This window comes from Eubalaena glacialis, chromosome 7 (assembly GCF_028564815.1).
Source record: "Eubalaena glacialis isolate mEubGla1 chromosome 7, mEubGla1.1.hap2.+ XY, whole genome shotgun sequence".
NCBI lineage: Eukaryota > Metazoa > Chordata > Mammalia > Artiodactyla > Balaenidae > Eubalaena > Eubalaena glacialis.
The window spans coordinates 65,035,369-65,107,457 of NC_083722.1; the positions used below are offsets into that span (position 1 = coordinate 65,035,369).

General features: G+C 43.3%; 1 protein-coding gene and 1 long non-coding RNA gene across 3 annotated transcripts; both read left to right on the forward strand.

The window, feature by feature from the left end:
- Positions 1–10,251: 10,251 nt before the first annotated feature.
- EXOG (exo/endonuclease G) lies at positions 10,252–36,227 on the forward strand. 2 transcript variants are annotated; one of them, XR_009701480.1, is made up of 7 exons: positions 10,252–10,420; positions 12,214–12,363; positions 17,600–17,739; positions 19,236–19,312; positions 22,969–23,083; positions 33,361–35,450; positions 36,196–36,227. XR_009701480.1 is itself a non-coding variant. In XM_061195257.1 (6 exons), exons 1-6 carry the CDS (start codon positions 10,258–10,260, stop codon positions 33,820–33,822), a joined length of 1,107 nt encoding a protein of 368 aa, XP_061051240.1. In that variant the 5' UTR covers positions 10,252–10,257; the 3' UTR covers positions 33,823–35,657. The 2 variants fall into 2 exon arrangements, 1 of the variants encoding a protein (XP_061051240.1); XM_061195257.1 differs by lacking the exon at positions 36,196–36,227 and having other exon boundaries at positions 33,361–35,657.
- A 187-nt stretch (positions 36,228–36,414) lies between these two features.
- On the forward strand, positions 36,415–43,195 carry LOC133094620 (uncharacterized). The gene is made up of 3 exons (XR_009701481.1): positions 36,415–36,468; positions 42,822–42,895; positions 43,133–43,195. It is a non-coding gene; the product is annotated as an uncharacterized LOC133094620 (long non-coding RNA).
- The last annotated feature ends 28,894 nt before the right edge of the window (positions 43,196–72,089 follow it).

Sequence of the window (72,089 nt, forward strand, 5' to 3'; positions counted from 1 at the left end):
GCCTCCACTTCCGACGAGCTCAGATCACTGCTACATTTTTTCCCCCCCGCCAAGCTCTGTGGAAGACCGGGGGGGCAGGGAGTCTGGTATCGCTTTCCCTGCCTCATCCAGGGTGAGAGGGTGGCCAAGTCAGGGGATAGACGTGGCCCAGGCTCCCTGCCCCTTTCTTCCTAGTGTGCTGTCGTACGGGCAGGCTTCTGGCTGCGGGGTGGACTTGTTGCGGGGAGAGTGTGTTCTGTTTGATCGCTGTGGGGAGATCTCCTGAGCCAGAGAGATCCAGGAGTGAGCACGGGAAGGAGGAGACACATGGGGACAGAGGCCGCCATGCCACAGTGTCCTGCAGAGGACTCTTCATGACGGGCAGCCAGGGAAGGCCATGGATGTAGTTGTTAGCTCATGCTGGGGCTGGCATAAGCTGGGCTTTCGCCTGGGGCCGTTGGTCCCTACCAGGAGTCCTTCTTTGGTTGATTACTTCGGGCGTGAGGGCTGAGAATGGACCCTTCTTAGGAGGAAGGGAGACCCAGCTGTGCATAAATGTGGTGAGCGCCATCAGCCTGGTGTTCAGATGGCCTTCCTGTCCTGTATGCTTTCAGTAGGTGCCCGGAGGGGTTAGTCCTGCTGGGGAGGCTTCCCCGTGTGTGCCAGCTGCTTCTGACTCAGAATTCACTCTGTCTGTATGTGGTCGCATGTGTCCAGAATACGAAGGACCTTGTCCAGCCTCGAACATCCTCAGGATTCTTGAGCCCCCAGCTCACATGTTCTCAGCCAAGGGAAAGATCTGCCATCTCCAGGCCACTGAGGTGGTTCTTCCCCTGCCCCTAGGGGCCAGGCTCACCCTCCTGTCATGGCTTTCCTGTCATGCTTTAGGGAGCTGAGCAGGGGACCATGCAGTTCTGTGTCCCCTTTCTCTCCAGTTGGCCGCATTCTTGCTGGCTGTTGCCCTGGCCCTCTGCACTGGGTGCTTGGGTTGCATGTGTGTTTCCTTGGTGGCAAGCCCAGCCGTGTATTGAGGGTCCACCATGTGCTATGTGTGGCGCAGAAAGCCCATCATGTGGCCCCTGTGCTCTGAGCCATGAGGGCAGGGAGGCAGCTGTTCCATCCAGGGTGGGAGGACTAGATGACCCTCTTGCAGATGGAATTCTGCCTCTTTTTAGAATGCAATGTGAAGTTCCCAGCATCTGTTGGTAATACAAGGATTTGATGTTTTTTTAGTAATCTAGTGAGCGTATGTATGTAAGTTTTTAGAAGCGGTACTAGAAGTTGAACAGCCAGGCGTTATTCCGGAGAACTTGGCTCACTAGAAAAATATCTAAATTGGAAAGCATTTTCCAGGAGAACTCGGTTTACTCAGTCTGTCAGTCCCAGCTATTTCAGTGGCCGGTTGGGTTCTGAATCTTCGGAGAGACGGCCAGGCCTGCCTGGTTCACAGTTCAGGGGCCCTCAGACCACACTTTTCCAAGAAGCACAGGGAATTAATTGACTTTCTACATGCCCCCCCCGCCCCCCCCCCCCCCGCCCCCGAGGCCAGAAAAGGAAATAGGACAAGATGGCTTTTTCTCCTCTTTTGGGTGATTTGAATTCTCCTAGGTCAATGGCTGTTTACAAAAGCTGAACTAATAAAATGCTCAGCAGCTAATGTGTTCAGCCTAGTAATGATGAGTTTAAGTCTCAATCAGGAGTAATGTTTTAGGCAAAGAAACAGACCCAGTAATTCAGTTGATGAACTGTTTGTTTATTTCCTCAGTCTAGATTTGTAAACAATGAATTCAGGGTTATAGGCATAGTTCTTTAAGTAAGATTCCTGACAGTTAATTTGTAACCAGCAATTCACGTATGAATGTATCCCAGACCTTTAGGAGGCTTGGGGAAGTTTTAAAAGATGATTTTAGTTTTGTAGCAAAAAGAAATTGAAGTTTAAAACGCACCCTCTCCCTTGGAAATTAATTTATTTGACTCAGCCACACTTTAAAAACAATTACAGTCGGCCCTCTGTATCCACGGGTTCCTCATTCGCGGGTTCAACCAACCTTGGATCAAAAATATTTTGGGGGGAAAAATAAGAGAAAGTTCCAAAAATCAAAACTTGAATTTGCCACCTACTGGCAACTCTTTACATAGTATTTACATTGTATTTACAACTATTTACATAGTATTTATATTGTTTGGTATTATAAGTAATCTAGAGGTGATTTCAAGTATAGGGGAGGATCTGTGGAGGTTATATGCAAACGCTACACCATTTTATGTAAGAGGCCTCTGCCTCAGTGGATTTTGGATTCCTATCCCCCTGCCACACCCCTCCCCCATACAGAGGGACGACTGTAGTGGGTCCAGGAGACCTATACATTATCATCAAGTAAAAGTCCAAATTATGTAGTGGGATATTTTGAATATTCCTATTTTAAACTCGTTTTGGGTCCACTGTAAACTTTGGTTTGGACAAGATTTTGAATTTAAAAGATTTACCACTATTTAAATTTTCACAATTTTTACCAAGCTTTTACATTTTTGTGACGGTATCTTCCAGGTATGAATGAAGCAGGACGTTTTGATTGTGGTACTCCATGTATCCCTGTAGTGCCAAAACCAGTGATATTTTATTTGCTCCTATGGCAGCTCGTAGCGATAACACAAATGTTTTTTCCTCATGAATTAAAATGCATATTCTCTAAACGCCAGCATGTGGAGATGGGCCCTGTGCTGCCCTTTCTTCTCCAGGAGTGTCTTTGGATTGTCTGGGGCCTAGACAATTCTGAGAACTACTGCAAGCCAGCTACAGGACACTAAAGAAATATACACACGGACGTGTGTGTATGCAGTGGATTCTACAAACGTGGTTTCTTCTGGACATCTACAGAAAAGCGTTTCATTCATTTGCAAAGTTTACATTTTTAAGCTGACAGTTATAAAAAATACAACTCATTAGCTAATGCTTTTCAGGCAGGTGAGGATGGTTTTTTTGCAAATGGATGAGTTCTGTCTTGAGTCCTGGGAATTTCTGCTGTTGGTTGGGCGTGGGCTCATTCCCTGATTCTCCGAATCATGTTTGCATTGGAATGTTGTTAGGTAGCATTGTAAATAAAAGTATAGGTTATATAATAGAGTTACAACACTTGAAATTTTACTTTAAAAAATCTATAGCACTACATATATATTTAGTTATATCACCTGACAGATTTCTTCTGCACAGTGTGGAGATTGTTTTATACCACAGATTATTTTTATAAAGTCTAGTGAGTTTCGAATAAGAATGATTTTCTAATCAGAGTAATGAGCTTTACCTTTCAAGATAAACATACACTGGAGTGTAAGTGGTGTGGCGCTGTCACTTAGTGCTCCTGCGGATCCTCGTTGATACACTGGCAGGTTACAGACCATCTTTGGGTCTTGTTTGACCAAAACTCCACTCGTGGCTGTCTTTGTGTGGGACAGTCTGTGCAGGACGGGGATGCTCAGCCCTGCTCCTTGCAGACCTGGAGGAGGGGGGCTGGGAGAGGCAAGAGGGGCCTGCAGTGTGCTTTACAGTCGTGCTTCCTCCTGAGGTTTCTTTTGAACAAAGGGTTCTGAGGTGAATAATTAGTTTGTAAGTTACTCTCATGGGTGTCGTAGTGTGAAGGTGTTTTGGGGAACAGAAATTGTATGGGTGCAGATTGGGGTGGGTTGGGACTAGAATAAGATTCAGGCTACAAACATGTGAAGAGAGGATTTGGTGATTGGAGAAATCTGCCAAACTGAATTATCTAGGACCAAATTATCCAGTTTTCAGGACAGAATTCCCAATGGAGTAATTATTCGGAAAGGGGGAGGGTGGTGTGTGGACATAGTGATCAGATTATACGGAGAGCTGCCAGACACATGTTATCTTCTCTGGGAGGGCTGTTTGGAGGCGAGAGGGGCGGCATTGGCTCGCCACTTTAGTCTAGCGAGTAACCCAGGAGCCTGTGGACGAGGCTCAGGATCCTGTACCAGCAGGGCATTTTTCCAGTATCTACAAGGTTTTCCTGCTCTTCCTACGACGGTCAGCATCACTGCCATAATCTGGAAGGCAGTCTTCATGTTAGCCTTTTGATTTTTTGGGTAGAGAGTGGATGGTTATTGGGTAAGCCTTCTTGATGGGGATGTATAGGAAGTATACACCATGTATACTCATCTATACTCAAGTATAGAGTCATGTAGCTCATACTCTGTAGCCGTAATGGCTGAAGGCCTGTTCCCCAGCCCCTGCCTGCTGGCTTCAGCTGCTGCGTTCGGAGGTGTTCTGGTTGGGACAATATTGTCAGGAGAGTCCCTCATGTGTCATGTGAAACCAGCTGTGCTTTTATTCGGTCTGATCGAGAGTAAAGTTTTACGCCACCCCTTTTATACTTGAATGAATTGAGTTTCGGCAGATCCAGGAGCACTCTGGGAGCCAACCATCCGTCCTTTACCTGTTCCCCATCAAAGAACATTTCTCTGCTCTCCAGCCACGTGTCTTGGAATGTAATTCTGTTGTGCCTTTGTTTTTGTCACCTGCCTCCCCCCAAAAGCAACTGCTGTAAGCTTTTTTCTACTTGTCTTTTCTAGCCCGAAACCCCACCTTTTTCCTTTTTCCTGGCTGTATTTTCTGGATGCAGTTCTGTGCTCCAGGTGTGTTAAGAACCAGTTACCTCAGACCTTGTGTTGAACAGTGTCACCATCTGGGTCCTCTCGAAACTGCAGGCTTGTGACATACACACGCAGGAACCCTGCCGAGTATGGGTACTTATTTGTTTTAAAGTAAAACTCTTCCCAAGGATTGCAAAAGGGGCTTCTGGCAAGCTCTTCATGGCCCTGCAGTGGGATGGGTCTCGAGTGCCATCTGAAGGGTGCTTTCCACGCTCCACTCTGAATTCTGCCATTTTCAGTATTCTGCTGTCTGAATAGGCAGAGTGATTCAACTGGTTGGCCTTGTACACAAATGAGTTCCAAAAATGAGCTCTTTGTAACACATTTCCAGTCACTAAAGCTCAAATGAAGAACATTCCCTTAAATGGCAGGATTGAAACCCACCGGCCCCCTATCCACCACAGTGCATTTCGGGAAGATGTCTGTAGCATATGTTGCTGTGAAATTAGGCCTTGCGGGTTATGGCTGTTTGTCATTTTGATGTATTTTAAATAAATATATATATATTTTTTAAAGAGCCTTTTTTACCAGTTCAGAAAGTTTAATTAACCAGCAGTCACCACATCTGAATTTTTGTCACTGGGGCATAGATGGCAGACCAACATTAAAGTGGTAACTCAGCCCTACAAGCGTGGGCTGCCCACCTGGCCTGTCCTGCTGACCGTGGGACACCAGGGTCAGTGTGTCCCCACTGGGTCCCAACTCAGCCCTCGAAGTGTTCGGTCTCTGCTCTGTTCAGGCGCTGTTTACTTCACTCTCTACAAGGGCTTTACTTTAGCCCAGCTGGGGTTTTCTCAGAGCCCTGCCACGAGTTAAGTGTATGTTGAGCCAAATAATTTCTCCATAAGGGAAAAACGCGCGCATCGAAATTTTACCAGCAATGACAGAGATGAGAGTAGGAAAGGTTAGGCAACATCTGGGATTTGATTTGGAAAGTGTCCAAGTCATTGTCAAAGGCCATCTGAGAGCCAGTGACCGTACAGAGATTCTTAGGAGACCTCATCTGAGAGTGTGAAGACCTCGTGTGAGGGGAGGAGTTGTTAAAATGCCAGCGTCTCTTTCCTCCCTTTTTTTTTTTTCCTAGAATTCTGTAAAAATGCAAAGAGAATTGGGTGGTACTTGAGAATTGGGGGTGAGGGTTACCGCAGATGAGAAACATACTTCTAGATTTCAGTTCCACGCCACAAATCCACACAATGCTGTTTTTCAACTGTACAAAAGAATCTGCTTATGAATTTGACATGATCTTAATGGTAGCATCAAAGGCCGAATTTTTCATGTGTTAATATTTTTTCCACATTTGTCCTTGAATCTGAAGAACTTCATACAGTACTGTAAATTTAACTTACATTGAGTTTGATGTCAATTCTTGTGAAAAGAGCTTCTGCATGTAACAGACACACAGTTAAAGAACACAGCAGAGTACAACATTTGCAGGACCAGTTCTGGAACCAACAGATGTCACCTCTCATTTGCCATCTTATATGTCAGTTTTACCAGCTCCTTCTAAATGTGTGTATTATTTGTAAGGAAAAGAAGGAAAATCCTAAGACTTGTCTAATAACTTAGTGGAGAATGTGTGTGTTGGGTTTAGGATGGATAGCAAAGTCTTTTTGAGCTGTGTTATCTAACTTGTATATAAAACTGTAATTAAAAGTTTGGATTCACCTGTTTCTCGCGGTTTACAATGATGAATCATTTGAAAACTCTGGAAATGTGACTAGGATATGATTTAAGCCTGTAGAAGTGAAGAAGCTCTTCAAGTGCTAAAACTAAAGACTTCTAGTTTTTGGCTCAAATTCAGTAAGTACTGTTTGTATGCCAGGATATGTGAGATGTAAATGTAATAGGTCACTTTTCACCCTTGTAGCTATAAAATAAAAATTTTGTAGAACAGAAATAGATTGTACTACTGAATTAACAAAAGTTATACTAAAGTATCACGTTTTAAAAAAATATATATATATATATATATATACACAGAGTTAAGCTTGTTGCTGTTACCCTGTCTGGATTTGAAAAGTGTGCTGATTTATATATATATATATATATATATATATATATATATATAAAACACACACACATATGTATATTATATACCCGCACACATCTAAAATGGCCTAAAGCAGACATCCATGTAATTACAGTTGCAAAATGAAGACATTTTGGAGAGAACATTGTATCATAGTTCATTCATTTGCAGTGGATCTTTGTTCCTTTTTACTGTGGTAATTTTAGAAATGAGTGTCAAGTTTGGAATTAGATCTGCTAAGTTGGGGTTTTGCTGCTTGAACTCTGCACTGGGTCCTCAAATAAACCGATGTGAATGTAGTTTTTTCCCCCTGTGTGAAGAAGCAGCCACACCCCAACAGATAGGAGGAAAAATCTAGAACTGTTTCAAGTTTTATCTTTTTGTATATGAAAATAAAATAATAATAATAATAAAATCCTGTTGTCTCTCTTAATCACACGGCAGGGGGTTGTGTTCTCCCACTTACAGGGCCAACTTGAGCACCTCCGTGAATTCCTGCTTGGACGACATGCAGTTAATGGCTGATACCTAGGCTGCCAAGGTCCTGTGGGTGGACTAAGCACAGGTCTCCAGTTCTGCCCTTCAGAAGCTCGGGACTTAGTTGGAGACACTGTGGGCTTCTCCTTAATGGACTGTCCTGGGACTTTGGGTATGTTCCTGCAGGACAGGGGTGTATTTTCCAAATCCCCAAGATCCCCCCACACACAACCCTGCTCCCCAATCCTATACTTTGCAGACAACCCTGAGCAATATTTTTGTAAGTGCAACAGAGAAACCTAGAAAATAAGTTATATTCAGGACTACTGAGAATACAAGCGCTGCCATTTCCAAACATGGCTGAGTAGCCGGGTCACTTGCTGAGCTGTTAAAAAAATCCAGTGATGGAGCACCACCCCAGATCTGAATCAGCAGGCCAGATCTCCCGTTTGGGAGCTCCTGAGTTATCTCACTAGATGCAAACATGGTTCCCTGCTAATAAAATAATTATAGTCTCTACTACCTAATAAAACAGGAAAGACGCAGAAATCACCTCACTGCTTTCTGGAGTAACATAAAAGATTTTTTTTTGGCCTCTAATATTTGCTAAGTGGAGAAACAATTGCTTTGAATCCTTCTGGTGGTGTCAATGCCTTTTTATTCACTGTTAATTATGAAGATTAAATAACCTGCTTGGATCTCTTTGGAACAATTTTTGATGAAGGGGCCCTTTATTTAGGCACCAGTTGTCCAGTTTTTGATCCATTTTGTCCTCTCAGAGTTAGAAAGTTCACCTTTGATTAGTGAGTGCCCTTGATGAGAAGGAGAGGAAGACAAAAGGCTAACATTTTTGAATGAAGACCTTAGCGCTAGCAACACTGGAAGGTCGGACTGCAGGGACCATCTGGTTGCTTTCTCTTCAGCAAAGGGATTCTTTCAGTTAAAAAAAAAAAAATTGGACACAAAAGCCGGTTCATAAAAGCAGGCTTGCCCAAGTTAGCAAGTAGAAGAGGGCTCAGGGGCCATTCAGCCTGCCCTCCTACTCCTTCCCTTAATTCTCAAGCACCCCTATGGAATACTAGGGTTCCCCTGATGATAGTTTTAAAACTACTGGTCCTGGGGCTTCCCTGGTGGCGCAGTGGTTGAGAATCTGCCTGCTAATGCAGGGGACACGGGTTCGAGCCCTGGTCTGGGAAGATCCCACATGCCGCGGAGCAACTGGGCCCGTGAGCCACAACTACTGAGCCTGCGCGTCTGGAGCCTGTGCTCCGCAACAAGAGAGGCCGCGACAGTGAGAGTCCCGCGCACCGCGATGAAGAGTGGCCCCCGCTCGCTGCAACTGGAGAAAGCCCTCGCACAGAAACGAAGACCCAACACAGCCATAAATAAATAAATAAATAAATAAAAATTTTAAAAAAAACCCACTACTGGTCCTTCATTTTAAAGGTGGACAAACAGGCCCAGAGGAGGTACCCTACCCAGAGTCAGGCAGCCTTTACTTCTAATTCTTGACTCTTGGGACCCAGTGTGGGGCTCACTGTTGTTTCCAAGTACAGGATGTGGGAGAGGAAGAGTCACCCACCATTTCTCTCGCTTTCTGGTGCTTAGCACAGTGCACGGCACTTAGGAGGGCCTTGAGAACTACCTCTTAGGTGAATGTGTGTATTTAGTAAATTCTGATGGAAGCTGTCAAAGCAGCTTTGAAACCTACAGATACCAGTGTTGCCTGGTCGTATTTGTCTGGACTCTTGATTGCACATGCCAGACACCATTAAACAAAAAGGGGGCTTTGCTGGAAGGATCCTGGGGCAAGTGGCCAGCCAAGCCTTGGGTAAAGGCAGGATGTGTCTGGGCTTCTTCAGGAGCCTTGGAAGCTGGGGTCAGCATGGCATGCCTTCACCCGTGTCTCGAGCATTTGTTCCACTGGTGTTCTGTGCAAGACCAGATGCATCTACTCTTTGTCTACTTAGCAGGAAAAAAGGCTGTAGACAGAGCGGGAGTTCCATATGTCACAGCTTTGCTATCTGGAGAAAGTTCCAGATCGAAAATCCTTAGGAAGACTCTGGTTGACTTAGCTCAACCAGTTAGTGTCAGAAGCCCTGGGGATTATACAAAATGACTTCATGACAGGTAGTCCTGGGAGGGCGCATGGAGCCATGAAGCTGTCAAAACAATGTATCCATTTAAGTTGGTTGTTAGAAATGGCCTCCTGCTTAGTGAACTAAATCCACACGGGATGCTGGAGATTATGCTGCAAAATGAAGAAGACCTATTTATTTGTGAGTGCGAGTGCATAAAACATATATCCTTCCTTTGACAGCAGGCATTCAGCAATCCGGATTTCATATTCTATCAAGATAAAGTAGAGCTGCCTAAATAAAAATTGTTAATATTAACAGAGCACTTAACGACATGCCCCAGGTTCTTCCCCAAATGCTTTACATGGTTAATCTCCTTTAATCCTCACAAGAACCCTATGGTCTAATAAGTATTATTATTATTACTATTATTATTCCCGTTTTAAAAAGAGGAAACAGAAAAGTAGAAAGTGGTTGAGTGGGGATCCAAACCCCTGTGCTCTGATTCAGGGTCCTAAACCACCATGGAGTACTGTCTTGCCAAGAAACTCCTTAGGAGATGCAAAGCTATCTTTAGAAGTTACGATTTGTGTACCATGCGATTTCAAAGCCACGTGTCATGAGGACATCCAATGTGGCACACGTTTTAGAATCAGACCTAAGTTGGAATCTCGGTTCTGAGGACCTTAGCGTAAGCATGCGCAAGTGGTTTACTCACTTATTAAACGGGACTAAGAGTATTTTCTTCTCAGGACTGTATGTGCACATACTGAGCCTTCAAGGCGTCATACTCTCACCCATCACCCGGTCCAGGGGACCAGGGGTGGAGCCGGGACGCGCCTGGGGCTCCAGGTTTGTCACCAGGGGTCGCGCGCTTGCGCTCTGGCCTCCGGTGTCTCCTGAGAGGCTCAGGGCCAGCGACTCCAGGTAGCGCATGCGTGTCTTGATCCCGCGGTTGCGATTGGCTTTTAGGCGGCTGACCTGGAGTGCGCATGCGCTAAGGCAAAAGGCTAGCGTCTCGGCAAGATGGCTGCCAAAACTTTTGCCTCACGCCTCCGAGGCTCCCGACGCTTTTTGAGTGGCTTCGTGGCTGGAGCCGTCGCGGGCGCTATGGGAACCGGGCTAACTGTCGTGCAGTTTCTCCGGAGTCGGGACGCTGAGCCAGCGTTGGCGGTGAGGGAGCCGGACGGTGAGTGTGTGGGTCCCCAGGTCTCGGGCCCGGGCTGCTACCTCGGGCAGGAGCCGTAACCATGGACGTGCGCTGTCTCCACTCGCCCGGCCCTTGGTCGTCTGCCTTGCAGTCTCCCGGCTCGGCTTCCTCTCCCCGCGTTGCGTCTCACCTGCCTGCTCCATGTACTTCCTTCCCCTTGGGGATCTACTACCCCGACATGTCTGTTTTTATTGTCTATGTCCTCCCCTAGATTGTTAGCTCCATAAGCGCTCGGACGGTGTCAGTGTTCTTCTCCACCAGCCCTGTACCTGGTACATAATTGGCATCCAGTACGTATGGATGAATGAACGAATGAACACATAGTTTTAGCAGATCAGTTAACTGTCCTCAATTTATCATCGTTCAAATGAAGAATACCCGCTGGCCCTTCTTCAAAGGATGTAAATCTGCAGGTTACCAGGTGTACCTTATATTTGACAAAATAAATGAGCTCATGCTCGTTTCTTTCTGTCTCGGATACACTAATTTAACTTGCTCCTCCTGATACTTGGCATTTAGCAAGAGAGCAACTCTGGTGGGTTGAAGCCTGGAGAGCGCATCGAGAGAGAATTATTTGGAAACCGACTCCCTGTTCCGTGCGTGCTTGGTTTCTCCCACTAGGAAAAGCAATACCAGTTTTACCACTGTCTTGCTGCAGCACACATCTCTGCTTCAGTACCAGAACATTGAGGAAGAGTGTCAGTGAACGATGGTCTTTTTTTTTTTGGCTGCGTTGGGTCTTCGTTGCTGCACGCGGGCTTTCTCTAGTTGCGGCCAGCGGGGGCTACCCTTTGTTGCGGTGCGCGGGCTTCTCATTGCGGTGGCTTCTCTTGTTGCAGAGCACCGGCTCTAGGCGCACGGGCTTCAGTAGTTGTAGCACGCGGGCTCACAGGCTCAGCAGCCGTGGCGCACGGGCTTAATTGCTCCACGGCATGTGGGATCTTCCCGGACCAGGGCTTGAACCCGTGTCCCCTGCATTGGCAGGCGGATTCTAAACCACTGCACCACCAGGGAAGCCCCTGAACGATGGTCTTTTAAAAAAATTTAAAAGGCTGTGCTTTTGTCCCCACATTAACTCTTAGAACATAATGAGTAGGTAGGCTGTCTCGCATTCAATCATGTCAATGACTAGTAATGACAGGAGTTTTTCCTTTGCTGCTTTTGTATACACTGTACTTTGTGGGGCAGAGATTTGAAAATTTGATGTGAAAGACCAGCAAGATCAGGTCCTTATTTAACAGTTAATGAGGTACTTCCCTGGTGGCGCAGTGGTTAAGAATCCGCCTGTCAATGCAGGGCACACGGGTTCGAGTCCTGGTCCAGGATGATCCCACATGCCTCGGAGCAACTAAGCCCGTGCACCACAACTACTGAAACTGTGCTCTAGCAACAAGAGAAGCCACCTCATTGAGAAGCCTGTGCACCTCACTGCAACTAGAGAAAGCCCGCGGGCAGCAAAGAAGACCCAACAGCAATCAATCAATAAGAAAATAAATAAATTAGAAAAATAAAAAAAATTTTTTTTTAATTAGAAAACAACAGTTAATGAAATAGCTACAGTTTACCTGGATAGAACTATACAACTGCTTATAGGCAAAACCAGTATTTTGCCTACAGTCTCTTTTCTTTGCTTTATAAGTAATTGCAAAAATGAGATCACCTGGTTGATTAAATTGTTGAGTCAGTCCTTTGTCTTACCCCCTTCCTTATAATTTTTTATTCCTAATAATAGTCACTAACTGTTATTTTTTTCCCCTGTTTTTCATTTTTAGGTTCTTCACAAAGGGCTCTCTTAGAACAATTTGGATTCCCTTTAACTGGAACAGAGACGAAGTGCTACACTAACCATGCCTTGTCTTATGATCAGTCAAAGCGGGTTCCTAGATGGGTTCTTGAACATATATCCAAGAGCAAGATAATGGGTAGGTGGTTAGAAGCAAAGGCATTGAAGAAGGATGTTTCCAAATTTAAAACAAGGAGGATTATTAATAATTTTAACCTTTTCTACTTTACAGCACATTTAGAAAATGATGGTGTTTGTATGACTCACTAGATAAATGGACCCTGCCTGGCAACCAGGGCGCCCTAGACCCTTCCAGGCTGTCTCAGGGGTTGAGAGGATCTGTATCTTGACACATGAATTGGAAGCTTTGTCATAAATATTGTTGCAATGAGCACCACTCATTCATTACCTCCACAAATGCTTTTTTTTTCTTTTCCTGCCTCAGGTTTATTTGTACAAATAGCACAGGAGGATACCAGCCCCATGCAGACAGCAGCCCAGGGGTCACACCAGTCCTTCTGTCCTCACATTGGCAGATAAAGGTCTCTACTCCAGAGCCTTTGTGGGGTTCTGGGCACCTTTGGGAGCCTGAGCTTGAGCTGGAGCCGCAGCTGCACCTGCAGCCTTGGCCTTCGTTTGAGCCTTGGCCTGGGACTTTGGCCGGCAGAGCCTGAGACCCTTGGCGATGAGGGCATGAGCACGTTTCCCGAGCTTGGGGTGAGCAATGTAGGCAAGTCGACTGAGCTTGTGGCTGCCGCCCGTTGGGATCTTGGGCTTGACCTCCTTGGGCTTTACGAGAGCCTCTTTTAAAAAATTAATTAATTAATTATTTTTGGCTGCATTGGGTCTTTGTTGCTGTGCGCAGGCTTTCTTTAGTTGTGGCGAGCGGGGGCTACTCTTCATTGTGGTGCGTGGGCTTCTCATTGCGGTGGCTTCTCTTGTTGTGGAGCACGGGCTCTAGGCACGCGGGCTCAGTACTTGTGGCTCGTGGGCTCCAGAGCACAGGCTCAGTAGTTGTGGCGCACGGGCTTAGTTGCTCCGCGGCATGTGGGATCTTCCCGGACCAGGGCTCGAACCCGTGTCCCCTGCATTGGCAGGCGGATTCTTAACCTCTGCGCCACCAGGGAAGTCCCTTTACGAGAGCCTTTATAGCCTCAGCACGTGCACTTATGGCCTTGGCGTTGTTGGCCTGCATCTTCTTCAGGCCCTTCTTGTTGTGCTTCTTGGCAAAGCGCATGTTCCTCAGGAACTTGGGGTCCACCCCCTTAAGAGATTCATACCGTTCTGATCGGGGTTTCTTGATGCCGTTTCTGTGCTGCTTTCGGGACTGGTTGTGCATGGTGTGGTTCTTGGACTTGGCCAGGTCTGCACCGGGGCCTGCCCACAAATGCTTTTTAAGTGCCTACCTTGTGCATAGCACTGTGCTGAGCCTTGGGGTTATATCAGTGACCAGAGTAGATGGTCTCTACCCCCAAGGCACTTTGAATTGGGGAGGGGGTGGGTGGACCTATCAAATAATCATAAGTGTATAATTACAATTGGCAATAACTGTTCTGAAGGAAAAATGGTTGCAAGTTGGGATAGTATAATTAAGGAACAGTAAAGAATACGATGAGAGATTATAACAGGAGAACCTGATAACTGATTAGCGAGGCTTCTTTAAGAAAGTGGCCTGAAGAGTGGATGGCAGTCACTCAGGCAGAGGAGTTGGGTGGGCAGCGGGGGTATGGAGAGGAGCGTTCCAGGCAGGGGAAGAGAAGCACAGTTGCATCTTTAAAGGCCCCCATGTGAAGAGTTTGGTTCGGTTACGGAACTCAAGGAAGGCCAGTGTGGCTGGAGCAAGGGAGAACGTGATGTGAAATGAGACTGGAGAGGCAGGCAGGTGTGTGAGCCTGTTCACGTGCCCTCAGGTTTCTTGGTGCGTTCCTGTAATTAAGATGACCGGATCTTGCTGGTCAACGTCAGATTGGTTTCTAGGTAGCCTACTCCAATTTACACTCCCACCATCATTATTTGTCCTATCTCTCCCAGCCCTCACACATAATGAGCATTATTGAGCTTTACCAATTTATTAGTTGATTTTATTTACGTTTATTGATTACCAGTGAGGGTTAATATTTTGTGAATTATTCTTTCTTTGTGAATTTTTCTTTACGATTTTCAATAGGGATATTCTTTTTTTAAATTATTTTATTTATTTATCTTGGCTGCATCGGGTCTTAGTTGAGGCATGCAGGATCTTTAGTTGTGGCATGCAGACTCTTAGTTGCAGCATGCATGCAGGATCTAGTTCCCTGACTAGGGATCGAACCCGGGCCCCCTACATTGGGAGTGCGGAGTCTTACCCACTGGACCACCAGGGAAGTCCCAGGGATATTCTTTTTTGAATTTTGTAGGAGTTCTTTTTTATATTAAGGATATTACTTTTTGTCATAGTTGTTTTATTCCCATTCTCTTATTTGCCTGTTAATTTGCTATATGGCCCACAAATTATTTCTCCATTGCTTTACAGTGCATGCTATGTTTAAATATATTAAAATGCTGATATTAAGATGAGTGTGTGCCTTTATAGAGTACACATTAACCAGCAGAATAGCGGGAGGCTTGGAATATGCTTGCTGCTAGAAGGAAACTGATGTAGGCATAAACTTTATCATAGCAGGTGAAATTGATTATGTATTTACATCAAGAGAAACTCACTTGATTTAGTCTCAAGCGTGATAAATTTCCTTTAAATACAAAAATTTTCCCAAGATGAAATTTCAGCTTTACTAATTTTATCTTGCTGTTCAGTTATCATTTTCAGAGGCATATAAGAAAAGCACTGTTTCATATTGTAAATCACGTGAGCTGTGTAATTTTGAGGAGGTAAAATAGAGCTAATTAATATTTGAAAACAAGGAGCAATATACCTGTGATTTACTTATTATAGTGTAAAGCATCTTCTGTTTTAGTTATGACAGACTAAGTTATTTAGATTAACTCTCCTGCTAAAAACAACAAGAAATGTTATTAGCAGTATATAAAAAGTATATAGAAAAAAAAATCACTAAAAAAAAAATAACATGAAGAGGGACTTCCCTGGTGGTCCAGTGGTTAAGAATCTGCCTTCAAATGCAGGGGACGCGGGTTTGATCCCTGGTTGGGGAACTAAGATCCCACATGCCGCGGGGCACCTAAGCCCACGCTCTCTGGAGCCCGTACGCCGCAACTAGAGAGAAGCCCATGTGCCCCAACGAAGACCCAGTGCAGCAAAAAAAAAAAAAAAAAAAAAATATGGTCTCAGAAGCCAGATTCCTGGCTTCTGATCCTGGCTTTAAAAACAAACAAACAAACAAAACATGAAGAGGCAACATGATAGTAGAGCTTTTTTGCCAGGCCAATATTTGGGGGAATACCAGAATCCAGAGGGGTAAGGGTGGCCCTGGTAAACCAAAGCCACATTGCCTTTGGTTCTGCAGCCTTATGGGGTCAGGGGGACTGAAGGCAAGACCTAGGGCTCACCCAAGGTAGATTATCTTACAGGAGACCCTTCCCACATTAACCTGGAACCCCAGAGGGCTGCACCCTCAGGGAAGGGTGAACCAGAACTTACTTGCCTGCCCACCATAGGGAACTACACGGAAGGTTGCCTTGGCACTGAGCAGACAAGGATCAAAAAGGAAAATAAAAAGTTTGTTCTAGAGAAGTTGAGGCCACAAACTGGCTGTCATGCAGACTTGTAGCCCAAAGCCATGTAGCCTGTACAGATCAAAGAACCTTAAACCCTGAGCTTGGTTTACTGTGGTCCTCCACTGCTAATGCCTCCAGACACTGGACAGAAGTAAGTTTACATCCTCTCTTCAGGGAGGCATCTTCATCCTAGGATTTTGGAAATTCCCACAAATGATTTTTCTTTTTGTTTTTTTTTTTAATTTATTTTTGGCTGTGTTGGGTCTTTGTTGCTGCACGTGGGCTTTCTCTAGTTGTGGTGAGCGGGGGCTACTCTTCGTTGTGGTGCACGTGCTTCTCGTTGCGGTGGCTTCTCTTGTTGTGGAGCACGGGCTCTAGGCGCACAGGCTCAGTAGTTGTGGCTCTCGGGCTCTAGAGCGCAGGCTCAGTAGTTGTGGCGCACGGACTTAGTTGCTCTGCAGCATGTGGGGTCTTCCCGGACCAGGGCTCGAACCCGTGTCCCCTGCATTGGCAGGCGGATTCTTAACCACTGCGCCACCAGGGAAGTCCCCCCCCCGCCCCCAAATGATTTTTCAAGGGCAGTGAGCACCAGACAAAGAAAACCAGACATACCAGGAAGCGATTCCAATGGTAATGACGCTTTGAGAAGTTTACTAGTAATTCTCTGTTTACAGTTATTATTTTTTTTTTTTATGGGGTGATTCTAAGAAGCTAGACATTAGATACTTTACTCTGAACCTTGGGGTCTGATAATTTAATTTTTTTCTTGATTGAATGAAATGACGTTAGAATCAGTAACTTCATTAATCCCCATTTTACACTTTTTTGAGTAGCAGCCTGAGTATATTCCATTTGTCCTCATAATTTTTATAGTTTAACAAGGCCTGTCCTAATGACAGTGGAAAACATAGTGTTAGGATTCGCTGATGTCCACGGTGGCAAACTATTCTGGAGGTATCAGAATACAAGTAAAATTGAGATTTTTGTCTCTCCTGTGTGGTGCTCAGATATTTTGTGTCAGGAGTTTCTGGATTGATCTCATAACCTAAATGTTTGTTTTGTCATGGCTTAAGAGGCAGTAAGCAAGATATCAGAGGCATTCTCTCCCTTCTCTAGGCTGTGCCTGCCCAGAACAAATTGTTTTGTGTCTATATATATCCATTATTTCAGTACATATAAACTTGTCAAATACCGTTGTACAACATACAATACATGGGGGTCTTTTTTTTTTGGCCATGCCACGTGGCACGTGGGATCTTAATTTGCCGAGCAGGGATCGCACCCACGCACCCCACACGGAGTCTTAGCCATTGGACCTCCAAGGAAGTCCCCGTGGGGGTCTTTTTTAAAAAGCAAGAGTGTATTTAGTAACTAAGCTTTTTATACAGCTCAGCTATTTGATTGGTCATTGCTTTTACATAGATACTATCCAAGGTATTTTCCCCTTTAACTTGAAAGGCCAGAAACAAAAGTATATGAGATGAGATAGCTGCACTGTATGAAAAACATTCTTTCCTGGACTAGTCCTTGCTAAATTCAGGTGAAGTATCTGAGCTATCCCAGGAACTTGAGACATGCGTGCTGTCACTAAGTACTAGCTGCTCAGAGAGATACCAGCCAGCAACAAGCAGCTTGCCTTGCTTAGAGAATCTTGAGGGATATTTGTCCACTGGTAACTTACCATTTTGTGTGTTTTTCTTCAGGTGATGCAGACAGAAAACATTGTAAATTCAAGCCAGATCCCAACATCCCTCCAACCTTCAGTGCCTTCAACGAGGATTATGTTGGCAGTGGGTGGTCACGAGGCCACATGGCTCCAGCAGGAGATAACAAATTCTCATCTGTAGGCATATTTTTTGGGAGGGATGGGAACACAGGGCTGGTATTATGTGTACCATGGGACTTGGAAATTAAAAACCTAGGAGCCAAACCCTAACACTTGAGAATTTTCATACCCTATTTTGTATTTTTCTTCCTGACTTCACTTCCTTTCTTTGCTCAGATGCTCAGACATTTTTAAACAGGTTGAGGAAAACTAAATGCTATGCAAAAGGGAACTGGAAAGCCACTAGGAGCTAAAGCTACTCGCTCATTTTTATCTTGAAAAATTTCAGACCTGTAGAAAAGTTGAAAAAAGAACACAGCAAAAATATTTTGACTTGTAGAAAAGTTGAGGATAGTACAGCAAAAACATTTTGATACATATATTTTACATATGCATTTTTTTAAACCATGGACAGTGAATTGCAGACATTGTAACACTTCATGCCTAAGTAGATTGCTCGGGAGATTGTATTGTCTAAAGATGAGGATATTTGAATATATGTCAGGTGTATCATTATACCAAGAAATGTGTGCAAGTGTATTTTTGTATATTTGTACAATAATATCCAGTATACAGTTCTCATTCAGATTTGCCAAATTTTCCCAATTATGTCCTTTACAACTTTTTTTTGGATTCAGTATCTAATCATGAATCACATATTACATTTCGTTGTCATGTCTCTCTAGCCTCCTTTAATTTAGGATAATTTCTCTGCCAAAAAAAGGCGAGAAATGTCTTTTCTGACATTGGCATTTATTGCATGAATTGGTGATTATTATCATTAAGATAGTGGTTCTTAACCTTGGATACTCATTGTAACTACCTTGGGAAGTTTTAAAAAATCCTGATGCCCAGACCTGTAACCCAGAGCAGTTAAATCAGAAATTCTAGGGGTTGGGACCCAGGCATCGATATTTTTGAAGCTCCCTAGGTTATTTCAATGTGCATCCAAGGCTGAGAGCCACTGTTTGATGAGAGGGTATTTGGTGGCCTTGGCAGTGTAGACCAATGAAAGGAAATCCAGTGACAGAGCCTTGGGTTTACAGGTCAGAAGTATGAGATGAATGAACACATGGTGGCTAGAAATTCAGAAGAATAGGACTTTTTTGTGCCACTCTTGAACTAATGTGTTTGCACTGTACTAAAATACTACTGTGCTCCTGAAAGCTGCCCTTTGTTGAGAAATCCTCTGCCAGAGGCTTAGCACTAGAATTCACCTTTTAGCTTTATACTGGAAATTTTTCATTCATAGAGTCTACATTATAGGTTTGAATTTTATAAATTGTGAAGAAAAGCAGCACACCAAACTACTTCTTTTGTTATAGGCCTTATTCTGAATAATCATTATTGAGCTTTCTGTCATGGAGTAGCTGTGGCTTTTGTTTATCTAAACAGATAGTTGCTGTAATTGCCTGGAGCTAAGGTATGAATAAGGAACTGGTTGTCTCTCCTTTGTAAAATCTCAAAGGGAAAGGTATTTCAGTGCAAGTTACTGTTTTTATTTCTTTTCACAGAAAGCCATGGCTGAAACCTTTTACCTTTCTAATATCGTGCCTCAGAATTTTGATAATAATGCTGGTTATTGGAACAGGTGAGGGGTGAGAGTTTTTAAAATGTGATTCTGTGGGAGATGAGTGATGTGACAGGAGAATGTGTGCCTAGCACCTGTTTCTGCCTTTGGTTTTTCAAATGCTAACACTACTGAAGATAAATATTTTGGACTAGTTTTCTTTGCTAGATTTGGAAGTATAGACTTGAAAACATAGCCAGCCATTTTGGTCATGTTTCCTATGGTCAGAAGTCAAGTTCTGGAAGAAACTACTAAAAATCTTATTACTGAGGCGGTAGAACACTATGTTTATAGGCAGAGGATACTGTATTTTTCTCCCTTGTATTTAAAGAGTTGCTGAGCTTTTTAAGAACAGTTTTGGTACCGTTGAACATAACCATTACCAGTTTTTGATAGAAGCTGTCTACAGTAGTCCCCCGTTATCCATGGTTTTGCTTTTTGCTGTTTGTTACTCACCGTCCGCAGTCCAAAAATATTAAGTGGCAAATTCCAGAAATTAACAATTCATAAATTTTAAATTGGCGCGTTGCTGAGTAACCTGCTAAAATCTAGCGCCTCCTGCTGTGTCCTGCCTGGGATGTGAATCCTCCCTTTGTACAGCGTATTCCCCCCATTGGTCAGTAACTGTCTCGCTTTCATAGTGCTTGTGTTCAAGTAACCCTTACTTTACTTAATAATGGCCCGCAAACGCAAGAGTAGTGTTGCTAGCAACTTGGATTTGCTGAAGAGAAGCTGTAAAGTGCTTCCTTTAAGTGAAAAGGTAAAAGTTGACTTAAGAAAGAAAAAAAATTGTATGCTGAGATGGTTGAGATCTGTGGTAAAAAGGAATCTTATATCTGTGAAACTGTGAAGAAGAAAAAAGGAACTCATGCTAGTTCTGCTGTTGCATCTCGAGCTGCAAAAGTTATGCCCACTAAGCATAAGTGCTTAGTTTAGATGGAAAGGTCATTAAATTTGTACAATAAGATATTTTGAGAGAGAGAGAGAGACCACACCCATATAAGTTTTACTACAGTATATTGTTATAATTGTTCTATTTTATTATTAGTTATTGTGTTAATCTCTTACTATACCTAATTTATAAATTAAACTTTATCATAGGTATATATGTATAGGAAAGAACATAGTGTATATAGGATTTGGCACTGTCTGCGGTTTCAGAAATTCACTGAGGGTCTTGGTACGTATTCTCTGTGGATGGGGGGGGCTACTGTATAAAATCATCTGGGCATTCTGTATTTTTCTGATGCTTTCATGCAGTTCTGTCAGGGGATCTTTTAAGCATTTAAAACTGGTACAAATATTTCATGCTATTGCGTTTTCCCCAAACATTACTGTGTGGTTTGAAATAATGAAGAGAGCACCTCACACTAAAAAAGACTTCAACAATTATCAGTCATGGCCCACATTTGTTTCATCTACATACCCTCCTTTCCCCCTACACAGATTATTTTAAGCAGGTCACAGATGTATTATTTTATCCACAAATTTTTTTAAAATTAATTAATTAATTAATTTTTATTTTTGGCTGTGTTGGGTCTTCGTTTCTGTGCGAGGGCTTTCTCTAGTTGCAGCAAGCGGGGGCCACTCTTCATCGCGGTGCGCGGGCCTCTCATTATCGCGGCCTCTCTTGTTGCGGAGCACAGGCTCCAGACGCGCAGGCTCAGTAGTTGTGGCTCACGGGCCTAGTTGCTCCGTGGCATGTGGGATCTTCCCAGACCAGGGCTCGAACCCGTGTCCCCTGCATTGGCAGGCAGATTCTCACCCACTGCGCCACCAGGGAAGCCCCACAAATATTTTGATATATATTTTTAGAAGATAAGAATTCTTTAAAAAATATAACCACAGTACTGTCATTGCCCCTAAAAATGTAACAGTAATTCAGTAATTCCTTATTAACAATTTTACAATCAGTGTTCAAATTTCCCTGCCGGTTTTTACCTTTTTTTTTTTTTTTTTGGTTGATTCTAACACAGTCCACACATAGATTTGGGTAATATATCTCTTCAGTCCCTTTTAATCTGTAGGCTTCTCCTCTTCTCCCTGCCCCCGCAGATTATTGGTTGAAGATCTGGGATGTTTGTCCTATAGAGTTTTCTTTCCATATTCTGACTGATTACATACCTTCGGAAGCATTTAACATTTTCCTTTTTCAAGGGATATACTTTTTGGAGGAAAACTTTACCTTTAATTGGGTGTATATGCTATAAGATGTAATGTTGATTTTACTTTTTAGATACAGAAACTGAGGAATGATGTCATGCATTGTTACCTCTCATAAATTGCTTCCAACTGCAGTATAACAAAGTGCATATTAAAACTACTTGCCAGGGCTTCCCTGGTGGCGCAGTGGTTAAGAATCCACCTGCCAATGCAGGGGACACGGGTTCGAACCCTGCTTTGGGAAGATCCCACATGCCGTGGAGCAACTGAGCCTGTGTGCCACAACTACTGAGCCTGTGCTCTAGAGTCTGTGAGCCACAACTACTGAGCCCGAGTTCCACAACTACTGAAGCCCGTGTGCCTAGAGCCTGTGCTCTGCAACAAGAGAAGCCACCCAATGAGAAGCCCACGCACAGCAACAAAGACCCAACGCAGCCAAAAATAAAAATAAATAAATTTATTTAAAAAATAAAAAAAATAAAACTACTTGCCATTTTTATCTAATAAATTAGCAAGAACAGTTTTTAAATGATTATTCCCAGTGTTGTAAAGATTCTTGTGAAACTGCTGTGTCGTATTTTGGAGTTTATAGAGTAAATTTGTACAATCTCATTAAAAATATTAGTTTTACATATAATCAAGCATCATTAAAATATTTATTCAATAAAGTAATTCTGGCCCTTGAAATTTATTCTAAGGAATTAATACAATGTTGCATTATTTAAGAAATGTCAGGATAAACCCAATTGTCCTACAATAGGAGTAGTTACATAAAAAAGATATATCAACTTTTTGAAATGATATGTAATTCTTTTTTTTTTTTTTTTTTTTAACAAATATTTATTGAGTGGCAAGCACTTTGCTGAACGCTTGATACATTCTTTTTTTTTTTTTTAATTTATTTATTTATTTTGGGCTGTGTTGGGTCTTCGTTTCTGTGCTACAGCTTTTTCCACTTGCGGCGAGCGGGGGCCACTCTTCATCGCGGTGCGCGGGCCTCTTACTGTCGCGGCCTCTCCCGTTGCGGAGCACAGGCTCCAGACGCGCAGGCTCAGTAGTTGTGGCTCACGGGCCTAGTTGCTCCGCGGCATGTGGGATCTTCCCAGACCAGGGCTCGAACCCGTGTCCCCTGCATTGGCAGGCAGATTCTTAACCACTGCGCCACCAGGGAAGCCCTATATGTAATTCTTGAAAAAAGTTTATTTGAGAACTAGGGCATAGAAAAATATGAGAGGAAACAAAACAAAATTTCAGTTATAAACTGTACGTTGAATGCACACACAGGAAAATGTAGGTAGTTGTATAAATGCGTGTATTTTTCAAGTTTTTCCATGCAGTAAACACACTGGGAAGAACATTGCTTATATGCTTATAGTGTTTTGTGCCATATTCTCTTTACATTGATTTCTCTAATTTAATATTCTTGGTTTCTCTCCTAAGGACTTGATATGGTTTGCTGCTTTTTCTACATTTATGTGTGAGAATATCACACATCTTTTTGCTTTGTTTCTCAGAATAGAAATGTACTGTCGAGAACTGACAGAGAGGTTTGAGGACGTCTGGATAGTATCTGGACCGCTGACCTTACCTCAGACTGGAAGCAATGGAAGAAAAACGGTTAGTTACCAGGTAGGAACATGTTTTAATATTCAAGCTTATGTTATTTGCATGAGATTATAATCTCATTCTTTATTCTACTTTTTAATTTCATTTATTCACCAGGATTTATTGATCACCTGTTGGAATGATAGGCATAGAGGATAAAATGATGGGTTAAAAAGCAAGCATTGACTTCAAGGAGCTCACAATTTAGAAGGGGAAATAGACATGTTATCAGTTAATTATGTTAAAGTGTGATCTGATGTATAAACGCATAGATGAAGTGTCAGAATGAACTGACCAACCCTATTTGTGAGAGTCAGGAAGACTTCACAGAGGAGGAGATGTTTTTTCTGGCCCCGCTGCATGTAGGATCTTAGTTTCTCGACCAGGGATCGAACCCTCATCCCCTGCATTGGAAGCGCAGAGTCTTAACCACTGGACCGCCAGGGAAGTCCCCCAAGGAGGAGCTTTTTGAGCTAGATCTTGATGGGTGAGTAAGAGTGAACTGAGTCAGGAGGGAAGCACGGGGACTCCAGAGGATGGACGGTGTGAGCGCAGGACACTTAAGATCAATAGCGGAATTCTGGGGTTTAGGTATCGTTACAGACACGGGCTGAGCTCAGGCAGATGGAGTGAGGAGGAATAGAGGAATACAGGAAAGAGTAATCACAAATTCACTTTTTAGGTGAAGAAGAGGGAAAAATTCAGGAAGACATCCAGATTGCAGTTAGTTGAATAAATGGGAGGAAAAGCTTTTCTTTTAGATGCTTGGATTTTTTTTAAAAAGGTGAAGTTTTTTTTTACATGCACGATATTTGAGAACTTTATGAACTGAAGGAAAGGGAGATTGAAGATATAAGAGAGTATAATTAGTGGTGTGAGAGCTGTAGACAGCTTCTGTTATGCCTAAGATTAAGGATTCTGCCAAGATATGGACACCAAGGGGTGCAAAGGAGGGTAGGATGAATTGGGATATTGGGACTGACATATATACACTAATATGTATAAAATAGATAACTAATGCGAACCTGCTGTATAGCACAGGGAACTCCACTGTACAGTAGAAACTAACACAACATTATAAAACGACTATACCCCAATTAACAAAAAAAAAAAAAAAGGATTCTGCCAAGAGGGTAGCTGAACTGATGTACTGTGAGATCTACAGAGGGTCGGGAATGAAGTGAGGTGAGGAGGAAGAAAGGTGATAGAGTCAGTGAAAGGAGAGGGATTGAAGGACTTCCTGGAACGTCAAAGAGGAGGTGTGTTTGGGGGGAACATCTAGTAGATGTTTAGTAAATGCTGCTTAGGTTACATGGTTACTTAAGGGGGTCTGTGATAAAATTGAATGATCCGAGAAACAGAGTTAGGAAAACGAAAACAATTTTAGGGTGTATTCTGTCCCACTTGACTGGCTTATTATCAGCCCGTCTGGCTCTGATGAGCAGTGATGTGTAAGTCTCCAAGTGTTCACACAGGTGCTCATGCCCTCAGAGTATTCCAGGGGTTCTTGTGGGAGTGAAGGCGTGGCAACGGAGTTAGTATTCCAAGCAGGTCAATCTCTCTCCTCTCATCAACTTGCTAATTTTCGTATTTTTTGTAATACTAGAAGGAAAAAATGCCTTAAAGCTCCCTGTGTTCTCTTATTTTTCTAATACTAATTATTCTTGAGCTTTGGTAAATCCTCTTTACTCTTACTTTTGGAGAATAGGTTCTCCCAGCTTTCACTTCTATACCTTAAATGATCAAATTACAGTTTTTTGTGGGCTTTGTTTTCATAAAATTGAAAGATTTGTATGACTAGCTTACTGTGTAGTAGAAGAAAAATGTATACAAGGTTTAAAAGGGACAGTTAACCAGTAGTTAAGAGCATTTCACGAAACAGCTTTTTTTTGTGTGTGTGAATATTTCTGTTAAATATGTTTTGGCCACATGGTGTTGTGGGAGGTGTATTGTTTTTCTTAAGTTGGATATAATTTTTATTATCTGTCTGCTAAAAGCGCCTAGAAGCAGTGATATGCTATTAACAATTAGTGTACCCTGAGACCAGATCTTGGTTTCATAAAAAACCACCTCCTGCTGAAAGAACCCGGCACTTGCAGAAATGGCTGATTCCAGGGATGGTGTAGGGAAAGTACAAACTGGAACATCTTGTGCCAGGAAGCAAGTAAGTACTCAAACAAATGGTGAGGACGTGTCAAAAGAACACAGGAATCAGCTTTATGGAGTTCTAACTTAACGTGTCTGGAACTATTTGATATCAAAATAAAATGAATTATAGAACTAATAAATAGGAATCCATATCTTAATACATAAGTAAACACATGGGTGTAAGGAGAAGCTTCTGTGTACCGTGGACTGTCAACTAATAAGTTTGTAAGAATGAAAGAGAAAAATCATTTTGTAGCCATCATGGTAATGTGTTTCAAACAATCATCAGTGGATGTTAAAACTAGAGAGTAGAAGCTTTATGACGAATAGGACATTTATATAATCTAAAAGAATCCCTCCACAAATTACTTATTGATAACAAAGCAAGAAATGGTAACTTCACAGTAGAGAAACTCCCCCTTAACCGAGTGATCAGAGTTAATATTGCATGTATGGGACTTACTGATAAATTGTACTTGCTGGTGTGATGCACTAAAGATTCAAGATCACTTCTGTGATATTTATGCCCAAAATGCATAATGTTGAGTCTCATCATGCAGAAGTATCAGGCAAACCCCAACTGAGGGACATTCCGTGAAATAGCTGACTTACATTCTTCAAAAATGTTAGTGTTGTCAAAGACAAAGGCTGAGAAATTAACTGTTCCAGGTTAATGGAGACTAAAAACTAAAGACTAAAACACCTGAAAACAAAATGCATTGTGTTATCTTAGATCAGATCCTAGATCAGAAAAACAAAAGTTGCTAAATAAGACTTTATTCAGACAATTGGTAACATTTGAGGTCTGTAGATTAGATAATTATATTTTATCAGTGTTAAATTTCCTGATTTTGATCATTGTACTGTGATTATGTAAGTGAATGTCTTTGCTCCTAGGAGATACATCCTGAAAGATGTGTCTATGACTTACTTTCAAAAGGGTTAGGGAAAAAATAGAGAGAAAAAGAGAGTGATAAAGGGAATTGGGCAAAATGTTGAGTTGATGAATCTGGGTGAAGGGTGTGCACGTGTTCCATATGCCATCCTTACACATTTTAAATTTGCAGTTAATTCAGAATGAAACAAATATATACGTATATACCTTTTAGTATATGTTTTCTAGACCAGAATTCTTATTACACTGGAATATGTAAAACTAACCACTAAAGAGACTTAACCTTGCTTCTCCTAAATAGTTGATCCGTGAATGATATTCAGGCATGTTCAAGTAGCCTTGAAGAGAGTTTCAAAAGAGACCTGTCAGCTCTTTTCACCCTAATTAGTGTCGTAATGGTGAATGTGTGAGGGCAGTCAAGATCAGCTTCCTGAAGAGTATACTTTGAGTAATGGCCTTGTTTTTTTGTTTTTATTTTAAAGCATTATTGGTCTTAGGCCTTTTCTTTCAGATTCTGGGCCTCTGAACCTATATCATTAGTTTTCCATGTCTATATTAATTTATAGGACCTATTCATGCTCATACTGGCAAATCTTTAATTCGGCAAACCTTTAAGTACCTCTCGTGGGAGGATTGTATATGGAATTGTAAATGACATGCTTCAAACTACATTCTTGATTACTTTCTCCCTTCTTTCCTCTATTTCACATCCTGGGAGTCATCTCTCTCTCTTAATTTCTTTGAGTCAACAACTTTTATCAGTTCTTTTACTTAATAACTTGTACTCAGATTTTGCGGAATCTCTGAACACCTGTAATATTGAGGAGGACTCCACTAAGTTTCTCTGCACTTCCTACTTTCTGGCATAACAGGATGTTCCAGACTCCTCTTGGGCAAACTCTGGAATCAGCCATTTCTCTTGGTTCATTTTAATGGGGATTGGTATTTAGAAACCAAGATCTGGACAAGTTGATTCTTGAGTACTCGGTCTGCTGTTTGCCTTGTCATGTGTGTTCACCACATTTATTTTTAGCCGTTTTTAGTGGGTGGAGAGAGCCCCAAAGAACATAGTATGTGAATTCTATTGCCTTTAGTGGCACACTGTTGGGAAGGCCTTTTTTCTCCATCTTCAATATTCCTATGCTTTTTTAAAATTTAATTTAATTTATTTATTTTTGGCTGCATTGGCTCTTAGTTGCTGCGCGCAGGCTTTTCTCTAGCTGCGGTGAACGGGGGCTACTCTGTTGCACACGTGCTTCTCATTGTGGTGGCTTCTCTTGTTGCGGAGCACGGGCTCTAGGCGTGTGGGCTTCAGTAGTTGTGGTACGCGGGCTCAGTAGTTGTGGCTTGCGGGCTCTAGAGCACAGACTCAGTAGTTGTGGCACACGGGCTTAGTTGCTCCATGGCATGTGGGATCTTCCCGGACCAGGGCTCAAACCCGTGTCCCCTGCATTGGCAGGCAGATTCTCAACCACTGCACCACCAGGGAAGTCCTTCCAGTGCTTTTTGAGAAGGAGATTTATAGACCCTGGTCGTAAAGGAAGCAGATAACTCTGTGTGTTATGTATGTGTACGTAAAGTTGAATGTTGATAGGACTCTATATCCCTCACTGGGTATGTAGTTTTTCATCTTTCTTGGAATCATATCAAAGTGACATCTACTTTTATGTACGTATTTATATTTTTCACTAACAATTTCTATTATAGCTTTTGTTAGATTTGGCATCAAACTTGATTTCAGGTGGAATTTTAAACTTAAAAATCTTTAGTATATTTATTAGCATGAAAGCAAAATAGGATCCTTTAGTAAATTAAATTGGAAACATTGTCTCAGAGCTCACCATTTTAGGAATTTAGTTGGGCCAAAAATCTTATATGTATGCGTACAAATATATACACGTATAAACTTGGGTGAATTTGGTTAAGGAAAACAGACATGGGAGGCAAAGCTAGGCAAGGGGAAGAGGTAGGAAAAGGTAGGATGTATGCCGAGAAATAGTAAGTCCCTCAGACAGTTGGATTAGAGCACTTGTATAGGGAAGAAGATGAAAATAAAAGGAAAGGATAAACAACAAGGACCTACTGTATGGCACAGGGAACTATATTAAATATCTTGTAATAACTGTAATGGAAAAGAATCTGAAAAAGAATATATATGTGCATGTATGTATAAAACTAAATGACTTTGCTGTAAACCTGAAACTAATACAATATTATAACATTATAAATCAACTATACTTCAATAAAAAGTTGTTTTGAAAAAAAAATTAAAAAATAAAAGGGAAGGTTTGCACCAGGTGGTAGAAACCTTGAATGCCCAGCTAAAATTCAGGTTATTTTCTAGCAATTCATAATAAAATCATTGTGGATAAAACCATGTCCTTTAGTGATGCTGAGAAAGGGGACACAGCATTGCCCAGCCCTCGAGGTGGGTCTTTTCCTCTCAAGGAATTAATATGTATTTGAATCATGAATTCCTGTTTCCCAGGGAATATCTTGCAGTTATGTGTGGCAATTCATGTTTTGTTTTCTTAAATCCATCCATTTAGTATTTGCTTCTTGTTTACAACTATACTCTGAACCTTATTTTAGGAGGATGTAGCTAATAAAAATGAGGTATTAATTTACTTTTCTACCTAGGTAATGAAGCATATATGTGTATACTTTGGAGGAAGTGAAGCAGATGAGCTGGTATTTATCGAGGGCCATATACACCACCCAGTATGTAGGTAGCTTTGTTCATGCTATCCCAGTCAGTCCTCACAAACAGCTCTTACAAACAAGCAGTGGTTATCTTCTTTTATAGGCAAGGAAATTGAGGTTTTGAGGGGTCATGTCCAAGTCACATTGCTAGTAATTGTCAAGGGGGAAATCCAAAGGTGGGTCTCTCTACTTGTATGAGAATTGCCAGTCATTCGTAGTATTGTTCTTTAAGCTCTCAAAAGTCGACAGTGAAGGGATTGCTGTGCTCTTCATATATAGAAGCTTAAGGCCAGGAGGTAAAAAATGATGTGGATGGAGAGCAGTTACAAGTGATATTTACTAGCCTGCAAAAATAAGAACAGAAAATGGGCCAAAAGGAGGATTCCTTATAACCAGGCAGAAACGTCTGCTAGAATATGTAGGAAAGAATCACAGCATCATAGGACTTGAGTGAATGTGAGCCTGAGGGAAGATTGGTAGCAGTGATTTTATCAGAGTGAGTCATCTGACAGCTCTAATCAGAATCACCCCCTTTATTATAGCTTAGGTCATCCATGTGCCTATTTCTAGAAAAGATTGAATCAAGACAGGTGAAACATACCTGAAGATCCTGGCCTGAACATTATAATTGACCTGGCAAGAAAGTGAGCTTCAGATTTGACAGCTCAGTAGTGGTGGTGGTGGTGATGTTAGAAGTACTTAACAGTCTGTGTTTTCCTTCTACAGCATTATTTTCCAAACTTCCACAACTCCTGGGGGGGAGGAAATCGAAAATATGCTTCCAGGGATCTTGAGGCATCAGCTGTAGTGATCAGGAATTTTTTTTTGAAATCTCCTCTTTTATCTTTATGCAATCTTCATTTCCATATCTATTTGTTTTAATTGAAATAAATTCTTTTATGTGTTAAATATTTCCTCACCCCCATCCTAAATTGCCTAGTAGAATTGAGAGTCTGGGAAGGTGCTTGTTTCACTGGCTTGGCATCTCCCACCCCTACGCAGGACAGGTGCCTAGTGTGAGAAGCACCATCTCCCAGGGCTTGAGCTCCCGCAGAGGCTTTACAGGTAGCACGCAGGGCTGCCACACCCCTGTTGACTCCCCACCCCTGTGACTCCCTCCCTTTTTGTTCCTCCAGCCTCTCAGGTGGAGATTCCCTGTTTATCACACTGTCATGGTCTCTTTCTTTCACTTGATTGGCATAACCCTTATTTTAAGGGCTTCATCTCTTGATGTGTCCAACAGTTTTATTTTTGGAATTTCTTTTTTTTTTTGTCTTACCAGGGGAACGTAACCAGATACATTACATCTATCTGAGTCTTGCAGGTACATATTTTTTCCTCACGATGCTGCTTGCTATTTCACTTAAGGCACAGTTGCTGCAGATATGACATGACAGAGGGCAGGCTTAGCCTGGGTGTTGTTTGCAGCCAGTCTCTTCTGTTACTGAGTCAGCATGAAGGCCCAGCTCTGTGTGTGTGGAGCTGGGGGTGGGATGGGGGAGCAAATTGTCATCTCTGTCTCTTGGATAGGAGGGAACGAGCGCAGGCCAGCACGTACGGAAACTAATTTCAGGTCGCGAGCAAGTGCCAGCTTTATGATTGTTATATATATTGTGTTTTCTAGTCACTCCCAGTTGATTTCCAGTTTTTGTTACAGCCTTGACAAGAGTTGAGTGCTGTTTGGTAATTTAACAGCAGCAAGGATTTCCTTTGTAAAGTATTTTTATACCTAAATATTATATGAAAAGGATTATTGCTGATTTACTGATATGAGAGACTTGGTTCACGTTAAGCCCTCGAGTCCTTTGTTTAGGGTGTCATTTGTGTCCAACCTGTTTTCTTCTCCTGAAACCCTATTGTCCACCTTGAACTGGTCTAATTTTGCTTGATCCCATGTTTCCCCACTGTCCCTCTGCAGAACCATCTTTTGTACCAATGCAATTGCATTTCTGTCTTTTGAATGACATCCACTACAAAAATAGCTTTTTTACATAGGCCTTGCAGATTTCAAAATCTTTTTTTTTTTTTTTTTTTTTTTTAACGTGTCTTTGTATCTTCAGAACTATTCTATGAGATAGACAGCTTGGGGATTGTTATTACCCATTTTATGAATGAAAAAAGAAGATACCAGTGGCTATGACTTGCAACTTTGTGCAAAGCCTCAGGTCTGTGGGGTTTCAATCTGCTGAACCATTCTGCTTCAGTACCCTAGTTTCTAGAAACATTTTCTGAAAGTCTTCCAGTTTTCCTGAAAGTGGGAAGAATTTATTATGTAGGTTGAGTTGTTTACAGAGAAGAAGATAGCTTTAAAATATTTCAGGATTTTTTTTTTTAAGTTTTAAATTCAAGGAGGAAACAATGAGGTTTCTGAATTTGCAAATAGGACTGGTTCCTATATTAGGCAGATTAAAGATGTTTACTTCCTGAGAACAAAGCAGACTGAATCAGAGAAGATAGATAGTGGCTAAGGTTTCCATTATTCTCTTTATTTCTGGGAATAGTGTTTTACGGCCCCTTTGTTGAAATATTCTGAGACCGTCATGGGTGGAAGAGTCACACTTTGTGGTTCTTAGTAGGAATTTCTGTGTCCATGAGGTTTCTCAAAAGTAATATTAGAGGTCCTCTAGCTATGTGAGAGTTTTTGAAAATCTAATAGAAATGGTACATTTCCATGAGGTAAAGCCATGAATCTTAAAATTCTTTACTTTTGGCTGGAATTTAATAAACCTGGTTAGAAGCCCTGGTTGGCAGCACATGGCCTAACCAATTAATTATTTTTGAGAGTTGTCATTTGTAGAGAAAGAGTCCATGAGGAGAGAAAATAATCAAGTGACTGGTCTCCTGGCAGTTGGAGTCTGAGATCTGTGCTGCAGTGATGGAGGATGTCCACCAGGGGGCACCAAGGATTTGCTTAACTGTTGGCTCCCCAGCTAGTTAGTGCCTGGACCACCTGAAGCCCATTTAACCGCCCCCCACCCCCCCCCTCCACCTTGTAAACTGTGGCTCAGCTGCAGCCATCCCCTCAGCGCTGCTGCTGCTCTGTATCAGCGTCTCACCACGTTTTGCCTGCAGTGAAGGCTGTGGGTGTTGACTCCTCCCCTGGATGGGAAGCTTCTTGAGAGCAGCACCAGCTGCATTTACTTTCAGGATTATTCCTTTCAGTGTTTCCAGCAGTGCCGGGCACAGGACCTCTGAGCTGCAGTGTTGAGTTAGCATCTGTTGGTGATCTGTGGGCTAGTTGTGACCCTCCATCGCGTTCACTTTCAGTATGTTTTTTGTCTTGAAGGGCATGTTTATTTTCCCAGCCGCATAAATGACTCGCTGGAGGGGGTTGTGTAGTTTCATAAACCTTACTCTAAACTGCACCCTGACCAACCACTTTCACTAACTTCCAAGACAGTTATAGAGATCATTCCTGTGGAATGATGGGTCTTCCCTGCAGCCCTGCAGCTGGCCTTGGCGGTGGGACGTCCCTGCGTGTTAGGCAGCAGACGGCCTCGGAGCTGTTAGGCTGTGCGCCGTGTAGGTAGGAGCTTGGGAAAAGCAGAAGAGAATCCTCTGTAGCTCTCATCCCTCTGCCTTATCGGGGCTCCCAGCGGGGCCCCCCACAGCAAGCGGGTTTGGCCTGGGAGGGAGGCCTCTTGCCGAGGAAGCGCGGGCCCGGGAGGAGCAGTACTACCCCAAGCTTATTGTAGTTGGATTGTGTCATTTTACTGGAGACCATTAAGGAAGTGGACGTTCATTTTTTTCTTTTCCAGAAAACAGATAATGGCTTCTAAGCCAATTGGAAGGAAATTTGAAAAGGTTTCATAACAGTGTTATTTCATTATTACAGCCAACCTACACAGGCAACCAAGTTGTTTTCAGGCGTGACCCTGGCTCTGGCTTTTTCGTTGTGTGGATACCTTTCCAAAGCGTTTGATTTGATGACACATTCAGGGGTTCTGTGTTTGAGAGCAGACCCCAGAGTGTGCAGAGCTCTGAGCAAACAGCATTTACATTTACCTAATGTAATTTAGAAACTGAGCCACAGGCTAGGTGATACTGGAGGTGGTAATACTGATGTGGTGTGTCTGGCTGCTTCTTGAAAGGCTGTTTGTTTAGCTCCCTAGTGAATTTGGTAAACTAAGGCCATATTTTTATTTCTAGAGCTGAGAGTTCCCCAAGCTGGCCGTTTTGACCTTTGAATGTTAGGAGCACCAGAAGTTCTGATTATGAGACAGAGAGAAGGTGACAGTTTTTCTTGTCCATTAAAAAACCCAGGACTCACTCCTGACATCCCTTTGTCCTACAGACGGAGCAGAGAATGGGACCCCTGCTCTTTGGGGTGGCATTGCTTTAAAGACAAGCAGAATCTACCTGTTAAATGCTCATCTTCTCTGTGAATCTGTGTCTTGGTTTATTATTACCTTTGGCAGCTGAATTTAAATCCACTGGGGGTGGGGTGGGGTAGTTTGTAAGTACATTTTCAGAAATGCATCTTAAAGCTTTTTAGGAAAAATTTGGGACCTGCTAGTGCAGATTAGCATCGCAAATATGGCTGCTTTGCTTTTAGGTGATCGGCGAGGACAATGTGGCGGTGCCCTCCCACCTCTACAAGGTGATCCTGGCGCGCAGAAGCCCGAGGTCTGCTGAGCCCCTGGCACTAGGGGCCTTCGTGGTGCCCAACAAGGCCATTGGCTTCCAGCCCCAATTAAGTGAGTTCCAGGTGAGCCTGCAGGAGCTGGAGAAGTTGTCAGGACTGGTGTTTTTCCCTCATCTGGATAGGACTAGTGACATCAAGAACATCTGCTCGGTGGACACCTGTAAGCTCCTGGATTTCAGGGAGTTCACTCTGTACCTGAGCACAAGAAAGATTGAGGGAGCCCGATCGGTACACAGACTGGAAAAGGTCATGGAAAATTTGCAGAACGCAGGCATTGAACCTGATGAGGAGTTCATGACTCGCTACGAGAAGAAACTGGAAGAACTTAAAGCTCAGGAGCAGTCAGGAGTCCTGGAGGGAAAGCCCTCGTAGTTCACATCTCAGAAGCATGATGTCATCTGTAATGAAGCAGGTGCGGCCTCTTCAGATACTGTATTTTAGTGGCTTTGTTTTAAAATGATGGAATCCTAAATTTCAGACTAAATTTCTCACCAAAAGATGTCAAATGTTTTGGTTGGTATTTTATTTGACGTGGGAAACTAAGGAGACTGTTAACGCCTGCAGATCACGGGCTGGTCTTGTGTCAAGTTAACAGGAGGGCTGTGTCTGCGGGGTGACGCTGTGTGCGTGTCCCTCTGGATGTATTGTATGTGAAGACGTTATATTTTCTGCCTCCAAATCATACAGTGTCTTTGATTTATCTGCTCAGCCTTCTTGGAACCCAAGATTGTACGTTTTCTTTCCCTTGGACTTGAGTTGGTCTTAGAGATGGCTTTTAGATAACCTCTATGCATTATCCTGACGACATGTATTATATATTTGTTTCTTGTTCCTCCTCTCGTGGACCTGCTGTTCCTCTTCTGTTATGTAGAAGCACTCAACAACTACATTTTCTGCTCACTTAGTGTGTTCTGTATACTAAGCTAAGTGCTTTACATGTACTATCCTACAACTACCCTCTGAGGGAAATACCACTATCCTCATTTTACCCATGAGGAAATTGAGGCTTAGAGAGCTGAAGTATTTTGCCCAACGTTCATCTTCCCAAAGAAGTAATCCACAAGGAATGAGGCATATAACATGGGGTACATTAAAATCTTCCCTGACACAGAGGCTCAAAGACATACTTCTGTGGGTGTCTGTGATCCTGGGGCCTGCTTGGTAAGAGGGCTCTGGTTTCCTGTCTACAGTCGAGCCATAGGGACTTTAATGTTCTCTGACTTGAACTCTCCTTAGTTCTTTGGGAAGAAACAATCACAGGTATTTGAACGTTAGAGGACAGTGCTTTATGGGGTTTATCTGAGTCCCTACTTGCCTTCAGAAGTGCAGTTCTTCTAGTGACTGGCTGGTGCCAAATTGATGTGTTCCTTGCTTTCCAGATGGGCTTTTTGTGAATCTCTGCCCGCAGATTCACCAGCTTACGGCTTGCTCGCCTCTGTGCCTGCCTGTCTACCTGGTTGGCCCAAAGACCCAAAGACAGTTACCTCTGGGGGAAAGAGTGGCTGTTTTTCTGAGCCAGATCTCTAGATTTGGGTTTACGTGGAATCCTTTCGTGGGCTGTCATAAGTGTAGGCAGTAAAATATCTTCAAATAGAGCATAGGAACTTGTCTGACTGTGTCCTGTCAGTACTGTCTTTCCAAGTGGTGTTACCAGAACAGTTTTTGTGGTGTTTTTGTGTTTGTCTCTAACAGAAATGCCAAGGTGTTAAGATAAAGGTAAGATGAGAATGGTTGATCTTGTTCTGCTTTATTTGGGTAAACAAGAAGTTGGGGGGTCAGAACACTTCAGCCCGGTTAATACCGGCCTGTTTTATCACATTGTTCCCCAATTAGCTTGTGCCGGTCTCTTTCTTCTTAGGGAGAAAGAGCCAAAATGTCACTGTGACCAAAAAAATCTGTTACTTTTTCTCCTTCTTGAAGAGGTGACAGTGGGGTCTGGGTGTTTTTCCAGGAGCCCGAGGGCGGCTCTGTGGGAGAGGTCCTACCGCCCATCTCCAGAGGTGAGTCCCCGTCCGCTGTCCCCCGGGCCTGTCACTACGTTCTCCTCTGACCTGAATTTCCAGCAGCCTTGGGGTTATTCCCATGCTGTTCTCACTCCTGTGCCTCCACCTCGATGGTAGAAAGTCTTGATTTTTAGATCAGTAAATTAAAGTGTCTTAACACATTTTTAGTTCCTATGAAAAATGCTACCTAGTCATTGTGAAAAAGAGATAACTACTTATAATAAAAAAAAAAATGCAGTCTCCCAATCCTCATTATTATATTTAAAAGTTTTGTTGGCATACAACAAGTGATGCTTGAATTGTTGTCTCAACACTTCCACTAAGAGTCCCTCCAAAACAAACTGAAATGTAAACACTGGGTAGAGCTCAGGATCTTCCTCTGGATCAGATCACTTCCGCCTCCCCCGTGGGACTGTGGAGTACTTGGACTCAGACGCAGCGGAGCCCTAGGCCTCCCTGCAGCATCAGGTGTGTCCCTCTGGTCAAAGAAGCACCTCGTTACTGACCTGAGCCAATCACCATCCAGCCGGGCCCTCTCCGGGTCCTGCCGCGGTCTCAGGCTGCACCTGGACCTCTGCCTTCCACTCTGTTTATGCTCAGGGAGCCCCTGGTCTGAGGGAGGCTGCCGAGGGAGAAGGACCAGGCTTCGGGGGCTCTGCTGCTGGGACCCCGCTCTGGGGGTGAGGGACTCACTCCCTAATCTCTCTCCACCTGCAGTAACATCTTTATTTCAAGACTTCAGGCTCTTTGGTCTATGGATTGAGACTATTTCACCTATATCGTATGCAGCAAAGGGAGACCTTACACAAGTGGCAAAGGTAGGATGGGTGTGCTAGCCCCTTAAATACCTGTTAGTGTTTCTGCACTTGTGCCTCCATCTTCAAAAGACTGAAAACCTCCGTCCCTCCTTCAGGACTTAGAATAGAGCCCAGCAGGAGATAGAGTCTGATCTCAAGGGAATGAATGGCTTCCTACAGAGCTGGGCTCAGCCTGCAGCCCTGCTCTTGGAGTGACTGTGAGTATTACCATGTCGCCTGTGTTCCCTGCCTTGATCGTGAGTCCATAAATGTCATTGGCGTTAACATGACGAATCTCAAATTTCCCGTCAGCAGCCCATCCGCAACTCCAGGGTCTGCTGTTCTGTTCCCTGCTAACTCCCTCCCATGTCCACCCTGTGTGCCCTTCCCCTTTCTGGGCCCTCACTCTCCTCCCTGAGCCTCTAATTCATTCTGGTGGAGTTGGTCAGGGGTGGCGTCACATCGACCATGGAACCCCAGCTCTTGCCCACATCCATGCCCAGCTTCTTCATCTGGCCTGCTTTTCTGGGTGTCGTCATGGAGATGGTCTATCACGGGATCCAGTGCTGTTTTTCCAGTCTAGCCCCACCTCCAGGGACCAACCCTCAGGTCATCAGAGGGCCGAGTGGGATGTACCACACTCTATAATTTGGGGCAGGGGAGATGGGGTGCTTGGATGGGCTTCTCTTCCATGTTCCTGAACTTGACAATTCGGACAAGGACTGGTCCCCTCTGAGTGCACAGCACCTCTAGGGGTCAATGCGGCCTAATGCCACATTGCTGGGACCCCGCCCGAACACAGAGCCTCAGTCAGCAGGCTCTCAGGCTAGACGGGACAGGAGGGGTCATCTTGTCCAGTGCGCCTCATGTTTGGTTCACGTCAGAGTAGCCTAGGGAGTTTAATCCGCCCCCCCACCTCCAATTTTATTTTGAATAATTTCAAGCTTTCAGAAAAGTTGAAAGTGCAATGAATGCCCTCCCTCAATATTGTGTCTCATTGGTGTTCTTTTCTTGAACCATTTAAAAGTAAATCGTTGTCTTAAAAAAAAGTAAGTTGTAGACACAGCACTTCACTTTTTCTTTTGTTTTTTTTATTTTTTTTAAATTGAAGTATAGTTGATTTACAATGTATTAATTTCTGCTGTACAGCACAGTGATTCAGTTACACATATATATACATTATTTTTTTATATTGTTTTCCATTATGGTTTTTTAAAAAAATTTATTTATTTAATTTATTTATTTTTGACTGCATTGGGTCTTCGTTGCTGCACACGGGCTTTCTCTAGTTGCGGCGAGCGGGGGCTACTCTTCGTTGTGGTGCACGGGCTTCTCATTGTGGTGGCTTCTCTTGTTGTGGAGCACGGGCTCTAGGCACGCGGGCTTCAGTAGTTGTAGCACACGGGCTCAGTAGTTGTGGCTCGCAGGCTCTAGAGCGCAGGCTCAGTAGTTGTGGCACACGGGCTTAGTTGCTCCACGGCATGTGGGATCTTCCCGGACCAGGGCTCGAACCCATGTCCCCTGCATTGGCAGGCGGATTCTTAACCACTGCGCCACCAGGGAAGCCCTCCATTATGGTTTATCATAGGATATTGAATATACTTCTCTGTGCTAAACAGTAGACCTTGTTGTTTATCCATTCTATATATAATAGCTTACGTCTGCTAACCCCAACCTCCCACTCCATCCCTCCCCCAACCCCCTCCCCCTTGGCAACCACAAGTCTATTCTCTATGTCCGTGATTCTGTTTCTGTTTCATAGGTTCATTTGTGTCATACTTTAGATTCCACATATAAGTGATATCATATGGTATTTTTCTCTGTCTGACTTAACTTAGTATGATAATCTCTAGTTGCATCCATGTTACTGCAAATGGCATTATTTTGTTCTTTTTTATGGCTGAGTAATATTCCATTGTATGTACCACATCTTCTTTATCCATTCATCTGTTGATGGGCATTTAGGTTGCTTCCATATCTTGGCTATTGTGAACAGTGTTGCATTGAACATTGGGGTGCATGTATCTTTTCGAATTAGAGTTTTCTCTGGATATATGCCCAGGAGTGGGATTGCTGGATCATATGGTAGCTGTATTTTTAGTTTTTAAAGGAGCCCTCATACTCTTCTCCATAGTGGAGAATTAATTCTTAAATAGAATAGGTCCCCAGTGAATCATCCATCCTGCTTGCCAAGTACTCTTTGGGCCACATGTAGGAGGCCTGAGGGCCAGCCAAGGAGGTGGCCTTGAGGAGGCCTCTTGCCTCTCCTGGCACCTTCCTTGTCCTAGTCAGAGACCAGAGGCGCCTCCACCCACTCTTGGGTGCTCTGTCCCCCAATTTTGCATCCAAAATTGCTCCCAAGTTTCTCACCCTCCACTGTCCCCATCCTAGTCCAAGCCCCATCATCTCTCCCTACAGAGACCACCTGACCTGTTTCCCCTCATCTATTCTTATGCCCCACAGATCTTTCCCTCAGAGCAAGAGGTGGGATCTTTCTAAAGTACAAACCCAGATGGCAACCGTGCCCCTCCCCGCAAATAATAAAAAAGCATGTACAAGAAGGCACCTCTTTGTGTGCCCCTGGGTCACGTCCACACTCCGCTCCTGGCTCCCCCTCACTCCCGTGCCAGCCACGTGGGCCATCTTTCCCTTCTGGACCAGGCCGCGACTCTTCCACCTCAGGACCTTCACACCTGCCCTTCCTGGTCTCTGCCTGGCAACACCCACCCCAGTCAACAAAAATGCCATGTCTTCATCAGAGGTCTTCCCTGATGCCGCCCCTGGATATTCGTACTCATTGTACTTTGTCCCACCCCACCCCCTCACTGTTTTGTAATTATAAAGAGCCCTGGTTTGTGGATTTTGAGGTTAATATCTGTCTCCACAGGATGACTGTGAGTTCCATGAGGGCATGGGCCTCCTCTGTTTGTGCTCATTTTTTAAACTCCAGAATCTGGGAGATGTTCAGCTCATGTTTGCTAAAGGAAGAATGGACAGATGCCTCGGTTTCCCCAGCTGGTCCCGTGTGTAGGCTGACATCACTTAGCAGGAGTGAGTGAGTGAGGAAAGGGACTCCTTTGGCTCCAGGGCCTCCTGTCCCTCGTGCCTGGGGAGTCCCGCTGCCGTCAGGCCCGCAGGCCAGGCTGTGGCCCCACTGCTGCGTTTTTATTTATCCTGCAGACATCAGAGTCTCTACAGGAGGAGGAGGGTGGTCACGCAGCAGCTGGGGCTGGCAGGAAGCAGACACATGGGGCCAGGTGGTCTTCAGCCAGGGCACAGGAGCAGAGAAATTGGCACAGGGGGCTCTGCAGCAGGTGGGTGGCGAGGGCTGGGCGGGCTGCCCATAATCGAGGAGCTGACAGTGGGCGTAAAGAGCCCGCTTAGTGGAAGTGGAGGACTGGGGGTGGGAAGGCCAGAGCTTCAGCCCCCCGACCCAGCCGTGCCCCTGGCCTCTGCTAGTCTCCCTGCTCTGGGCTTCTAGAACCCCCAGGCCCCCAGCCCGTGATGCCTTCCGCTCTCCCAGCCTCCCTGTCCCTCAGCTCCCCAGTCGCCACCTCTGGCCCATCCTGCCAGTGGCCTGGACCCTGCTGGCCAGCCCCCTTCTCTCATCACCTCCTCCTACTCCCTGTGGCGCCCTGGCACCAGCCCCAGGTCTGTGTGGACTGATTTCCCGACACTCCTGTCCTCCCTGCCCCACACCCCCACGGAGGGGCTCCCTTGGGGATCCAGCTTTCCCCAGAGGTCAGGTGGGGGGAGAGTGTGGCTGACGGAGGGCCTGGTCCACCCCGAGCTGTGGAGCTGAGCTAGGGAGAGGGCGTGGAGGGAGAGGGAAGGGCATGCGGGGCCACTGCGGGGCAGGGGATGGGGTCCCTGAAAGGCCACACTACCTTCCCACTTTCCTTGGTCTTGCCTGGCGCCATCTGCCCTTCCCAGCTTTTCCTCAGTCTCCACTGTCCCCCCTGGTCCTTCCAGCTTCTCATGGTCCCTCTCATTGGTGACTGAGGAGCTGGGGCCTAGGCCATTCTGCGCGTCAGGAAGGACGGGCTGTGGGGAGCTTTCTGTTGCATTGTGTGTGTAACTAGTGTCCCGGGGGTGGGTGGCTATCGGGGGTGCTCCTGGGTGGAGGACCTGTGAGGGGTGTGTCAGTAAACAGAGAGCAGTTCAGGAAATGAGTGGATGTTACTGTGGAAGGGACTTAGAGATTGTCCCTAACCATTTACAGATGAAAACACAGGGCTCTGGAAGAGGGAAATTGGATTGGCATGAACAAGTCACATGGGGGCTGGTAATCATGCTCATCATTATCATGCTGGATATTTATTAAGTGCTACTGTGTACTAGGGATTATTGTAAATTCTTTATGTGTCTTAGTTTACACAGTCCTCACACTACGCTAGGAGGTAAGTATTGTCATGCCCATTTTACAGATGAGAAAACGGAGACTAGAACAGTGAGGTCAGTTTCTCCACATGGTACAGCAAGCCCATGCAGAGCAATGGAATGTTGTCACACTGCACAGGGAGTTTTGCTCCTTCAAATGGTGACATATGTATTAATATATAAAGCATTTCTTTAGCGCTCCTTAAAAACAACAGCAGACATTTCACCAAAGAGGATATAGGAATGGCTAATAAGCACATGAAAAGATGCTCAACATCATTATCATTAGTCATCAGGGAAATGCAGACTAAAATTACAGGATACACCCACCCAATTGGCTAAAATTAAAGGAAAAAAAAAAAGACTGACAATTCCAAATGTTGGCATGGATATGGAGCAACTGGAACTCTCATTGCTGGTGGGAATGAATGATGAACAACCACTTTGGAAAACATTTGACAACTTCTTATAGAGTTAAACATACACTAATCAGATGAAACTGATTAGTTGTCCCCTGAAACTAAATTTCTAGGCATTTACCCAAGAGATAAAAACATATGATCACACAAACACAAGTACACAATGTTGATAGCAGCAGCTTTATTCCTGATGGCAAAAAACTGTAAACAACCCAAATGTCCAGTCCATCAACTATTGAATGCAAAACTAACCATGGTACATCCATTTAATGGAGTACCTCTCAGCAATAAAAAGGAACAAACCAACACAGGCAGCAACATGGATGAGGCTCAAATGCATTATGCTAAGTGACAGCAGCCAGACACAAAGGCTACATGCAGTATTATTCCATTCAAATGAATGCTCCAGAAAACAGAACTACAGGAACAGAAAACACCTCAGTGGATTCCAGGGACTGGGGTTGGGAAAGGGGTTGAATGTAAAGGAGCATGAAGACGTGATGGAAATATCTGATATCTTGATTTTGGTGGTGGTTATACTGCTTATACATTTGTCAAAACTCACCACACTGCACATTTAAAAAGGGTGAATTTTGGGACTTCCCTCGTGGTCCAGTGGCTAAGACTCCAAGCTCCCAATGCAAGGGGCCCAGATTTGATCCCTGGTCAGGGAACTAGATCCCACATGCTGCAACTAAGAGTTCGCATGCCACAACTAAAGATCCCACACACGGCAACTAAGACCCAGCGCAGCAAAATGAATAAATATTAAAAAAAAGAAAAAGAAAAAAAGAAAGAAAGAAACAAGGGCTAAGATCTTAAAAAGGGTGAATTTGTTACGTGTAAATTATACCCCACGGAACCTGATCTAAGTGTAGAAACAGTGGCTGGAGAGGATAGAAAGTACGATGGTCATTGTTGCCTCATTGCGGAAGTGACATCCGAGGAAAGAGGGGAGCCATGCACTCTCTGGGGGAAGACTGTGACAGAGAGGGAACAGCCACTGCTGAAGCCCTCAGGTGCGGCGTGCATGGCCTGGGCAGGAGCCAGCAAGGAGCTGGTGTGGCTGAAGTGGAGTAAGAGCCGGGGTTGTAGACGGGCTCAGACAGGCCCTGGGGAGCGGGGTGCATTGGGGGGCTGCAGAGGGCTCAGGCTGTTCTCTGAGTGTGATGGGGGCCACTTGGGGGTTCTGTGCAACTTGCCTTTTAATAGACGCCACTGGCTGCTGTGTTGAGAACGGTCTGGGCCAAGGACCAACCAGGAGGACTTTGTAAGAATCCAGGCAAAAGGCGTTGGTGGCTCAGACCAGCATGGCGACGGTGGTGTTGAGGAGTGGTCGGACTTGGGATATATTTTGAAGGCAGAGCCGACAGGATTTCCTGCTGGATTGGATGTGGGGTGTGTGAGAGAGAGGAGGTAGGGATGATGCCAGGGTTTTGGGCCTGACCAGCTGGAACTCCAGCTGAAAACCCCATGGGGGCTGTTGACCGGTGTTACCTGTCCCTGGGGCCTGTGGCTGAAGTCAAGACAGACACGGGGGAGGGCTCGGCCCTGCTCCTGGCTCTGGGGCTCAGGGGATGGGCTGCCCGTACTGGTTATTCCATTACCCTTTATTTATTGGCCTTATTGGCTTTTGTCATTTCCTCGTTGTCTCCTGTCTGGAGAGAAGACTATAAATGTGACGGATTGATACAGGATACAGGAGGCCCAATTATCTCTGTCGAGCCAGCCTCTCCTCTTGGTCAAGCCCTCCCCGTTCTCTGTCTTTGCAGCACCTCCCATAGCCTTGCAGGCAGAAGCAGCCTGGTCCCTGGCTGTCCAGGAAGAGGGAGTGCAGCCCAAGAGGGTGAGTGGCAGACAGACGGTCCCCAGGAGACACAGCTCCAAGAGCAAATACAGGAGGCAAGCTCAGCCCCACGGAGGCCGGGCCAGAGGACAGCGGGGTGGGAGGGCAGGACGTACCGCCGCCGGTCAGCCCACATCCGGGGAGGGGGGCTCTGCTTCGACTTGCACGCCTTTCTGGAATCCGAGCTGGCGCCTCCCTCCACGAACACTGGGGTGATGGGGCTTTTCTCTCCAGCAGCAGGTGCCTGGCAGCTGCCCGTGGATGCCAGCCCTGTGAACTGGCCTGGGAGGAAGTGCTTGTCGGAGTGGTGATTGTACGTGCTGGGCTTGGGCTTGGGCTTGGCCCGTCCCCGTCCCCTGCTCTTCAGGCTGACTTGGGACACCCACAGGAGAGCGGCGCCTTGGGTGGGGGCCCCCGGGGTCCCTCTGGGATCCCCCCAGGATCCCCTGAGACAGAGCTTGGCAGCTGCCAGGCTTTGAGTGTCATTTCTGAACCAAATCCCTCGGCCCCCACCTCAGGCCTGTCTGCCTGCCTGTCCCTGGGAATGTCCTGAGGCCCCTGGTCCAGGGTGGTTGGGACAGGAAGCCTGAGGTTCCTTCTTAGGATTTCAGGCATCTCCCTATGGTCACGCCCTGCTCGCTCCCCAACACGGACCCTGGTTACTGTGCCTTGAGCGTGCATGTGTGTGAATCCGCACCTGCCTCTCCATGTAGGCGAGGATCTCATGTAGGTGACGTCCTTCCAGAAGAACAAAGAGTGGAAGGTGGGACTGTGGGTGAGAATAGGAGCCGGGGACCTAAGAGGACAGAAGGGCAGGAAGGATTCAATGGAGGAGAGGATCCAGGTGAACCCAGTGGACAGTGAACGGCTGGGTTGAGGGGGTGTCTCTTGTGCCAGCATTCTGGGGCTGCTCTCTGTGCCAGGCACGGGGCGGGGGCCGGAGAGTGTGGTGCGAGCGGGCCGGCCTGGCCTTCCCCAGCCCTCAGGCAGCGCACAGGACGGTGCACTGGAGGGGTGTGCAGGCGGGGCAGGAGACACATTCCTGCAGCTTCCCCAGCCCATCCGCGGTGGCCTTTGGCATCTCCTAGCTCTTGGCCACTGCCCGCTCTGTCTCCGCCTGTAGGAGTGAGTGCCTGTGCTGTCTCCCTGCCCCTCCCAGCCTCCGGGCATTGAGTCTCGTATCAAGGCTGAGGCGGAAGAGCGGCTGGCACAGGGCAGGGAGCAGCCAGGGCCCCGGCCCCAGGGTGAGAGCTGACGTCTGTCCGGGAGCATCTCTCTCCCTGCCAAGGGCTGAGATCCTGAGCTGCATGCCTTCCTTCTGACACAGGAGCCGGCATCCGTCCCTCACAGAACCTGGACCCCAGCCTCACCCCAGAGTGGCCGGGTGACAGCTGTGGTGGTGTGGTGACCGCAAGGCCCACTCTTGCCTCCCTCCAGATGCGCCTGACACCTCCCAGGCCACTTTAGGCAGCTACGGAGACCCACACGACGGGCCCCACACCCAGAATCCAAGTTTTGGCTTCAAGAACAGTGAGGAGCTCCTGCACTGGCCCATTCCAAGCGGTAGTGACCTGGAGCGTGTCAGAGGGGAGGCCTGGCCCTTTACTGCTTATGGTGAGTGCCCCAGCCTCCGCCCCCTCCACGGGCGCCACAAAGGGTTACTGAGCCACTGCCGCGTGCCAGCCGCTGAGCGAGGGACCGGCCGCGGTGCTGAGTAAAGCGCACTTAAACCCTGTCCTCATGGTTTTGTTTTGCTTTTAATTCTTACTTTACATGGGAGCACTGTATAGTTGATTAACAATGTTCTGTTAGTTTCAGGTATACAGCAAAGTGATTCGGTTATACATACACCTGTACCTATTCTTTTTCAAATTCTTTTTCCTTTAAGGTTATTACAGAGTATTGAGCAGAATTCCTGTGTTATACCATAGGTCCTGGTTGATTATCTGTTTTATATACATTAGGGTGTATATGCTAATCCCAGCCTCCTCGTTTATCCCTTTCTCCACCTTTCCCCTTTGGTAACCATAAGTTTATTTTCTAAGTCTGTGAGTCTCTTTCTGTTTTGTAAATTAGTTCATTTATATCATTTTTTAAAGATTCCACACATAAGTGATATCATGCGATATTTGTCTTTCTCTGTCTGACTTACTTCACTTAGTATGATTATCTCTAGGTCCATCCATGTTGCTGCAAATGGCATTATTTCATTCTTTTTTATGGCTCAGTAATATTTTATTGTCTCTATGTACCACATCTTCTTTATCCATTCATTGGTAGATGGTCATTTAGGTTGCTTCCATGTCTTAGCTATTGTAAATGGCTACAGTGAACATTGGGGTGCATGTATCTTTTCTTTTTTTGTTTTTTTTTGGGGGGGGCACGCCAGGCGGCATGCGGGATCCTAATTCCCTGACCCACGCCGCCTGCTGTGGAAGCGTGGAGTCTCACCCACTGGACTGCCAGGGAAGTCCCTGTATCTTTTCAAATTATGGTTTTTTCTGGATATATGCCCAGGAGTGGAATTGCTGGATCATATGGCAACTCTGTTTTCAGCTTTTGAGGAATCTCCATACTGTTCTCCATTGGCTGAACAAATTTACATTCCCACCAACAGTGTAGGAGGGTTCCGTTTTCTCTACATCCTCTCTAGCATTTATTGTTTGTAGACTTTTTGATGATGGCCACTCTGATGCAAGGTGATACCTCGTTGTAGCTTTGACTTGCATTTCTGTAATAATTAGGGATGTCAATCATCTTGTCATGTGCTTTTTTTTTAAACAGTGTGAGTGAAAGTTACCTCTTGAAATTGGCTTCGTGACAGTGTTCTTTTTGGATTACCTCCCCCAGGACATTTCTAGAGGGCAGGTGTCATTTACAGCCCCCCAGGCCTTGTTTTTTTTGTTTTTTTTTAATTAATTAATTTATTTATTTTTGGCTGTGTTGGGTCTTCGTTTCTGTGCGAGGGCTTTCTCTAGTTGTGGCAAGCGGGGGCCACTCTTCATCGCGGTGCGCGGGCCTCTCAGTATCGCGGCCTCTCCTGTTGCGGAGCACAGGCTCCAGACGCGCAAGCTCAGTAGTTGTGGCTCACGGGCCTAGTTGCTCCGCGGCATGTGGGATCCTCCCAGACCAGGGCTCGAACCCGTGTCCCCTGCATTAGCAGGCAGACTCTCAACCACTGCGCCACCAGGGAAGCCCCCACAGGCCTTGTTAATATGAAGTGCCCATGAGAAACAGTTTGAAAGTTGTTGTTACGGGAAACGGCCCCAAGGCGGCAGGATTTCTTCATGCCCAGCTTGGATACTCGGGCAACCAAAGCCTTGGAAAGTCAAAAGTTGTGTTTGGGGATTATAAATTACAGTGGAATGTGCCAGAAGAAATACCCAATGGGGTTGTGTCTCATTACTTCCTCCCCCTTACCTTTCACCTCCGGGTAAAATCCCAACCCCTGCAAAACCGCTTTGCTGAGTGTGCTGTTGTCCAGAGGCGGGGCGACTCTAAGCAAGGAGGCTGGAGGTGGGAAGCCCACCACCAGAACACGTGGAGACCAGGTGACTTTTCAAAGCTCTTACAGCCCTGAGGGTCCACCATTCTTTGGTTGCACTAGGCTTTGTTTAGCTGTAGGAGGACCCGCCTGGATCTAGAAATTGTGATCCCATGCAGAGGGGACCAGACACTACAGGTCCAAGGGGGGCTAATTTGCTGGTACATCCTCCCCAGCTCCCTCAGCCCCAGGACAGTCCAGCCATGAGAGCAAAGCCGGCTCAGGCGCCATTGATCTGACACCAGCCTGGGTCACCGAGGCCAGAGAGGAATATAGTAGGCATTTCTTTTTTTTTTTAATTTAATTTTTACTTTATATTGGAGTACAGTTGATTTACAATGTTGTGTTTGTTTTAGGTATTCAACAACTTGATTCAGTTATACATAGACGTATATCTATTCTTTTTTGGATTATTTTCCCATATAGGTTATTACACAGTGTTGAGTAGAGTTCCCTGTGCTATACTGTAGGTCCTTGTTGATTATTTTATATATATTGGGGTGTATATGCTAATCCCAACCTCCTCATTTATCCCTTTTCCCCACCTTTCCCTTGTGGTAACCATAAGTTTGTTTTCTAAGTCTGTGAGCCTGTTTCTGTTTTGTAAATTAGTTCATTTGTATCAACTTTTGGATTCCACCTCTAACTTCCATTGTCTATATGTACCACATCTTATTTATCTATTCATCTGTCGATGGACATTTTGGTTGCTAGCGTTTTGGCTATTGTAAAGAGTGCTGCAGTGAACATTGTGGTGCGTGGGTCTTTTTGAATTATGGTTTTCTCCGGATATTCGCCCAGCACTGGGATTGCCGGATCATCTGGTAGCTCTATTTTTAGTTTTTAAAGAAACTTCCATACTGTACTCCATAGTGGCTGTTACCAGTTTCCACTCCCACCAGCAGCTTAGGAGGGGTCCCTTTTCTCCACACCCTCTCCAACTGCTGTTGTTTGTAGACTTTTTGATGATAGCCATTCTGACTGGTGAAAGGTGATACCTCTTTGTAGTTTTGATTTCCATTGCTCTAATAATTAGTGATGTTGAGAATCTTGTGTTTTTTTTTAAACAGTGTATTCCTGGGTTGTAAATTAGAGTGGAATGTGCCAGAACAAACACCCGAAGGGTTGTGTCTCATTACTTCATCCCCCTTACCCTTCACCCCTGGGGCAAATCCCAACCCCTGGAAAACCACTTTGCTGAAGGTGCTGTCGTCCAGAGGTGGGGCGACCCTAAGGAAGAAGAATGGAGGTGGGAACCTTCCCAGCAGGAGATGTGGAGACCAGGTGACTTTTCAAAGCTCTTCCGGCCCTGAGAGTCCACCACTCTTTGGGTGCACTGGGCTTGTTTTAGCTGTAGGAGGGCCCGCCTGGATCTAGAGATTGTGGTCCTGTGCAGGGGGGACCAGGCACTACAGGTCCAAGGGGGGCTTCATTTGCTGGCAGATCCTCCCCAGCTCCCTCAGCCCCATGACAGTCCAGCCTTGGGACCCAAGCCTGCTCAGGCTCCAGGGATGTGACACTAGCCCAGGTCACTGAGGCCTGAGGGGAACATTGTAGGCATTTTTTTTTTTTTAATTTTTGTTTTCTATTGGAGGACAGTTGATTTACAACGTTGTGTTTTTTTAGGTGTTTGTTTGGCAACTTGATTCAGTTATACATAGACATATATCTGTTCTTTTTCGGATTCCTTTCCCATATAGGTTATTAAAGAGTGTTGAGTAGAGTTCCCTGTGCTATACAGAAGGTCCTTGTTGATTATCATCTATTTTATATATATTGGGGTGTATATGCTAGTCCCAACCTCATTTATCCCTTCCGCCACCTTTCCCCTTTGGTAACCATAAATTTGTTTTCTAAGTCTATGAGTCTGTTTCTGTTTTGTAAATTAGATCATTTATATCAATTTGTAGATTCCACATCCAGTGATATCATATGATACTTGTCTTTGTCTGACTTACTTCAGTTAGTATTGAAACCGTGTACAAGCCCCTGTGTCCTTGTCTTTTGTAATAAAATGCTGACTCAAGAGTTAATGATTGGGAAATGTGAAGATAGAGAAACAAAGAATAGCTGTTGGGCTGAGGAACTGGTAACAACTTAGACTATAATTCTGCCACATAGCAGAATCATGAAACCCACAGTTCCCTGAAAGATATAAAGGCCTGACACATTCCTGAGTTGTTTTTACAGAAAGCAGACCCTCTCCAGATGAAAGCTGCTGACCACAAGAACATAGACCCTAGACTGGTTGAAACCAGAAGGTTGATGAAGCTTGAAATTTCGCCTTGATGCCAACCAATCCGAGAATTGTCCGCGAGCTAATCACCCCCTCCAGTCTTGAGGGCATTAGCCTGTCGTGGCCCCCTTTGCCTGGCAAAGCAGTAAAAGCTATTCTTTTCTACTTCACCCAAAACTCTGTCTCTGCATTTCTATTCGGCACTGGTGAACAGACGCTGAGTTTTGGCAATAGAATTTTGGGGGCTCATCCAGGATCGACCTGTGTGCAGGTGGCCTTGAGGCGCCCCTGTGTTTGATCGGACGCTCTGAGGTCTCTCTCCACACCAGCCTCCTTCAAGAGAGCGGAGGGTTGGAGGACTCCTCTGGAGGCCGGATCGCCAGGGATCCCCTGCCGTAGGGCTGTGCCCTGATCATACCCGGCCTGCCGTCTCGGTAGTTGGAGCTCCAAGGCAGGGATGGAAGACAGGAGAGAAGCTGTCCTAGCAGCTGCCAAGGCCACCTTTGCCTTGAGGACATCCCCCTCTCCTTCTGCCCACACCGGTCCGGACTTCCTACTCTGAGAAGATATTTTGGGGAAGGAGCAAGGTAGCGTTTGGGATGTCGCAGCACCTCTGCCAGCACTTCGGTAAGCCCCCCGGCGTGCACTCTGAGGACCCTCAACCTTGTCCGTTTGGGGAACCTTCTGTTGCCGTTTGGGAATTTTTATTTATTTTTTTGGGGGGTGGATTTTTTAGATCCAGTTTGTAAGGAGCAGCTTAGACTAAGGCCACAGGCTTAGTGGGACTTGGAAACCAATTTGAGCCTTGGGCTGTTTGGTTTTTGTTTGTTTGTTTGTTTGTGGCTTCTGTTTGCCCGACAAGGATTTGGTTTGCCTTTGGTTTTGCTGGCAAGTGTTTAATTTGACTCAACGTAGGAAGCGCTTCTTCTTTGATTCCATCTGACAGCCCACTAGGGAAAATTTTGGCAGCCTGGTCAACCTATAATTATAAACCTATAAATAAGGAAAAAATAATTTAACACCATGTGGTCACAATATTCTTTAGACTCCAGAGAAAACTGGTTGAGATGAAACTCTTGAAATTCCAAAACTGGTCCGTTTTGCATGTGCAGTTAGAGAAAGCTGGCTTGATAAAATACTTTTTTTCAGAACACTGACTTTGAGAGAACAAAAATATTCTTAGGAGAAAACTTGAAGTTAACTCTTATCATGTCCTTGAAGTACAAACATAGCCCACTTTGCCTGGGACTTCAGTCTTGGGTTAATTAGTAGAACCTCAAGCCAAGGTGGGGCAGGAAAGGAGGGAAGAAAAAGAAGCCTTTTAAAATCAAATGTGTAAATTTGACTATTCTGTTATTCATAAACTGATAAGTTTAATTACAGTGCCTGATTCATAAAATATAAAAAGATGAAACAATGAGATCTCTGTCCGTCTGTATGTATGTCTCAGTACGTGTCTTTGACTTTGGATAATATTGCTGAGGTTAATTTGTAAATGAGCTCTATTAATTGGTTTAAAGAAAAGTAAGTGCTTACAAATGAGATCTAAATTTATCTACTTTTGTCTTCTTGCAAGAGGGAAACTAAAGATGTTTGCATTTATTAGACACATGTCTTGTGCCACTTTGAGAAAAGAAATTGTGCTTTGGGAAAATGCATGTTTTTGGAGATTATAGAATATGTTCCTAAGTTTGCTAATCAGAGAATGCCAATATGACAGACAGTTCAGTTGCTTTCTTCTTGGTTCTCACTAGAGATTAAGGGTTGGTTTTTTTTTTTTAATTAATTAATTTTTTTTTTTTGGCTGCATTGGGTCTTCATTGCTGAGCGCGGGCTTTCTCTAGTTGCGGCGAGTGGGGGCTACTCTTCGTTGTGGTGCGCGGGCTTCTCATTGCAGCAGCTTCTCTTGTTGCAGAGCACAGGCTCTGGGCGCCCGGGCTTCAGTAGTTGTGGCTCGCAGGCTCTAGAGCACAGGCTCAGTAGTTGTGGTGCACGGGCTTAGTTGCTCCACAGCATGTGGGATCTTCCCGGACCAGGGCTTGAACCTGTGTCCCCTGCATTGGCAGGCAGATTCTTAACCACTGTACAACCAGGGAAGTGCAAGGGTTTTTTTAAGGGTTAAAAATTATAATATGTAATTAAAGCTAATAAAATGATAAGGGAAACATTACAGTGTGTAAAGCAAGTAGGAGATATACTGCCAGTGAGAGAAGGTATAAAGATTGCAGATATTTTTGTTGAGGAAAAAAATGATGATAATAATTTTGTCCTACAGTTGGTTGTTTCTGGATGGAAAAAAATAAGGGACAAATTATTATGAATCCAGAAAGTGATAAAAGGGTTGTGAAAAAGGTACTTTGAGAAAAGAATTTTCTATGTTGTTAACATTGATCCCCTCATTGTCAGGTTTCTGCCGTCCTGCTGCCCTTATAACATGGAAATGGTCTACTCCTAAGTCAGGGAATTTAAAAATGAATAAACAATAGCTGTAAGTTTTTAAAAATCAGGGCTATGGGAAATCCAAGATGCCCTCTTGGCTTTTCCTGGCTCCCTGACAAACCTCATTTTCTAAAGATTTCTCTGGCTGCAGGGAATGGCTCACAATGAAAAGGAAAAGGTTAGAAAATGTGTTTCCCACTTGGAGTATAGTGTCTACCATCTCCAGTGATCAAGACACACACTTCACTGGATAAATCATACAAGACTTAACAAAAATGTCACAAATTTCTTGAAATTATCACTGTCAATATCATCCTCAATCATCAAGCAAGGTCAACAAAACTAATGGAAAAACTGGACTCAAACAGAACAAAATAAATTATAGGGGATTAAATGAACTGCTAAATATGATTATAGTTTTTATGAATTGTCTGACATACTGCTGGCTTCTAATCTTTGTTTTTCAGGTATAGAAAAGCCCTTTTCTTCAAGCTACTTATGATTTACAACAATTTGGTAATTTACACCTATAGGTAAAATTAAAATATTTTTTTCTCTCTGCCTGGTTCCTCCAGAAATTGGAGACTCTTGGGTTCTGAGCAGCCTTATCAGGTGAATGGAAAAGACTGTCTCTTGGCATGTGCAGGAATCTAGATACTCTTGAGACCTGGAAAAGAGACAAATATACCCAATCTATAGATATCACAGGCAGAATCTGCAGGCAAGCCTGGCCTTGAGAGGCCTTTTAAAAGTTTGATCTGCAATTCCTAATGAAGAGTTCCAGTGCAGCCAATATAAATGAGCCTATATGAGCAATTACATTTATATGAATAATCAGGCCATGTATATTGAAACCAGACTTATTTTGAACAAATCAGCCTTAATTTGGCTGGACTTAGTAAAAAATGAGGATAATCTAGACAGAAAAATTATGTTTCAATAGTATACCTTTGTGGATATTGAAGTTTTGTATTTATTGAGGCTTTGTATTTATTATCTTGAGGCTTTGTATTTATTATCTTTGTATTTATTATCTATCTATGTCCAAGATGGCTCCTTATTGCTATGTTACCTTATTATAAAGTTTAATTGAACTAGTAAAAGACTATTCTAAGCTTGTTTCTAAAGCCAATCATGGTAATCTATCTTTGGATGAAGATCAGATGCCCTGTGACCTACACCTAAGAGATTATGCACACTGGAAAAGACATTATTTAAAGGACTGTCAGCAAACTAAATAAAAAGACCCTTAAAAGATACTATTAACTATGATATGTACCACAAAACTGAAGGGAATTGACTCGAATTCATATTTCCCATTTAAGAAGGGCCTCTGCATTTGAATGTCTATAGAAAAGACTGCTAACTCCAAACGACACCCACACCAGGATGAAAAGAAGATAACAGCAGTGGAAGACAACTGACATAAAAATCTGGACCAGGCCCGTAAGAACCATCCAACTAATTCAACTGCACTGTTTATCAAATGTTTGTCTTCCTATCAAAACGGAAAGTTATTGTTTTACTTCTAACCATACTTTTGACCCCAGTGTTCAGCATGAAAAAAAAAATTCTCTAGTGAAGTTGTCACAGAGTATAAATATTCATGACATGTATCACTGCTTGTTTTAAGTGTATTGCTAAGCGCACATGTACAATGCTTGTGTGACAATTAAGTACAAGTGATAAACTCTATAGCCTACAAAGCATTTCCCCATTAACATACCTCTGAGCCTGTTCATGATATCTGATTAGTTTTCCCCCAACGTGGAGAACTAAGCAAAAAAAAAAAAAAAAAAAAAAGGCATAGGACTGAGGGACATAAATGGACCCCAAGCAGGCAACTGGGCCACCACTCTGGCAACGCTGGAAAAACATATTGATTATCAATGCCATTTATGGAAATATTTGCAGTTGAAAAGGGAAAATGATGGAAGAAATTTCCACATGTTGAGGTATGGGGAAATCATTCTGGCTTGTACATGACTGAATTTGAAATTTAGGCTAACCAAAACAGCCTGTTTTGGGTCTATTAAACATGCATTGTACATCTGCTTTAGCCATTAAAAATATTACATTAAAAAAATCAAAATGAAATAACTGTGGTTCAGACGTCCAAAATGGAACTAGGTGGCCAGTATGGATGTGGGTTCAGACATGTTCCTATACTACTGAAAACTTGAGTTCTCTAAACTTTATCAGACTTAAGAACACCATCAGGGCTTCCCTGGTGGCGCAGTGTTTGAGAGTCTGCCTGCCAATGCAGCGGACACGGGTTCGAGCCCTGGTCTGGGAAGATCCCACATGCCGCGGAGCAACTGGGCCCGTGAGCCACAATTGCTGAGCCTGCGCGTCTGGAGCCTGTGCTCCGCAACAAGAGAGGCCGCGATAATGAGAGGCCCGCACACCGCGATGAAGAGTGGCCCCCACTTGCCGCAACTAGAGAAAGCCCTCGCACAGAAACGAAGACCCAACACAGCCATAAATAAATTAAAAAAAATAAAAACCCAAAGTTTAAAAAACAAAAAACAAAAAAAAACTCACCTTACCTTGAAAAAAAAAAAGAACACCATCAGCCATTTTCAAAACAATATCTAATAGCAGCTGCCAACTGCAACCTTATCCTCTCAAGGTCTTCTTGTAACTATGAAACCTTTTTCCTACTTTAAAAATAGTAATAGCAAATGAGACAGCTCAAGCTATAGCCTCCCAGCAAAAGCCTACTTGGTTACTAAATATCTGTAAAAAGGAAACACTCCAAAACTTATTTTCCTGGTTGCCATCTAAAATAGGAGGATTATTTTGAAAAATACTACAAAGGTGTATTTTAACCATTATCTGCATTGTAATATGTCTAATAATTTTCAAATGTTTGTCTAGGTGCTATGACAAAGCAATCAGAGAGGTAATATTTTCTTAATACAAAATATTGATGCTAAGCTTCGAATTCGAGATTATTTCCAACTCTGTGTCCATTCCCCAAATTAGTCAGGACTACGCCCCACATCAGCAGGAAGTAACCAGAACGGTTGTCACCCCATTCCCACAGAGAAGGGGAAAATTGAAACAGAGATGGACTGACACTGAGTTCTTCTGCCAAGTTTATGATTAACCCCTCAATCTAAAACATTCCCTTTCATGTTCTGCATCTATTCCTCCTCAACTGAGGAATATCAAAGAAAAAGGGGGATTGAAACTGTGTACAAGCACCTGTGTCCTTCTCTTTGAAGAAAAATGCTGACTCGAGTCAGTGATTGGGAAATGTGAAGATGTAGAAACAAACAATAGTAGATGGGCTGGGGAACTGGTAAGAATTTAGACTATAATTCTGCCAAGTAGCAGAATCACCCAACTTAGACTTTCCTGAAAGATATAAAGGCCTGACACACATTCCTGAGTTCTTTTTATGGGAAGCAGTCCCCTCCAGATGAAAACTACTGACAGCAAGAACATAGACCCTAGACTGGATGAAAACCAAAGGTTAATGAAGTTTGAAATTTCACCTCGATGCCAACCAATCTGAGAATTGTCCATGAGCTGATCATGCCCTGCTTCTTGAACACTATAAAACTACTCACTACCCGCTCCAGGGTGGGCCACAGACTCTTGAGGGCATTAGACTGCTGTGGCCTCCTTTGCCTGACAAAGCAATAAAAGCTGCACTTTTTTACTTCACACAACACTCTGTCTCTGCCTTCCTATTTGGTATGGGTGACCAGAGGCGAAGTTTCAGCAACAATATGATCATCTCAAGGTCCATCTGTGTTGCTGCAAGTGGCATTATTTCATTCTTTTTAAGGCTTAATAATACTCCATGGTCTGTACATACCAAAACTTATTTATCCATTCATCTGTCTATGAACATAAGGTTCCTTCTATGTCTTCGCTATTGTAAATACTGCTGCAATGGATGTTGGGGTGCATGGGTCTTTTCGAATATGGGTTTTCTCTGGATATACCACAAGGAGTGGGATTGCCGGATCATCTGATAGCGTTTTGTAGATTTTTAAGGAACCTCCGTACTGTTCTCTATAGTGGCTGTTACCAGTTGCCATTCCCACCAGTAGCTTAGGAGGGTTCCCTTTTCTCCATGCCATCTCCAGCTATTATAGTTTGTAGACTTCTGGACAATGGCCATTGTGACTGGTGCAAGGTGAGACCTCGTTGCAGTTTTGATTTGTGTTCCTCTAATAATTAGTCATGTTGAGCATCTTGGCATGTGCTTTTTTTTTAAACAGTATGAGTAAAAGTTACCTCTTGAAATTGGTTTCGTGACATTCTGCCCTGATTTGAATGTTTTTTGGATTGCTTACCGCAGGACATTTGAGGGCAGGTGTCATTTACAGCCCCCCAGGCCTTGTGAATATGAACATGTGCCCATGAGCACCAGATTTAAAGTTGTTGTTTCAGGAACCAGCCACAAGGCGGCAGCATTTTCTCATACCCAGCTCTGGTTACTCCTGCAACAACAACCTTAGGGAAAGTTGTGTTCCCCAGTTGTAACTTTGAGTGGTATGTGCTAGAACAAACACCCAAGGGAGTGTCCCTGGTGTCCAGTGGTTAAGACTCTTTGCTTCCAATGCAGGGGGTGTGGGTTGGAGCCCTGGTCGGGGAACTAGGATCCCACAAGCCCCAGGGCCAAAAAAAAAAAGAAATTCCAGGGGGTTGTGTCTTATTACCTCTTCCCCCTTACCCTTCTTGCCCGGGGCAGAACCCAACCCTTGGAGAACCACTCTGCTGAGGGTGCTGTCCTCCAGAGGTGGGGCAACTGTGAAGAAGGAGGATGGAGGTGGGAACCTTCCCAGCAGGAGACGTGGAGACCAGGTGACTTTTCAAAGCTCTTGCAGCCCAGAGAGTCTACCCTCCTTTGGGTGCACTGGGCTTGGTTTAGCTGTAGGAGTGCCAGCCTGGATCTGAAGATGGTGGTCCCGTGCACAGGGGACCAGGCACTCCTGGTCCAAGGAGGGCTCATTTCCTGGCACATCCTTCCCAGCTCCCTGAGTCCCTTGGACAGTCCAGGCCTTGGGACCGAAGCCTGCCAAGGCTCCAGGGATGTGATACCAGCTTGGGTCAGCGAGGCCTGCGGTGATCATATGAGGCATTTCTTAGTTTTAGGGTTTTTTTTTTTAATTTAATTTTTATTTTCTAGTGGAGTATAGTTGATTTACAGTGTTGTGTTTTCTTAGATGTTTGGCAACATGATTCAGTTATAGATAGACATATATCTGTTCTCTTTCCGATTCCTTTCCCATATAGGTTATTAAAGAGTGTTCAGTAGAGTTCCCTGTGCTATACAGAATGTCCTTGTTGATTATCTATTTTATATATATTGGGGTTTATGTGCTAATCCCAACCTCCTCACTTATCCCTTCTGCCACCTTTCCCCTTTGGTAACTGTAAGTTTGTTTTCTAAGTCTGTGAGTTTGTTTCTGCTTTGTAAATGACTTCATTTGTATCAATTTTTGGTTTCCTCCTATAAGTGATATCATGTGATCTTTGTCTTTCCCTTTCTGGCTTACTTCACTGAGTCTGATCATCTCTAGGTCCATCTGTGTTGCTGTAGGTGGCATTATTTCATTCTTCTTAATGCCTGAGTAATACTCCATTGTCTATATGTACCACATCTTCTTTATCCATTCATCTGTTGGTGAACATTTTCATTGCTTCTATGTCTTGGCTATTGTAAATACTACTGCAGTGGACGTTGCGGTGTGTGTGTCTTTTCGAATATGGGTTTTCTCTGGATATACCCCCATGAGTGGGATTGCCGGATCATCTGGTACCTTTATTTGTAGTTTTTTAAGGAACCTCCATACTGTTCTTTATACTGGCTGTTACCAGTTTCCTTTCCAACAAGATTGTGTCAAGATTTAAAACTAGTGCTTTCAGGCACTCAGTATTCACCAGGACTAGAGGGATGTAAATGACTCCTGCCCTCAAGAAATGTCCTTGTGTAGGTAATCAAAAAACAATACAAAAATTGCAAATTTTCAAGAAGGCAGTTGCAGCAGCCAAATTTTACTCAACACTGTTTAAAGAAAGGTCATGAAAAGATACTCAACATCGGTAATTGTTAGAGACATGCAAATCAAAACTACAACGAGGTATCACGTCGCAACAGGCCGCATGATTATCATCAAAATGTCTACAAACAATTAATGCTGCAGACGGCGTGAAGGATAGAGATCCCTCCTACACTGTTGGTGAGATTTTTAAAGTGGTAACAGACAGTACGGAGACCAGTATGGAGGTTCCTTAAATACTGAAAAGAGAGCTACTGTATGATCAAGGAATCCCACTCCTTGGCATATATCCAGAGAAAACCATAATTCAAAAACACACATGCACCCCAAGGTTCACTGCAGCACTATTTACAATAGCCAAGACATGGAAGCAACCAAATTGTCCACTGTCAGATGAATGGATAAAGAAGAAGTGGTAGATAGAAACAATGGAATATTACTCAGTCATGAAAAGAATGAAATAATGCCACTTGCAGCCACATGGATGGAACCAGAGGTGATCATACTAAGTGAAGTAAGTCTGTTGCAACAAAAATAGAAATGAGGTTTTTCCTCTCCTGTTAACAAGGAAAAGAAAGTGAACAGTAAACAGGCTAGAGGAGAAACAGAAACTGGCCTGAAAGAGGTAATCAATCCTAGTTTCATTTTAACTATCACTCATCTGTAGCGTCTGTAACTAGATTTGGTTTTCACAAAGCTAACCTCTAACACTCTCTGACACTACGTGAATTACATCCTGCACCTATCACTCCTTAACTCTGTTTGAATTATATCCTGCCCCTAACACACTCTAATCTTGTGTGAATTACATCCTGCACTTTGTGTTTACACTCCCTGCACTCCCCTGTAGCAAATCTCCCCTTGTAGCATTCTGCATTTCAGAAAGAAGGTTGCAGGCTCATAATTTAGAGACGAACGGACCCAATTACCGGGTTGCCTGATGCTAGCTGTGACTGTTTTGAAATAATGCAGAAAGAAGAAAAATGCAAGACCTTCACCACTTTGATCCTTATCACCTACCCCGGACTTCGAGCCTCACCTATAGGACTTCCCCTGATCCCCCAGGGAAGGGGGTCACAGTTCTTGAGGTGCTAGTGCGCTGTATTTTCCCCTTTCCCTGTCAAAGATAAAGCTATTTTTCTTTTTCTCCAAAACTCTGTCTCCATATTTCTGTTCGGCACTGGTGCACAGAAAGCCAAGATTTTGGCATCAAATCCGAGAGGAAGATAAATATCATATGATATCACTTATAGGTGGAATCTAAAAATTGATACCAAGGAAGTAATTTACAAAAGAGAAACAGACTCACAGACTTAGAAAACACACTTATGTTTACCACAGGGGAAAGGTAGGGGAAAGGGATAAATTAGAGGTTGGGATTAACATATATACACTAATATGTATAAAACAGATAATCAACAAGGACCTAATGTATAGCATAGGAAATTCTACTCAACACTCTGTAATAACCTATATGGGAACAGAATCCAAAAAAGAACAGATATATATCTATGTATAACTGAATCAAGTTGCCAAACACCTGAAAAAATGCAACATTGTAAATCAACTATACTCCACTAGAAAATTAAAATTTAAAAAAAATACGAAAACAAAGAAATGCCTCATATGATCACTTCAGGCCTTGCTGACCCAAGCTGGTGTCACATCGCTGGAGCCTTGGCAGGCTTCAATCCCAAGGACTGGACTGTCCAGGGACTCGGGGCTGGGAAGGATGTGCCAGGAAATGAGCTTTCCTTGGACCAGGAGTGCCTGGTCCCCTGTGCATGGGACCACCATCTCCAGATCCAGGCCTGCACTCCTACAGCTAAACCAAACCCAGTGCACATAAAGCAGGGTAGACCCTCTGGGCTGCAAGAGCTTTGAAAAGTCACCTGGTCTCCACGTCTCCTGCTGGGAAGGTTCCCACCTCCATCCTCCTCCTTTACAGTCGCCCCACCTCTGGAGGACAGCACCCTCAGTAGAGCGATTTGCAGGGGTTGGCATTTGTCCCAGAGGTGAAGGGTAAGGGGGAAGAAGTAATGAGACAGCATCACTTGCATGTTTGTTTTGGCATGTTCACTCCAATTTACAACCCAGAAACACGACTTTCACTAAGGCTCTGGTTGCCCAAGTTCCCAGAGTGGGGCATGAAGAAATCCTGCTGCCTTGTGGCCATTTCCCGTAATAGCAACGTTAAAACTGGTGGTCTTGGGCACTTAATAGTCACAAAGCCTGTGGGGCTGTAAATAACACCTGTCCTGTAGAAATGTCCTGGGGTAGGATGGGATCAAGATGGCAGGGGAGTAGGACGTGGAGCTCAGCTTCTCCCCAAAGATACATCAAACATACATCTACGTGTGGAACAACTCTCACAGAACATCTACTTGAACACTGCCAGAAGATCTCAGACTTCCAAAAGGGCAAGAAAATCTCCAGGTAACAGGGTAGGGCAGAAGAAAAAAAGAGAGAGAGAAGGAATCAGGACAGGACCTGTGCCTCTGGGAGGGAGCTGTGAAAGTAGAAAGGTTTCCACACTGGGAAGTCCCCTCACTGGCAGGGACAGAGGGGGAGTTTTTGCCTCAGAGCAGAGTGCAGCAACAGGTGTTTGGAGGGCAAAGCGGATAGAGACCTGCATACATGGTCAGTGCTGCCTGGCTCTCCACAGCCTGAGACACTTGTCCGCTCGCCCACTGGGACGGGTGGGGGCTGGGTGCTGAGGCTCGAGCTTCGGAGGTCAGACCTGGAGGAGAGGACTGGGGTCGGCTGCGTGGAGACAGCCTGAGGGGGCGAGGGTGCAGTGTGCCACAACTGAGGGAGTTGGGGAAGAAGCCTGAGCCTGCCAGAGAGTCAAGGCACCATTGTCGGGGGGTGGGGCACACGAAGAGAGGGGCGGGCCTGCCATAGGAGCTCCTTCTCTGCCCACTCACAGGCAGCAGGGCACCGCCTACCGCCTCTCGAGCTCCAGCGGGGGGCATGAGCCATGGCTGCCATCTTGGACTCCAGAACGGGCCTGGACTGCTGCCACCACCGCCACCGAGGGTCCTGTGAGTGGGTGCAGGTCCCTGCCCTCACCCTCCCAGGAGCCTGCTTAGCCCACTGCCAAGGGTCCCATGATCTGGGGCCAACTTCCCCAGGAGTGTGCATGGTCCGCTGCCACTGCTGATGGCCCTGCAACCTGGCGCCGACCACTGCCCCCACCTCCGAGAGGCCGCACGACCCACCGCTGCCACCTAGGGTCCCGAGATCCAGGGCGATCTTCCCCAGGGGACTGCGACCCACCACTGCCGCTGCAGAGGGACCCATGACTAGGAGCCAGCCACTGCCCCTGCCTTCCTGGGAGTCTGTGCAAGCCATGCACCGGCACACCTGCACACCCCCTATCAAGGGGATACCAGCCAGCACACACTGAGGTAAGAGATGGCAAGCATCCAAACCAAAAGCAGCCCTCATGCCAAAAAAAAGTTAAACCCACACAAGCTACACAGGGACGCCCCCGCATATAAACAGCCCTCCAAGACTACAGTAGATACTTGTTTTCCTAAACTCACAGACTAAGAGAAATAGAACCATAGAACCAAAATAAAGAAGCAGAGGATCCACTCTCAGCTAAAAAACCAAGAAAATTCCCCTGAAGGAACAAACAATGAAACAGACCTCTTCAGTCTAATAGACACTGATTTCAAAAAGGAGGTAATGAAAATACTGAAGGAATTAAGGAAGTCTATCGACAGAAATGCAGATTACTGTAAAAAGGAACTAGAAACTATAAGGAGGAGCCAAGAAAAATTAGAAAATTCATTTCCCGAGATGAAAGCTGAGCTCAAGGCAGTGAATAGCAGAATGAATAACGTGGAAGAAAGAATAAGTGATCTGGAAGATAGAATAATGGAAATTACCCAATCAGAAGAGCAGACAAAAAGCCAAAGGAAAAAAAAAACCAATATAAGAGACCTATGGGATAATATAAAGCAGGCCAATCTACGTGTTATAGGGATTCCAGATGGAGAAGAAAGAGAAAAGGGGATTGAAGATGTATTTGAAGAAATTATGGCTGAAAAGTTCCCAAACTTAAAGAAGGAAACAGATAGCCAGATACAGGAAGCACAGAGGGTCCCAGACAAGATGAACCCAAACAGACCTACACCAAGATATATTATAATAAAAATGGCAAAAGTTAAAGAGAGGATTCTAAAGTCAGCAAGAGAAAAACAAAGAGTTCTTTACAAGGGAACCCCCATGAGTCTATCAGCTGATTTCTCTACAGAAACACTGCAGGCAGGAAGAGAGTGACAAAATATATTCTAAGTCTTGAAAGAGAAAAATATGCAATCTAGAATACCCAGCAAAATTTTCATTTGGAATAGGAGGAGAAATAAAGAATTTCTCAAACAAGCAAAAACTAAAAGAATACAGCAATACTAAACCTATCCTAAAAGAAATATTGAAAGGTCATTTCTAAATAGAAAAGATGCAAGAAGAAATAAGAAAGGAGAAAACCACAATTGGAAAGTAAATCACTTAAATTAGCCAGTATATGGATCAAAAAGAAAAACAAAAAAAACAAAACCTATTTGTGAAAGCAATGATAAACACAAGGAACAGCAAAAGGATAAACATGAAGATGTAAAAAGGGACATCAAAATCATAAAATGTGGGGAAGGAGAGTAAGAAAATGCAGATTTTTTTTTTTTTTTTTTTTTTTAGAATGTGTTTAAGCCTATATGGCTATCCATCTAAAGCAAGCAGATATAGCAAGGGGTTAACAATACTTGAAAAACAGGGCAACCACAAATCAAGAACATACAACAGATTCAAAAAAACCAAAAAGAAGAGAACACAAGCATAAAATAAAAGGAAATCATCAAACCACAAAAGGAAAAACAAAAAGAAAAAGGAATGAAGAAGAAACAAAGAATCAACTGGAAAACAAGGTTTGAAATGGCAATAAATACATATGTATCAATAATTACCTTAAATGTCAGTGGAGGGATTCCCTGCTGTGCAGTGGTTGAGACTCCACCTGCTAATGCAGCGTAGCTGGTTTTGAGCCCGGATTTGAGCCCTGGTCCGGGAAGATCCCACATGCCGCGGAGCAACTAAGCCTGTATGGCACAACTACTGAAGCCCACGCGCCTAGAGCCCATGCTTCGCAACGAGAAGCCACCGCAATGAGAAGCCCATGCACGGCAATGAAGAGCAGCCCCTGCTAGCTGCCTGTGCGCAGCAACAAAGACCCAACACAGCCAAAAATAAATAAATAAAATAAATAAAAACGTTAAAAAAACACTAAGGAAATCTGAATAAAGTATGAACTTTAAAAAAAAATGTCAACAGACTGAGTGCTCCAATCAAAAGACATAGAGTGGCAGACTGGATTAAAAAAACAAGAGCTTACAGTATGCTGCCTACAAGAGACCCATCTTAGGGCAAAGGACACACATAGATTGAAAGTGAGGGGATGGAAAAAGGTATTTCATGCAAACAGAAATGACAAGAAAGCAGGAGCTGCAAGACTCATATCAGACAAAATAACTTTAAAGCAAAGACTATAAAGAAAGATAAAAAAAAAAAAGATAAAGAAGGACACTATATAATGATAAAAGGATCAATACAAGAAGAGAATTTTATACTCGTCAACATACATGCACCTAATATAGGAGCACCCAAATACATAAAACAAAGACTTAGAAATCTGCAATCTACCTAATAAATAATTTTAAAATACCGTTATAGGAAACCTCAGTGAGCTATAAGGAAAGAAAAAAAGACAATTCAATGAAATCAGAAAAAACATGAAGAAAACAAAAATGCAATGGACAAAAATTGTAAAGAAGAACCAAAAAACATCTGGAGCTGAAATAAATGAAAAAATGCAATAGAAAAATCTATAGCTACGAAAGCATTTTAACAAATATGTGGATAAAATGAAGTATGTTGTGACATAAAAATATAAAAAGAGAAGAATAAAAGAATGGAACATTTGGACTGTGGGAGGGCTCACGCCAAGGAGTACTTCCCAGAACTTCTGCTGCCGGTGTCCTTGTCCTCACAGTGAGCCACAGCCACCCCCGCCTCTGCAGGAGACCCTCCAACACTAGCAGGGAATAAAACCCAGACTGCTTAGTCTGGCCTTCAAGTCTCTGTCTTTCATGAATTCAAGCACTTAACAGTCATCGAATCCTCACATGTGAGAGGTAAGAAAAGAATTCCTAGGTCTCAGATAGCAGAAACAAGAAGAACTACAATCCTGCAGCCTGTGGAACAAAAACCACATTCACAGAAAGATAGACAAGATGAAAAGGCAGAGGGCTATGTACCAGATGAAGGAACAAGACAAAACCCCAGAAAAACAACTAAATGAAGTGGAGATAGGTAACCTTCCAGAAAAAGAATTCAGAATAATGATAGCGAAGATGATCCAGGACCTCAGAAAAAGAATGGAGGCAAAGATTGAGAAGATGCAAGAAATGTTTAACAAAGATCTAGAAGAATTAAAGAACAAACAAACAGAGATGAACAATACAATAACTGAAATGAAAAATAAACTAGAAGGAATCAATAGCATAATAACTGAGGCAGAAGAATGGATAAGTGACCTGGAAGACAGAATGGTGGAATTCACTGCTGCAGAACAGAATAAAGAAAAAAGAATGAAAAGAAATGAAGACAGCCTAAGAGACCTCTGGGACAACATTAAATGCAAAAACATTTGCATTATAGGGGTCCCAGAAGGAGAAGAGAGAGAGAAAGGACCCAAGAAAATATATGAAGAGATTATAGTCGAAAACTTCCCTAACATGGGAAAGGAAATAGCCACCCAAGTCTAGGAAGCGCAGAGTCCCACACAGGATAAACCCAAGGAGAAATACGCCGAGACACATAGTAATCAAACTGGCAAAAATTAAAGACAGAGAAAAATTATTGAAAGCAGCAAGGGAAAAATGAAAAATAACATACAAGGGAACTCCCATAAGGTTAACAGCTGATTTCTCAGCAGAAACTCTACAAGCCAGAAGGGAGTGGCATGATATACTTAAAGTGATGAAAGGGAAGAACCTACAACCAAGATTACTCTACCCAGCAAGGATCTCATTCAGATTCGATGGAGAAATCAAAAGCTTTACAGACAAGCAAAAGCTAAGAGAATTCAGCACCACCAAACCAGCTCTACAACAAATGCTAAAGGAACTTCTCTAAGTGGGAAACACAAGAGAAGAAAAGGACCTACAAAAACAAACCCAAAGCAATTAAGAAAATGGTAATAGGAACATCCATATCGATAATTACCTTAAATGTGAATGGATTAAATGCTCCAACCAAAAGACACAGGCTTGCTGAATGGATACAAAAACAAGACCCATATATATGCTGTCTACAAGAGACCCACTTCAGACCTAGGGACACATACAGACTGAAAGTGAGGGGATGGAAAAAGATATTCCATGCAAATGGAAATCAAAAGAAAGCTGGAGTAGCAACACTCATATCAGATAAAATAGACTTTAAAGAATGTTACAAGAGACAAGGAAGGACACTACATAATGATCAAGGGATCAATCCAAGAAGAAGATATAACAATTATAAATATATATGCACCCAACATAGGAGCACCTCAATACATAAGGCAACTGCTAACAGCTATAAAAGAGGAAATTGAGAGTAACACAGTAATAGTGGGGGACTTTAACACCTCACTTACACCAACGGACAGATCATCCAAACAGAAAATTAATAAGGAAACACAAGCTTCAAATGACACAACAGACCAGATAGATTTACTTGATATTTATAGGACATTCCATCCAAAAACAGCAGATTACACTTTCTTCTCAAGTGCGCATGGAACATTCTCCAGGATAGATCACATCTTGGGTCGCAAATCAAGCCTCAGTAAATTTAAGAAAATTGAAATCAAATCAAGCATCTTTTCTGACCACAATGCTATGAGATTAGAAATGAATTACAGGGAAAAAAACGTGAAAAGCACAAACACATGGAGGCTAAACAATACGTTACTAAATAACCAAGAGATCACTGAAGAAATCAAAGAGGAAATCAAAAAATACCTAGAGACAAATGACAATGAAAACACGATGATCCAAAACCTATGGGATGCAGCAAAAGCAGTTCTAAGAGGGAAGTTTATAGCTATACAAGCCTACCTAAAGAAACAAGAAAAATCTCAAGTAAACAATCTAACCTTACACCTAAAGGAACTAGAGAAAGAAGAACAAACAAAACCCAAAGTTAGCAGAAGGAAAGAAATCAAAGATCAGAGCGGAAATAAATGAAATAGAAACAAAGAAAACAATAGCAAAGATCAATAAAACTAAAAGCTGGTTCTTTGAGAAGATAAACAAAATTGATAAGCCATTAGCCAGACTCATCAAGAAAAAGAGGGAGAGGACTCAAATCAATAAAATTAGAAATGAAAAAGGAGAAGTTACAACAGACACCACAGAAATACAAAGCATCCTAAGAGACTACTACAAGCAACTCTATGCCAATAAAATGGACAACCTGGAAGAAATGGACAAATTCTTAGAAAGGTATAACCTTCCAAGACTGAACCAGGAAGAAACAGAAAATATGAACAGACCAATCACAAGGAATGAAATTGAAACTGTGATTAAAAATCTTCCAACAGACAAAAGTCCAGGACCAGATGGCTTCACAGGTGAATTCTATCAAACATTTAGAGAAGAGCTAACACCCATCCTTCTCAAACTCTTCCAAAAAACTGTGGAGGAAGGAACACTCCCAAACTCATTCTATGAGGCCACCATCACCCTGATACCAAAACCAGACAAAGATACTACAAAAAAAGAAAATTACAGACCAATATCACTGATGAATATAGATGCAAAAATCCTCAACAAAATACTAGCAAACAGAATCCAACAACACATTAAAAGGATCATACACCACGATCAAGTGGGATTTATCAGAGGGATGCAAGGATTCTTCAATATATGCAAATCAATCAATGTGATACACCATATTAACAAATTGAAGAATAAAAACCATATGATCATCTCAATAGATGCAGAAAAAGCTTTTGACAAAATTCAACACCCATTTATGATAAAAACTCTCTGGAAAGTGGGCATAGAGGGAACCTACCTCAACATAATAAAGGCCATATACGACACACCCACAGCAAACATCATTCTCAATGGTGAAAAACTGAAAGCATTTCCTCTGAGATCAGGAACGAGATAAGGATGTCCACTCTCACCACTATTATTCAACATAGTTTTGGAAGTCCTAGCCACAGCAATCAGAGAAGAAAAAGAAATAAAAGGAATACAAATTGGAAAAGAAGAAGTAAAAGTGTCACTGTTTGCAGATGACATACTATACATAGAGAATCCTAAAAATGCCACCAGAAAACTACTAGAGCTAATCAATGAATTTGGTAAAGGTGCAGGATACAAAATTAATGCACAGAAATCTCTTGCATTCCTATACACTAATGACGAAAAATCTGAAAGAGAAATTATGGAAACACTCCCATTTACCATTGCAACAAAAAGAATAAAATACCTAGGAATAAAGCTACCTAGGGAGACAAAAGACCTGTATGCAGAAAACTATAAGACACTGATGAAAGAAATTAAAGATGATACCAGCAGATGGAGAGATATACCATGTTCTTGGATTGGAAGAATCAATATTGTGAAAATGACTATACTACCCAAAGCAATCTACAGATTCAATGCAATCCCTATCAAATTACCAATGGTATTTTTTATGGAACTAGAACAAATCATCTTAAAATTTGTATGGAGACACAAAAGACCCCGAATAGCCAAAGCAGTCTTGAGGGAAAAAAACGGAGCTGGAGGAATGAGACTCCCTGACTTGAGACTATACTACAAAGCTACAGTAATCAAGACAATATGGTACTGGCACAAAAACAGAAACACAGATCAATGGAACAAGATAGAAAGCCCAGAGATAAACCCACGCACCTATGGTCAACTAATCTATGACAAAGGAGGCAAAGATATACAATGGAGAAAAGACAGTCTCTTCAATAAGTGGTGCTGGGAAAACTGGACAGCTACATGTAAAAGAATGAAATTAGAATACGCCCTAACACCATACACAAAAACAAACTCAAAATGGATTTGAGACCTAAATGTAAGACCAGACACTATAAAACTCTTAGAGGAAAACACAGGAAGAACACTCTTTGACATAAATCACAGCAAGATCTTTTTTGATCCACCTCCTAGAGTAATGGAAATAAAAACAAAAACAAATGGGACGTAATGAAACTTCAAAGCTTTTGCACAACAAAGGAAACCATAAACAAGATGAAAAGACAACCCTCAGAATGGGAGAAAATATTTGCAAACGAATCAACAGACAAAGGATTAACCTCCAAAATATATAAACAGCTCATTCAGCTCAATATTAAGGAAACAAACATCCCAATCCAAAAATGGGCAGAAGACTTAAATAGACATTTCTCCAAAGAAGACATACAGATGGCCAAGAAGCACATGAAAAGATGCTCAACATCACTAACTATTAGAGAAATGCAAATCAAAGCTACAATGAGGTATCAATCACCTCACACCAGTTAGAATGGGCATCATCAGAAAATCTACAAACAACAAATGCTGGAGAGGGTGTGGAGAAAAGGGAACCCTCTTGCACTGTTGGTGGGAATGTAAATTGATACAGCCACTATGGAGAACAATATGGAGGTTCCTTAAAAAAGTAAAAATAGAATTACCATATGATCCAGCAATGCCACTACTGGGCATATACCCAGAGAAAACCGTAATTCAAACAGACACATGCACCCCAATGTTCATTGCAGCACTATTTACAATAGCCAGGTCATGAAAGCAACCTAAATGCCCATCGACAGACGAATGGATAAAGAAGTTGTGGTACATATATCCAATGGAATATTACTCAGCCATAAAAAGGAACGAAATTGAGTCATTTGTTGAGACGTGGATGGATCTAGAGACTGTCATACAGAGTGAACTAAGTCAGAAAGAGAAAAACAAATATCGTATATTAACGCATGTATGTGGAACCTAGAAATATGGTACAGATGAACCAGTTTGCAGGGCACAAGTTGAGACAGAGATGTAAAGAACAAACGTATGGACACCAAGGGGGGAAAACCACGGTGGGGTGGGGATGGTGGTGTGATGAATTGGGAGATTGGGATTGACATGTATACACTGATGTGTATAAAATGGATAACAATAAGGACCTGCTGTATAAAAAAATAAATAAAATTCAAAAATTCAAAAAAATAAAGAATGGAACATTTATAGGCATACAAAGATAAGTTTCTATCAGGATAAAATGGACTGTTTTAAAGATGAGATGTTTTATGTATGCCTCATGGTAACCACAAAGCAAAAATCTTTAGAAGAATCACAAACATTAAGAAAGGAAACAGAGCATACCAACATGGTAAACCACCAATTTAAAAATGTAGACGGACACAGAGGGGAAAAAGAAACACTGGAAATACAAAACAATCAGAAAGCAATTAATAAGATGGCAATAATAAGTCCTTGCATCTCAAAACAAATGAAAATGGAAACACAACATACCAAAACCTATGGGATGCTGCAAAAGCAGTTCAGAGAGGAAAGTTTATAGCGATAAGTGCACAGCACAAAAAATTAGAAAGCTCTCAAACAATCTAACTCTACACTTCAAGGAACTAGAAAAGAAAAGAAATTTATTCCAAAGTTGGCAGAGGGAAGGATATAATAAAGACTAGAGTGGAAATAAATAAAACATATACAAGAAAATAAATAGAAAAGAGCAACAAACTAAAAGCTGGATTTTCAAAAAATTCACAAACTTTTAGCTAGACTAGGAAAATAAAAGACTCAAATAAAATTAGAAATGAAAGAGGAGACACTACAACTGATACAGAAATACACAGAATCATAAGAGACCACTGTGAACAATTATATGCCAACAAATTAGATACCCAGGAAGAAACTGATAATTTCTAGAAACTCACTTCCTACAAAGACCAAATCAGGAAGAAATAGAAAATGTGAACAGACCAATAAAAAGGGATTGAATTAGTAATCAAAAAACTCCCAACACAGAAAACTCAAGGACGAGGTGACTTTATTGGTGAATTCTACCAAACCTATGAAGAAGAATTAACACCAATAATTCTCAAACTCTTCCAAAAAACTGAAGAGAAAGGAATACTTCCAAACTAGTTCTACGAGGCCAGCATTTCCCTGACACCAAAGCCAGATAAAGACTGTACAAGAAAAGAAAACTAGAGGCCAATAAAACTGATTAATATAGATGCAAAAATGCTGAACAAAATATTAGCAAATCAAATTCAACAATACATTAAAAGTATTATACACTGGGACCAAGTGAGATTTATCACTGGGATGTAAGAATAGTTCAACATACACAAATATGTGGGATACACCAGATTAATAGAGTCAAAATAAAAATCACATAATTTCAATAGATGCAAAAAAAAAAAGCACTGGATAAAATGCAATTCTTTTATGATTAAAAATTCTGAACAGGGCTTCCCTGGTGGCGCAGTGGCTGGGAGTCTGCCTGCCAATGCGGGGGACGCGGGTTCGAGCCCTGGTCTGGGAGGATCCCACATGCCGCGGAGCAGCTGGGCCCGTGAGCCACAACTACTGAGCCTGCGCGTCTGGAGCCTGTGCTCCGCAACAAGAGAGGCCGCGATAGTGAGAGGCCCGCGCACCGCGATGAGGAGTGGCCCCCACTCGCCGCCACTGGAGAAAGCCCTCGCGCAGAAACGAAGACCCAACACAGCCAAAAATAAATAATAAATAAATAATAAATAAATTAAAAAAAAAAAAAATTCTGAACAGATTGAGTATAGGTAGAACATACCTCCACATAGTTAAGGCCATATGTAACAAACCCAGCTAACATCATACTTGATGGTAAAAAGGCAAAAACTATCACTTCATCACTCTTATTCAATATAGTACTTGAAGTATTAGCTGGAGCGATTAGGCAAGGCAAAGAAAGGCATCCAAATCAGGAAGAAGTAAAATTGTCATTATTTGAAGATGGTATGATTTTGTATATAAAAATCCCAAGAAATCCCAAAAAGTTGTAGCTAATCAACAAAATAGGTAAAATTGCAGTATATAAAATCAACATACATCATCAGTTATATTTCTATATACAAGTAGTAAAACATCTGAAAAAATCTAATTTATTACAGCATCAAAAATAATAAGATATTTAGGAATAAATTTAACAAAGTTGGTGAAAAGTCTCTACATTGAACACTATAACACATTAATAAAATAAACTGAAGACACTAACAAATGGGAAGATATTCTATGTTCATAGATTGGAGAAATTTCTAAGATTAAAAAGTCCTAAACTCAATGCCCACCGTCTATAGATTCAAAGAAATCTCTCTCAAAAATCCAATGGCGGGCTTCCCTGGTGGCGCAGTGGTTGAGAATCTGCCTGCCAATGCAGGGGATGTGGGTTCGAGCCCTGGTCTGGGAAGATCCCACATGCCGCGGAGCAACTGGGCCCGTGAGCCACAACTACTGAGCCTGCGCGTCTGGAGCCTGTGCTCCGCAACAAGAGAGGCCGCGACAGTGAGAGGCCTGCGCACCATGATGAAGAGTGGCCCCCCCACTTGCCACAACTAGAGAAAGCCCTCCCACAGAAACGAAGACCCAACACAGCCAAAAATAAATAAATAAATAAATTAAAAAAAAAAAAAAAAGAGCTAGGAAGGGGAGGTGGTGGTGGAAATTAAAAAAAAAAAAAAAATCCAATGGCGTTCTCCACAGAAATACAAAAATCAATTCTAAACTTTCTATGGAACCAGAAAAGAACTGAATAGCCAAAACAATCCTGAGAAAGAAGAACAAAATCAGAGACATCACAGTTCCTAATTCAAACTCTACTACAATCTATATTAATTAAAACAGTATGGTGCTGGCATCAAAATACACACCCAGACCAATGGGACAGAATAGAGAGCCCAGAATTAAAACCCTACATATAAGGCTAACTAATTTTTGACAAGGTAGCCACGAACAACCATGGATTCTTAACAACTGCACCACCAGGGAAACCCTCCACATTGGTTTTGATGATTATTTTTTTGGATATGACACTAAAAGCACAAAAAACAAAAGCAAAAAGTCAACAACTGAGAATAAATCAAACTTAGAAGCTTCTGTACAACAAAATAAACAATCAACAAAATGAAAAGTCAACCTACCAAATGGGAAAAAATGCAAACCATATATTCAATAAGGGACATACAATCAAAATACATTTAAAAAAAACTCATATGGCTTCCCTGGTGGCACAGTGGTTAAGAATCTGCCTGCCAATGCAGGGGATACGGGTTCGAGCCCTGGTCCAGGAAGATCCCACATGCCACAGAGCAACTAAGCCCATGTGCCACAACTACTGAGCCTGCACTCCAGAGCCCGCAAGCCACAGCTACTGAGTCTGCGTGCTGCAACTACTGAAGCCCACATGCCTAGAGCCCGTGCTCCGCAACAAGAGAAGACACCACAATGAGAAGCCCGCGCACCTCAACGAAGAGTAACCCCCTGCTCGCTGCAACTACAGAAAGCCCGCACGCAGCAACGAAGACCCAGTGCAGCCAAAAATAAATAAATCCAAAAAAAAAACCAACTCATAAAATGCCACAAGAAACCAAACAATCCAATGTATGGATGGATAAAGGAAATAGACTTTTTTTCCATAAAAGACATACAGATGGCCAATAGGCATATGAAAATGTGCTCAACATGACTAATCATCAGTACAATGCAAATCAAAAACCACAATAAGTATCATCTCACAACTGTTACAATGGCTATCATCAAAAAGACAAGAGATAAGCGTTGGTGAGGATGTAGACAAAAGGGAACACGTGAACTGTTAGTGGGGATATAATTTTTG

What these genes read in the sequence shown, in the direction of transcription:
- EXOG (XM_061195257.1), top strand. Translation starts at nt 10,258, where the DNA reads ATGGCTGCCAAAACTTTTGCCTCACGCCTCCGAGGCTCCCGACGCTTT. An exon ending in ATCCAAGAGCAAGATAATGG is followed by an intron (nt 12,364 to 17,599) that starts GTAGGTGGTTAG and finishes GTTTTTCTTCAG; the next exon opens with GTGATGCAGACAGAAAACAT. An exon ending in GAAAAACGGTTAGTTACCAG is followed by an intron (nt 23,084 to 33,360) that starts GTAGGAACATGT and finishes CTTTGCTTTTAG; the next exon opens with GTGATCGGCGAGGACAATGT.